This window comes from Eucalyptus grandis, chromosome 5 (genome assembly GCF_016545825.1).
Source record: "Eucalyptus grandis isolate ANBG69807.140 chromosome 5, ASM1654582v1, whole genome shotgun sequence".
Taxonomy (NCBI): Eukaryota; Viridiplantae; Streptophyta; class Magnoliopsida; order Myrtales; family Myrtaceae; genus Eucalyptus; species Eucalyptus grandis.
In genome coordinates, this window is record NC_052616.1 from 55,541,836 (window position 1) to 55,613,488 (window position 71,653).

At 40.7% G+C, this 71,653-nt stretch overlaps 4 protein-coding genes, 4 long non-coding RNA genes and 1 pseudogene across 8 annotated transcripts; 1 reads left to right on the forward strand and 8 right to left on the reverse strand.

Moving 5' to 3' along the window:
- Positions 1-2,763: 2,763 nt before the first annotated feature.
- On the reverse strand, positions 2,764-26,979 carry LOC104447044 (cysteine-rich receptor-like protein kinase 10). Its single transcript, XM_039313047.1, has 7 exons — positions 26,888-26,979; positions 25,821-25,958; positions 25,601-25,722; positions 4,103-4,313; positions 3,721-3,958; positions 3,426-3,576; positions 2,764-3,175 (listed from the first exon to the last, which is right to left on the reverse strand). Exons 5-7 carry the CDS (start codon positions 3,942-3,944, stop codon positions 2,879-2,881), a joined length of 672 nt encoding a protein of 223 aa, XP_039168981.1. The 5' UTR covers positions 3,945-3,958; positions 4,103-4,313; positions 25,601-25,722; positions 25,821-25,958; positions 26,888-26,979; the 3' UTR covers positions 2,764-2,878.
- LOC104447665 lies at positions 24,646-25,503 on the reverse strand. Its single transcript, XR_005551467.1, has 3 exons — positions 25,293-25,503; positions 24,909-25,146; positions 24,646-24,751 (listed from the first exon to the last, which is right to left on the reverse strand). It is a non-coding gene; the product is annotated as an uncharacterized LOC104447665 (long non-coding RNA).
- A 19-nt stretch (positions 26,980-26,998) lies between the features above and the next one.
- Positions 26,999-27,549, reverse strand: LOC120294045 (putative cysteine-rich repeat secretory protein 5). Its single transcript, XM_039313921.1, has 2 exons — positions 27,373-27,549; positions 26,999-27,274 (listed from the first exon to the last, which is right to left on the reverse strand). Exons 1-2 carry the CDS (start codon positions 27,547-27,549, stop codon positions 26,999-27,001), a joined length of 453 nt encoding a protein of 150 aa, XP_039169855.1.
- Positions 27,550-33,896: 6,347 nt separating this feature from the next.
- On the reverse strand, positions 33,897-38,755 carry LOC104447662 (putative receptor-like protein kinase At4g00960). The gene is given in 9 exon segments (XM_039313922.1): positions 33,897-34,117; positions 34,120-34,231; positions 34,469-34,619; positions 34,751-34,988; positions 35,241-35,252; positions 35,255-35,447; positions 35,599-35,719; positions 36,714-36,771; positions 37,909-38,755. Coding segments are annotated over 9 exon segments (1,953 nt in total).
- A 1,368-nt stretch (positions 38,756-40,123) lies between these two features.
- On the forward strand, positions 40,124-43,979 carry LOC104447664 (annotated as a pseudogene).
- A 3,955-nt stretch (positions 43,980-47,934) lies between these two features.
- On the reverse strand, positions 47,935-48,354 carry LOC120294046 (neural Wiskott-Aldrich syndrome protein-like). Its single transcript, XM_039313923.1, has one exon. The coding sequence runs from the start codon at positions 48,352-48,354 to the stop codon at positions 47,935-47,937; it is 420 nt and encodes a 139-aa protein (XP_039169857.1).
- An 8,523-nt stretch (positions 48,355-56,877) lies between these two features.
- On the reverse strand, positions 56,878-57,945 carry LOC120293512. Its single transcript, XR_005551469.1, has 3 exons — positions 57,726-57,945; positions 57,506-57,627; positions 56,878-57,228 (listed from the first exon to the last, which is right to left on the reverse strand). It is a non-coding gene; the product is annotated as an uncharacterized LOC120293512 (long non-coding RNA).
- A 73-nt stretch (positions 57,946-58,018) lies between these two features.
- On the reverse strand, positions 58,019-59,072 carry LOC108960141. Its single transcript, XR_005551468.1, has 3 exons — positions 58,898-59,072; positions 58,601-58,804; positions 58,019-58,134 (listed from the first exon to the last, which is right to left on the reverse strand). It is a non-coding gene; the product is annotated as an uncharacterized LOC108960141 (long non-coding RNA).
- Positions 59,073-60,223: 1,151 nt separating this feature from the next.
- LOC120293511 lies at positions 60,224-62,065 on the reverse strand. Its single transcript, XR_005551466.1, has 3 exons — positions 61,927-62,065; positions 60,861-61,187; positions 60,224-60,244 (listed from the first exon to the last, which is right to left on the reverse strand). It is a non-coding gene; the product is annotated as an uncharacterized LOC120293511 (long non-coding RNA).
- Between the last annotated feature and the right edge of the window lie 9,588 nt (positions 62,066-71,653).

Consider the following 71,653-nt stretch of genomic DNA (forward strand, 5'->3'; position numbering starts at 1 on the left):
ATCGGCTTTCTTTTATGCAAGTCCAGCGAGAGGGACAAGGGAGACGCGGTGACCAAGCCTGAAGAAGAAAGCGTCGATGAACAGCCTCTGTGAGGGTGCCCATGAACGAAACCGCGAGTGACGAGAGCTAATCCAGGCACCTTCTAGAAATGCTGGCTTGGTGTGAGGGATAAGGACGCCCAACAGCAAGATTCCGATGGGGAAGAGCGTGCTGGACGTTCATTGAGAGGGGAGAGGAAGACATGACAACGGCGGGCCAATTTTCGCGAGGGACGAGAGAACCAGAAAGAGTAGGAAGGAGAGCAAACTTTGGCCACTGAGGAAGAGGAAGAGCGGCAGAAATTTTCACTGAAGAAGAAAAGAGAAGAAGAACCAGAGAAGGGTGGAGGAAGAGAAGACGCTCCATGCTCGTGCTCACTGGTTTTGGAGGAGAAGAGAAGCTTGAAGGGAGCGAAGGAGGGAGAGAGAAAAACGGTGGGAGAGAACTGGTAAGAGATTCATCAACAACATGGCTCAAACTTATAATATCGTAAAAGGCAGTATACCATGTTGCAATTAAATCCTCGCACTATGCAATATCGGTAAGGTGAATAAGGTCTGTTTTAACAAAGCTTTATAAAATAGATGGACCACAGCCCACTCCTTTTCTCTTTTCTCGTGAAATAGTGTCTAATCCCATAAGTCATATAAGATGCGAGCTAAAGCCAGAATGGGTAGCACAAGCAAAATATTACTTGCACTCGGTGATAAGTAAGGCGAATCTCTTTCGGGCTTTTAACTCACGTATCGCTCTAACTAATTTTTAAAAACACAGAATTTTCCTTGTGACACTATCATGTACTCACAATAATCTTGTCCTACACAGATTTCATTCAATAATTTTCCACATCGAATGACAAAAGTCGCATCCTATGTTTCCTTGCAATAATTTGTGACATGTAACGACATTCTTGTTTTGTCCATGTCACGAGGCCTTGGTGGTACTCGGATCTATAAGCAACGATAACAGCCATTTGCTACTAACAAACTTTCTTACAACTTAAGCAATCTTCACTTTATTGAAGGGAAATTAAGAAGCTACTCAGACTATTACAAGTTTTCGATAATAAATTTATTGTGATCTTTTAGAATTATAAAACAATTCATAGTTAAGCCATGTCACGGAAAGACGAATAGCTAACCGAGCTTCCCATTCATCTTTATTTTATGCGGAAACAACACAGCTTTTGCTCCTCCTGTTTTATTTAGGCCACTCGAAGTTAGCAATCCACATTTGAATTTCATGCCTTCATAATCAAATGACCATCTAGGCATATTTGAGCCAAGATTATGTCATATAAGTAATTGTTTGGGCTTAGAGTCCGGTTTTTAGCCAAAAGGTGAAAAAAGAAACTAATTTATATAATGTTCTATTAGGGGGAAAAAACCAAAAAAGTTATAAACCTATTACATTTGTGTCAATTCAGTCATAAACCTTTCATTAGATCAATTTAATCATAAACATTTTCACATTAGTATCAATTAAGTCCATCTGGCCAATTTTAGCTGGTTAGGTTTGACGTGGATGTCGATCGGTAATCGAACGCTGACATGGCAATTTTTAAATGTTTTTTAATTTTTTCAATTTTTTTATTAATTTTTTTCTTTTCTTTTTCCTTTTCGTTTCCTTATTCTTCTTCCTCCTTAGACTTTCCTCACAGTGGAGTTGAGGGCCATGAAGCCTTTGCTAGCCATCAGCGAGGATCACGACCCTTGACTAGCCTCGTCCAACACCGTGGGTAGGGTGGCTTCGCCCAGATCTCACTTTTGGCCTTAGGCGAGGCTAGGTAAGGGCCACAACCCTCGCCGGCCACTGTGAGGAAAGTCCAAGGAGGAAAAAGAAGGAAAAAAATCGAAAAAAAAAATAAAAAATCGAAAAAAAAATCATTGAAAAATTGCCATATTAGCTTTCGGCTACCGGTTGCCGTCTACATCAACGCTGCCTAGCCAAAATTGGCCAGATTAATTGAATTGATGACAATATCAAAAGGTTTAGGATTAAGTTGGTCTAATTGAAAGGTTTATGACTGAATTAGTACAAATGCAATATGTTTATGACTTTTTTTGCACTTTTCCCTTCTATTAGGCTTCATTTTTCTTATGAAAAGTGAATGATTCAAAAAATATTTTATTGAAAATGATTGCCGATATTGTTTGAAATAAATGAAAAATGTTTTCATTGCCAAAATATTTTCGTAGATTGTGAAAGCATTTTTTGTTCATCCATTTTTGTAATCAATACAAGCGATCATTTTAGGAAAAATATTTTCTAAATTATTTATTTTCCACAAAACAAATGGAGCCTTAGTAATAACGTATTTTTGTTTATTTGAAAAAAAAAATTGATAATGTGAATAGCGGGGCAGTCGTAACAGTAACACCATTCATGTAGGTTGTAGAAATTTTGCTACCTTAGTATAGTTAAAGCTAGTGCGTTGATTAATCAGTGCTTCCATTCAAAGCTTATAATATTTCTCCTTCCGAGATCTGCTATCATCATCCTTATGAGATCTCCTATCTTGTCGGAAAACCTCTGCCAATTCTGAGTTAGGCTTTGTTAGTTGCTAACGCCAAGTTAATTCCTATACCGCTACCTATGCCATGCTTGGTCCCTTGGCATATTGAAGGTTCTGTAGCACATCGTCATGAGCACTGGGCTAAGCGGCAATTGAGCAACTAAAGGGACTGCTGGCTTAACGATGAAAGCACAAAGTTGAGAAATGTAAGTCATACATAGGATCTCCAGTAAACAGACGTTGCTCATTGTTCACTAATGGTATCCACGGAAGACCAATTATATCAAGGCCTGCAAAGCTATCACATAAAACAATTATTTGTATCATCGGGGGTATGATTCCGTAATTGTCACTCCGTTGACCGATTGCCGTGTTGATCTACTAATGGATTGATCTGTGCTTTGAGGGAAGAAGGCCGGACGTTGAGGTTGCGGCATAGTGACGGGCTGGCTGCTGAGCATGTGAAGCACTGTCGCCATGGTGGGTCTATCAACCATATCTTCCTGAACACAAAGTAAGCTGATGTGCAGGCACCTCAGTACTTCATCTCTTGAATGCAAGTCTAGGATGGCCGGATCCAGAATTTCCAATGGTGTGCCGTCTCTCCAGTTTCTCCATGCCTGTTTACAATCCATTGGAAAGAAAACACCCTTGGTAAATTGTAGCATTAATTCAATGGAGCATGTAATTAGTATTACACGAGTTCTGTTAACCATATTCGCAATGCTGAAGTCATGTTAGTTTGGAGGGGGCAAAGTGTACATGTACTTCCTGTACCAAAGTTCAGCTTGACTCAGTCGAAATATCAAAGAGTGCAGTATGACATTTGCATCGGTAATCTAGTTAGTGACAATAGTATAGGCAACTTACATAGCTAGCCAGATCTTTGCCCCCATCTGATTGGCAGAAATGATCATTCTTCTTTCCAGTGATGATCTCTAGAAGTAGGACGCCGAAACTATAGACATCAGATTTAATAGAGAATTTCCCATTCCTTACATACTCCGGAGGCATATAACCCCTGCAAATGAAAAGCCACATTGATTGCAACACCTATGTGCCTAAAATAGAGGATACAACAATTTAATCTAAGTGTGCTCTAACAAGAGCACATCTCTTGACATGACCAAATGATCAGCCAATGTAATGAGAATTTGAAACTTACAGAGTCCCCGCAATTTTATTAGTGCTTGCATGAGTTTGATCAACTCCAAAGATCCTAGCCGTGCCAAAATCTGAAATTTTCGGGTTCCAGTCATTGTCTAACAAGATATTGCTTGCTTTCAGGTCACGATGAATAATCCGAAGTCGGGAATCTTCATGTAGATAGTGCATTCCTCGAGCTATTCCACATGCTATCCTATAACGCTTTAACCAATCCAATTGCATATTTTTCTCAATATCTGCACAATTAGAGTGGTGTTGTAATTCAGTAATTGATCTAGCTTGCTAAGATTGGATACCTATTTTCAACTTAAATTCCATCGTATAATGAGTAAGAGGATGGCATATTAGAGAAGACAGTTGCATACTCAACTTAAACTTACCGTACAAAAAGTAATCTAGACTTTTGTGAGGCACAAATTCAAAAACAAGTAGCTTTTCTTCTCCCTCCAAACAATATCCGAGTAGCCGCACGAGGTTTCGATGTTGAAGCTTTGCTACCAACGTAATTTCATTCTTAAATTCTTCAGCACCTTGTCTTGAGCTCCGAGATAACCTCTTCACTGCTATATCTTGCCCATTAGGAAGCCTCCCCTGAAATGATTGTTTCATTTGTTTCCAAATCTTTCTTTTGACGATAGTCTTTTAACTAAACATGAGCAGTTCCTAATATATCAAAACTAATAATACCTGAAAAACTTCACCGAATCCACCTTCACCCAACTTGTTCTGACGAGAGAAATTGTTTGTAGCAGCTTGTATTGTAGCTAAATCATATTGCGAGGGTTCCTCGTTTGTAATTTTATTCATGCCTACATGACAAAACAACACGAGACTAGTCATTTCAATGAAGACACATAACATTTCCAAGCCGCGGACACAATGTTTTCAACAAGAACTTAGTCAACTACCGGCTTCTTCTTGGACGAGCTCATGGGTCGTGGTCCCTTTCCTCCAAACGAAACAAGAAGCAAGAGAGAAACACTACAAGTACGCCAACGGGAACTGCAATGGCAGTGATTATCAATGTGGATTTATTGCTTCTTCCTGCATATGGAGGATCATACTTTCAGTTGTGGTGATAGCTTTCGTATGTTTTGCAGATATTTTCCAAGGGAGAGATGTGTTTCTCTGGTTCTAAATAATGATACGCCAATTTATATCCTTCTAAGTCCAATATGAATGCATCAAATGAATGGTAATCAAAGACAATTTGATTTACCGCCACGTAAAATTGGTTTACAACATAGAAACGATTTGCAAGTTTTATTGTAACTAGACTCATAAACGGTTTGATCTGATAAAATAAATTCAAGTAGTGCATATTTACAAAAAAAGCTTAAAATATTTATTTAGTAAATGATATAATATAAGTATCTAAATAAGTAGATCACATGTAAGTATCAAATATGAGGCCAAAAAATTACTTTGTAAATCACTTTACTAGTGAGTTTTAATTTCCCGTCCGTTCTATTTAAAATGAGTTCAAAAACCACTTTAAAAAGGGCTCTTGCAAGTCAAAGCGGAATCCCCGTGCCAGTCCCTCGTGGTCCACTCATGCCCGTGTTTACCGGGAGTCGTATGGATCCACTCACTTGACTTTAAGGTGGCATTTTCTTTGGAAAAATATTAATATATAGTCCATCAACATCATAAAAAGATTTACACGTTGAAGGCTATGATTACATTCATCGGGATTTGTATTATCGCGGAAACTCAGCTGCAGTACACATTCCAATGATCAAACACCAGTTGTTATAAGAAATTTGGCTTATTCCCAAGAAAAAACAGCTATTTAATTTCTAATATTGCTGTTCGACAAAAAAAATATTCTAATATTGCTGGACAAAACGGGAAATAATAATAAAAAAGTGAAAGAAAACAAAACAAGGTACCTTTAGGTTCAGTCAGCTGAACGGGATCCCGGACCGGTGGTGGCGCTGCCACCGTCACCACAGTCACCAAGTCGGGGTTGTAAAAGGAGTACATCTCAAACCTCACGTTGCAGCTCGGAGTCAATACGTTTCCTCCTGTTTCCGGAGGGAGACGTGCTATCGCCGACCGAAGGCATGTGCCGCAGTCCGATGCGGTCAAGTCGGGCGTGCACTCCGCGAACGTGTACAGCCGTTGCGAGCCCACGAGCTCAGCCTTTGCAGCAGCCATTTTCTTCCCCGATCCACTGCTCGGGGCCGTCCGCAGTACATCGTCCATGGTTTCATTCAGGAGTTGAAAGAACCGAGATGGGTCCTCTGAGACGTTCCAACCGGTCTCCTGCCTCGCGAAAGGGGATGGTTGCATGACCGAGTAAATGGGCTGATCCGAGTACCTCAGCATGCATATGTCGTACCAGATGATGGAGATCCTTTTGCCGGGGCATCGCTGGCCAATTTCTTGGGCTGCGGTGGCTACGCAGTTGCTGCATGTCGGGGCGTCGATGTCGCCACGGCAGAGGAAGATCCCGTAGGTCTGGTCTGGCGGGTATCTGCCAGCAGTGGCGTTGCTGAACCCACCACTGCTGCTGATATTGTTGCTGGCGGAGTCGGCCGCGGAGGAAAGTGATGAGAGGAGATTGTCGAGGTTATTTTGGTAGGTGGTATTAGGAAGGAAGGGTTTGGTGTCGGGGCAATATTTGTCGATAAAAACAGGTGCCGCTTCACTGATGTGAGAGATACAGATGAGCAAGTTGATGGAGAAGAGTAAAGGGAGGGAGATGGTGAAGGAAGAGCTCATGTTGCCATGGCAGGAAGATCCCATAGGCCTGGTCTGGTGGGTATTCGCCAGCAGTAGCGTTGGAGAACCCACCACAGCTGCCGCCGTTGTTGCCGCTAAATTGGCGGCTGAGGAAAGTGATGAGAGGAGTTCATTGATGTTATTTTGGTAGGTGGAATTAGGAAGAAAGGGTTTGGTGTCAGGGCGATAGCTGTCAATTAAAACGAGTACCGCTTCATCGATGTGAGAGATGATGATGAGCAAATAAATGGAGTGATACAGCCCGTATTCAAGATCAACTCAGCCGACCAAGAAGATTTACACTTATTCAAGATCGACAATGCTCTCATCGAGAAGGTCTTATCTTTGACTTTTTCATAAAGACTTAGTCATTTTCCAAACATTGAAGCTTACATTATGGCACTTTGGGACAAGCAAAAACATTGGAAGTTTTTTTTTAATTTTTTTAATTTTAATAGCTCATAGTTTCTACCTAACTTATAGTTCCTAGACTTTGACTTTAGACTCTTGCTCTTCTTTTGTATTTCTATAAAAGATCATTGAATCTTTGTAATGATAGAACAATTTGATTAATGAAAATTTGCTTTGTGCAATTCCCTTGAACCTTGAAAACTTAAAAGAGTTTTCACTCCATATTTGAAAAGTCGGGGCTTTTAAAACTTGCATTCTTGAAGAGTTGCAGCCGTCGATCTTGAAGAATCAATGCCATTTCAACTTCCTTGGAAGCCTAAAAGAGTAACCACTTAAGTTCCATCCTTCTTCATTCGGTCCAATCTTGTTTTGTCCATTTCTATCAAAATTCAACAAGCCAACAGTGCATATGATAAAACTCAAAACACAAAAGTTGTAGATTTTAGTCTCTGCTCTTTTGGCTTGAGAATCAAGTCTTTCCAATCTGAATCAACAAAATTATGCCCATTGTTCAAGCTTGTGCAAAATAGAAATTTCTGCTCAATTTTGTGACTAAGTTCTTGTACGTACAAATCGCGCTCCCAATCTTATTATTCCAGTAGCCAAACTTGGGCTATGTTAGAGGAGGAGAGGCGGGGGATGGTCAAGGTAGAGCTCATTTTGTGAAGGATATATTACATTTGGCTTTCATTGGTTCTTTTTTTTGTCATTATAAGCTTGTATAAAAGTCCACTTTTGGTCCTTAAATTTGTAATCTTCTTTCAATATGTCCATGAACTTTTGATTTAGACTTGAGTAGATCCTTAAAAACTCAAGGAACGAAATAGGCAGGAGATTTTCCATGAGGTGGGAGACCTTGCTTGCCCTCCAGTAAAGGTGTCAAAATGGGTCTATGACCCATATTTCAACTCATTTTTTGTATAAGTGGGTTGCATGTGGATTATAAATATATAAAGACCTAATTAAAATGGGTCCAAAAAGTTTTAAGCTATTTTAAATGGGTCGGATTTGACCCATTTAAAAATAAGTAGATGACCTAACACGAAACTTTTTCAACTTATACAAACCTTAGCACTTCGTCGACAACCTTCGCCGTTTGCCTTTGTGTCGCTTCTGTCGCTCTCCTCCACAGCACGCCTCCGCCACCCGCCCTTGTTCCTTCGATTGACGTCGACCCATTATCCTCCTCATTAGGCGAGTTGGTTTTGAAAGGTGTGGTCCATCCACTCTCTCTCTAGATTGAACAGTCTCTGACCGAGACCAGCCTCAGGTGTCAACCTTCTTGTTGCCTTCATTTTTTCTATACCTAATTCCGCTCGATCGCGCTGCGGGTCGCTTCGGTTAGTGTCGACACCTACACGAAGCCAGTCCTCATTGGCGGTCCTGACCTAGTGGAAGGCCTCCACGGCATCGTCGTAGGGTGCAGGGAGGTGGTGACCAAGGCGATAACTAGGGGAGACGACGATGCGTCAAGCTTGGTTGCCATGAGGGAGCAGAAAATGTGATGTGCTGAGTTGGCCGAGGAGCACTATAGGGAACCGCCACCGTGGCAATACACAACAAGCGACAACTTCTAATCAAGCGAGGGCGATGGGCGAGGCACATAGATTCTGGCCCAAATGTTGTGGGTCGGGTTGAGTGAGACGCCCTTGGTGCGGGCGGCAAAGGGTTGGTTGAGATCCGGGTCGGTGGAGTATACGAAATGTCAAGGCCACAGTGGGACATACGAAACGTCAAGGCCACGAGTGACCGTGCCTTTTTTTGGTAATATGGATCAAGTATTGATCGAATTAAGTATGAGTCACTAGATTTTCATTACATAAATATGTATAAAAATGATTAAATGGATAAAAAATAATTAAACTAATTTTGACATGATATATACCCAACCTATATCGACCCACCCATTAGACAGGTCTATTTACCAATATTTTCCCTAATTGGTAGTGAAGAAAAATATTCATCTACTAACGTGCAAGTATTGACTTTGCTAAAGTAATTAATATAGTCAAACCAAGAAAAATATTCACCTACCAACTACCTTCTGGCGTGCTAGCGGCCCTTGCAAGTAGGAAACTACCCCGATTTACAGGGAGTTAATATTATTTGTCTAATCAAATTTTTTACCCTACTTTAATTTTCTATTCAGATACATCCCCTATGTACCACTCCTCAAGGTCAACACAATCAACTTAGACAATCTTCTTGGCCATATTACTCCGAAAGTTCTTGTGGCCGAATATGATTGGTGCTTTTCACCTGTAAGTTAAGCTCAACTAGTTGTGCGAGCATGCGGAGGGCCAAGTCTTAGATTTAGTCCGAATTTCCTCAAATTCATTAATTCGTAACTTATTATTCAAGTTTTAAACTTTTGAGTTATTTTCATTTTCAAAAGAAATCACTAATCGGTTTTTAATCAATTTCTAATAAATCATCTATTAAAAATCCAAATAAATATTATGAAAAATATTTTATTTTTATGTAACCAGAAAAATTAGAATTTGAATCTTTAATTATATTAATTATTTAATTTATGCTTTTATGGCACCTCATTTTCTCTAAACCTTGAGATTTGATGATTTTTTAAAAGAATTTTCATGCATTAAAAAAATTCAAAAATTGCTTTAGGCCTTTCCTAATTTCGAAACTGTTGAAATATTTTTATGCATTTTCAAGAGACAAATAATTAAAACCAATTTTTCTTTACCAAAAAAAAAATAATTAAAACCAATTTTAGGCTTTTCACTAAAAAGAGATTTTTAATTTTAGGCTTTTCACTAAAAAGAGATATTTTAAAGATATTTTTCAAACTTTTTACATATATTAATATATATAAAATACCTTTTTCCCCAATTTTAGTCTTCTCTCTCTCCTTGTTATGTATTTTTCACTCTTTCTTCTCCTCTCTTGTCTTGTCCCACTCTCCTCTCTGCTGCACGCGCAGTAAAAGCAGAAGAGAGGGGGAGTCGTATTCTATGCTTCTCTCTTCTTTTTATTTTTTTCCATTACCCTCTCCTTGATTCTTTTTTAACTTCTCTCTTCTTTTCTCTCATGCAACCCGAGCGCCTCTCCCCGGGCTTGCCCTGCTCGATCAAAGAAAGGGGGCAGGGACAGCCATAGGTGAAGCAACACGACGAGAAAACGATTGATCAAAACTCAGGAACGGATTTTCCCGACGTAAAGTTTCAGATCTGGTTTGAGCATTATATCGAACATTTAGGGCGCGCCAGATGGGAGGCGGCCGCGTACGAGGCTGAAAACCGGACCCACGCTTGACAAAAATCAGCAGAGAATGCTCCATGCGGACGAAGAACGGCGCCGGCAAGCCCGGAGTGCCTGCGAACCGGGACCATTCCCGCTTTGCTAATCATTTCTCTTCTCTGAAGGGCTCCCCCCGTCTCTCGGATCTGGCCTCTATCCAAGAAGGCCGGTCGGCGGAGGCGCTTTGGCCGCCGGTCCTGGCGCGCCGACCGGCCTCCGCCCCCGGCCGAACCGGCGTCACATCACTCGTCACGTCCGTCGCCGTCCGACGGCTCTGCTCCTCTTTGCCCTGCTGCTCCGCCTCTGCTTTCCAGTGTACTCAGTGGCGTGCAGCAGAGGAGGAAGAAAAGAGGGGAAAAGGAGGCCGGGCCGAGCCGGGCCGGGCCGTGCTGAGGGGATTGGATGAGATGGGCCTGGGCCTGGCGCGCAGAGAGAAGAGGAAAAAGGGGGCTTCGCCCCAGCCCCCAGCCCTCGCGGGCTTTTTTTTTTATTTAAATTTTTCTATTAATTCGAAATGCAGTAAAATAAAATAAAATTTATTTTAATTTAATTGATACAAATAATATTAATTCCCATGTGCTGTGAAAATCCTTTTTTTTTGTTATGACCGAGTTGATCCCTAGTAATTTAAATCTAAGTGTTTAATCAAAATTTAGGTATCAACAAGTATAATAAATGGTATGGATTTAGAAAGAAGGTGTTGTGAAAAGCAAATGATTTTAAATAAGAAAATAAATGAGACATCAAATCTATGTGATTTGATTGGTTTGATCTATGTCCATAGATGAAATTGCCAACAAGAGTAAGGGTAGACACAGTCGTTCTTCAATATGAAGGATGTAGCCTCAAACACAACTTATAGCCTAAGGAAAATTCTAAATAATGATCGAAGTGCCCTCAATTTTTTAAATAAGAACTTAAAGTGAACACTATCTCAAATAAAAGTTTAAAATATATTCATTTTCTCAATTAAGGGTTTGAAGTGAACTTTATGTTAAATAAGGTTTTGAAGTAGGCATGTAAGTTTCAAAGAATGATCTGACCTCATTGGCTGGTTAAGAACATTTTTGTCATTTACTTTTTTTCTTATTTTCTTTAATTTTTTTTCTTTTTCTACCTTTTCTCCCCCCTTCCCGGTACCCCGAAAAAACTCAGAAAGAAAAAGGGGTTGCAACTTTTATTTATTTAAAAAAAGTAATAATTTCACAAAAAGTGCTAAAATTTGTTACAAAAATACAATAGAATCCTAAAACTTGTAAAAAGTACAATCAAATTCTAAAATTTGTCGAATAAGTCCAATCGAGCCCTAAAGTTAACACCATCAATTTATTTTATGAAAAATGCTAACGTGACATTTTTAAATTAATGTCTCTATCCCAATTGGTATATTTTATTTATTTATTATTTTTAAATATTATTTAAAAAAGAAAAACAAAAAAGGCTAAATTTTTATTTTAAAAAATTGGAAAAAAAAAAAACACAAGAATGGGGTGAGGCCATGCTAATGGCCACCACCATCCTTTGCCGCCACCCATCATTGGAGGGGGGCGACCTCGCCAACCTTGGGCGGGCGGTCGAGTCCTCGCCAATCTCAGTGAAGCCTCGCTAGCCCGAAACGAGGGTTGGCAACCCTTATTAAGCTCAGGCTCAAGCTCGGGCACTTAAATCTAGGTGATGTTAATGCTCGTGCGGGCCTAGCAAACGTTAATGGCCTTTACCTGGGATCGGCGAGGCTCGTCGATGCCAAGTGATAGCTGATGTCGCCCAAATATAGGTGGGTACCTAGATCGAGGCCTCGCTAGCTATCTCCAAGGGCCAGCAAGTGAGGGCTGGCAAGCCTTACCCAAGCCTAGCGAGGGTTGCCAGCCCCATGTAAGGGTCGATGTCGCCTGAGCCGACAATGGTCACTTGACCTTGCCCAGGGTTGGTGAGGCCTTGCTTGGAGCTAGTGAAGGTTGGCGTGGGCATGGCGCCTACTAGCGTGGCCATGCCTTGCCCTTTTTTTTCAATTTTTTTTTTTTAATTTTAGCTTTTCTAAGTTTTTTAAACTGATTTAAATAAGATTTAAAAAAGAAAAGAATAAAAAATGCCAACTAAGAGAGAGAAATTAATATAAAAATGCCATGTCAACATTTTTAGTTAATTAAATTGATGGCGTTAACTTTTTGACTTGATTGTACCTATTTGATAAGTTTTAAGATTTGAATGCATTTTTTACAAATTTTAGGACTTAATTGCACAAATTTTAGAATTTCCAGTAAACTTATCTAAAAATAAAGAAAAAAAAGATGCAAGGGGAAGCAACCTTCACCCCATTGTGGCTGCTGCGCTATTGTTGGTGGGCGTCTAGAGGCAAGGGCAATATACCTCGCTAAAATCGGGATGGACCCCTTTCTTAGGGTTGGAAGAGGCCACGACTCTCACTAAGGCCTAACAACACTACTAGGCATGGCCAACACCCCTTCGAAGAGGGGGGCGGCCATGGAGGAGCTCTTGCTTGGGTTTTTGCTTTAATTTTTCGTTTTGTTATAATTTTTAGTATTTTTTTCTTTTTTTTTAATTTGTATTTTTATGGAAAAAATAGAAAATGAAAAAAAAATAACGGAAGAAAATAAGAAAATATAAAGAATAAAAATTCCCTTAACTAGCCAAATCTAGTGGTGTCACTAGAGCGGCAACGAGCCTCGCCGGCCATCGACGAGGTCGACCCTCACCTTGGTTGGGCAAGACCCCACCAGACCTGGTGAGGCTTGGCCTCGCCTGGCCAAGGCGACGGTCAACCTCGCTGATGGCCGGCGAGGCCACTGTCGCTAGATTTGGCGAGGCTCGGCCTCACCCAGCCATGGTGAGGGCAAGCCTCATTGTCCCTGGGCGAGGTTGACCCTCACCTTGGATCTGGCTAGGCTTGGCTCCTCCTAGCCATGGCGAGGGTTGACCTCGCCAGTGTTGGTGAGCTCGGCTCTGGCCATGGCTAGGCGAGGCCAAGCCTTGCCGATGCAGTGGGGCCTCGCCTAGCGATGGCTAGGCCGGCTTTGCCATTTGGCGGGGCCTCGCCCAGTGATGGCGAGGCCGGCCTCACCATTGGCCTAACCCTCACCTCTAGCCGACGCTAGAAGGAGAAGGTGAAAAGAAGAAAAACAAATTCAAAAATTCAAAAAATATTTAAAATTCGAAAAATAAAAACAAAAAATTGCCATGTTAGCTTTCGCCAGACAGTCAGTGTCTACGTTAGCATCGGCCGGTCAATTTTAGCCGGATGGATTAAACTGGTACAATTATAAAATGTTTAGGACTAAAATGGAAAAAAGAGTTGATGACTGAATTGGCACAATTACAATAGGTGTATGACTTTTTGGTAATTCTCCCAAATCTATGCTAGACTCATCCTTCTCAATGAGTTTCTATTTCATATGATTGAAGAGTCCCAAAGGGCATTATTCTTTGAGTTTCTCGGATTGAAATTTTGACATTGTTTTTATCCTTTGGGAGTCATTGCGGCAACTTGTTTACTTTCATTGACCCTTGTTGACACATAAATTTTGACTATTTATTTAGGTTTTAAATTGCATAGGGATTAATTTTAATCCTAATAAAATTAACTTTCAATAAATTACATTGTATATAGACATTAGGAACATTTACATTACTAGTATTAATTATTAATTTTTTTTAAAAAATTAAAATATAAAACAATTATTATAAAAAATTATATAAAAAATTGGGGAGGAAAAAAAGAAAAAGCTCGGTCCCCTCTTCTTTATTCCCCAGCCTGGCCCGTTCACTCCTTCCCCTACCCTCCGTTTCGCGCGACGAATGGCAGGAACATGACAAACGAAGAAGGAGGCAAGGACAGAGAGAAGGACCGACACAGAAAAAGGAGGGGACAGAACTCGCCAAAGGGAGAGCGATTTCTCGGTCGGGGGAGGTTTCGGAGAGGAACAGAGAAGGTGAGCGAGAGAGCAGCGGATGGAGAGAAATCGGATCGAGGGAGAGCGAGTGGTGAAAACAGTTCGAGCGAGGGCAGAAAGTGAGAGAGAGGCTTCGATGGCCACCGCGCCGGGCATGAACCCTGTCCAACGACCACGCCCGGCTGACATCTTCAAACCGAGTGGTGAAGGAATCCAAATTTTCGCTTTGGGCGAGCTCGAGGAGGAAGACAACGGCACAAACCCGAAGCTCTTCGCTTTTCGATCGAAGCTTGACATGCGCTCATGCCCAAGATTGCTGGCGAGAGATCCGGAGTCGAAGACATAGGAGGTGCGACGGGATGGTGGTGGTTCGAAGTAGGTGAGGGCGAGCTGCGGAGGTTCTTTGGACAGGGGGCGTGGACGAGAGAGAGAGAGAGAGAGAGAGAGCGAGCCGTGAGTGGAAGGGAGGGAGAACTAGAGAGCAGAGAGCGAGGCTACGCGGGTGTTTTCCGGTGGTGGCCGTGCCGAGTCCTAGCCGACGTCTACCCCTCCACTGCATTGAACACATGGTGAGACCTAGGTGTACTTCTTTTCTTTTCTTTTTTCCCCAATTTGGGTCCATTCCACGGGGATCCCGACTCGGAGGCGTGCGAGGTGAACGGGTGTTGCCCGATCCATCTAGCTCGCCCATCATTCGCCACCGCCGAGCCGAGTAGAGAGCACCACCAATGGCCCTGTTTGTCCTGATTTGTGCCCTCTTTTGGCTCGTCGCACCGGGTTTCATTGTGGTCCGGTTCGTGCGAGTCCCAACCCCCATCTATGTTGTGCTACGCTGCATTTGGATCTCTGCATGTTGATTGCTAGGCGTCTAGCCACGGGTTGAGTCCCGGTTGATGCAATAGTCTCCCTTCAGTTGGTATGGTTCTAAGTGATTTGTTGGTTATTTGACATGTTTGGGGACTTTTGTTGTCATGTGTGGAGTCATGCGCGGTTTCTTTTACAGCTCGTGTGTGTATATCCCGGCGGACGGTTCTTTGATTGAGTGAAGGGCGAAGACAAGCCGGCTCATTGCCATTCGTCTTTGTTGGGACGAAGAGAAAGCAAACGAGAGGGTGAAGTTGGTTTTGAGCTCCACTAGAATTGGTTAAGTTGGTCGACTTCTAATTTGGACCGGTGATCTTCGGGCATTATTTGCTTTAGTCTGGCTTCAGAAAACCTGGGCTTAAATTGATGTGAAGTGGGCTTAGTGCAATTAGAAGAAGAGGCCAAGCCGAGTATTTTTGGTCTGGCCATATAGGTTTATTCGGGCCGAGCCTTGCGGCGGTCCGAATTCCTTTTTATCAATATTAAAACTCATAAAAGAAAATAATAAAAATGAAACATGAAAATCATGAATTTTTTTAAAATAATTAATTAACTAATAAAAAGCATAAAAAATAAAAAAGGAAATTTTTTATAAGATATCAAAGAGCATTCCTAAATATTGTAAAATTTCAAAAAATGCATAAAAATGCTAGAAAATTAAAAATTTAAATAATTCTGAAAATTTTGAAAATTCATAAAAATTTTTAGTGAATTCCAAAAAAATCCAAAATATTCTAATTCCTCAAAAAGGTTAAAAATAATTTTTGGGTAATGTTCTTTTAAAAAGTGGAAGCCTTTTGATCTGAAATCACAATCAAAGTTGACCAAGCCTTTAAGACTCTATTTTAATGTTTCGATTGTCTTTAGAGACATTTGCCCTTGATTGCATACTTTCAACATGATTATGGTTTCCCTTTGCTTAATTAGGATCGTACTTATTCCTTAGCACTAGATGCTTGTTTTTCCTACAATTTATTTAATGCTCCCTTAGTTGCTGACTATTATTTTAAGGAAAAATCTCAAATAAGGGCATAAAGTGATTTCATTTTTTCAAAAAAAGACCCAAAGTGAACACTATATCAAATAAGGACCCGAATGGCTAATTTTGTCTCAAATAAGGACCCAAACTTCCAATCTTATTTACAGCTTGGGGTAGTTTTGTCCAAGAACATTTTTTCTTTAATTTTTTTTTCTTTCTTCATCTTCCTCACACCTCCTCCTTTGCTCTACATTGCCTCTTTCTTCAACACCAATCAGGGTCCTTACCAGCGACCTCGTGAGCTTCATGTCATCACGTAGTTGGTCCTAGTGACAAGAAGTCGAATTGGAGTTATTTGCTATTGGCCACCTTCTCGGATGCTAAAATCCTCAGTTCCTCAAGATGCATCAAATCTCGGCTCGCTTGTGCTCAGCCTAAAGCTCAGATTGACCTCCATTTGATGACGACGATGTTGGATTTTCTATCAAGGGCAACGGTCGATGAGGTCGAGAGCTCAAATAGGACTTGTCAATGGTGGCAATGGGGCAATGAAGTACAACAGTTTCTATAGTTAATGATGTCAGATACGACCAATAATCAATCTCAAGATGAGGTATCGATTGAGGAGATGAGCTTTGTCAATGAGAATGGCAAGAGTGTGAGTGGGTGTCTCCACACTAGGGATTATTGAAAAGAGCCATTGGCATTGCAAATGGGCATTGCACAGAGATCAAATTTACGCAAAGAGGCAAAGCCGAATTTGAAATTGATGAGGCAAACTCTTGCTGATGTTGAAATAGTTGCCAGCTACAACAAAATTGTTCTTTGTCGTGAAATTGTTGATCACCAAGTGTTAATTGAATAGAGGCATAAGTTAGTCAAACAAGACAATCGCGATGCTTGGATATTGCTACTCTATTGTTGGCAAGCATGACTGAAAATAGCACAAAAAATTGCAGTTGCTTGGTTAGCGGAAGGCCCAGAATAAGTGGAGTTTGATTCACTCTCGAGGTGAGAGAAATACGTCGCCAAAGGGATTAGTTGCATAGCTTGGGAGTTGCGCAAGAAGTTGAGTCTTAGCAAAAGCATATTTATATTGTGGCTTTGAGGTCAGAATTTGCGATGAATGTTAGAATAAAAGAACTTATTTTGAAAGCTCATTTCGGCTTCGTGTAATTGTATATAAACCATTTTGAGGAGCGAAATTTAAAATTTTCAATGAGTTAGACTATGTTGTAATGGCTCATGTTAAAGAAAACCCAATCTTGGTCATATAATGAGATGACACAGAGAGTGATGGAGGGGTTGATAATGGAGGTGGTGTAGAGAGTGAGAAAGATGAAGAAAGAAGGAGAGAGACAAAAAATAAACAACAATGTTCTTGGACAAAAGTATCCCTAGCTATGAATAAAATTAGAAGTTTAGGTCCTTAATTGAGAATAAGTTAGTCACTTGGGTCCTTATTTGAGACAGTGTCCACTTTAGGTCATTTTTTGAGAAAATGGCTCAACTTCAGGCCTTTATTTGAGATTTTCCCCCATTTTAATGATTGCGCATCTGCATGATTATCTCATATGTTAGTGGATACATTTAAAATCAATCAAGGCTACGTGACAAAAATCTTTCTAAACTAAACAAGATTAGATATCGAAATGGTACTAGTTGGTTCATTAGTATAATCAAATCGCCAACTCTAGATTCCCTAGTTGCCTAGGAAATGTGGTATATTTACATGTCTCATTTAATTGTTTTTAGGCTAGTGGTAACTTAATTGTCATGAACATTCCAATGTCATGTGCTATATAGGCTTGGAAGAGCTCGAGCTTAATTATGGGTCAATAGGTCATTTTTTAGGTAATGCCCCTTGACCTATGTCCTCTCCCTCAAAGGATAAGCCTCAATAGCCCTGAGATTAGATTTTCTTAATATGCTAGTCCATTCACAACGTTTGTGAATCTACTAAACATTTCACTAATGGACTTTATCTTGAAGGACTTATATTGTCCAAGAAGTATGTTTATTTTTATTTCTTTCACTTGGTTCGTTCCTGCATAGGTGACATGAAGTTTGTCCCATACTTCTTGTGTCATTTCACAATAAGATATTCTGTTATACTCAACAGGTGATACAGCCCAACAAAGATAATATATATCTTTTGCATCTAAAGCTTCTCTTTTTGTGATCTCTGTTTGAGATAAACTTGTAGTGGTTTTTGGCATTTTGCCATCTTGTTCTCTACTTGATGCTGATGAGGCATTCGGATCGACTTCTTTTTCAACATCTTATTCAAAAGGATTTTGGATTTGACAAAGGCTTTCATCTTGTTCCTCCGGACACCGTACTCTTTTGATCGAAGTACAAAAGTCTAGTATGGCTTTGTCCTTCAATGAGACCTAGTGCTATAATGCTAGCCATAGAAAATCGTTAACTCAGAAGTAAAAACATTTCAAAATAACAAGCACATTGCTTTGATACTAATTGATGTAGTTAGTAAGTATCACTGAGAAAGGGAGAATAGGTAATTTTATAGAATCTTGATAATTTAAAGCAGAATAGGAAGTATCATAATCTAAGCCTGAATTCTGAGTGTAAAGTTCATAAATAGTTTCACAATAGAACGAACTTCAGAAGCACCTTGTGAGTGTGCAATAAACTATAACAATAAACAATAAGGCTGCGTTTGGTAACATTTCTATTCAAAAATTATTTTAGGCTGTTTTAGGGAACAATTTTTGAACAAAAGAATGTGTTTGGTACTGCATAAAATTTCTGTTCCTGGAATAAAAAAAGAACATAAACATATTTGGTAAACTTGTATAATTTTTGTTTCTTTTAATTTTTTTTAATTTTTTTTCTTTTGGTAAAATCTTTTTCTTTTTTCTTTTTTTTTTTTTATATTTTCTTCCTTTTGGCCGATCACCGGCCTCACCATGGCCGACCGGCCAATGAGGGTCGACGAGAGAGTGTAGTAGGAAGAGAATGCGTGAGAGGATGTGTGCAGCAGGGAAAAGAAAAAAAAGGAAAAAAGAAAAAAAATGGATGTTCATCTCTTTTGTGAACACCCTTCGTCAAAGCTCCATGCCACATCGCCGTGACTGCACCATCGCGTCCGCCTTGCTCGCAACAGCCGCGTCGCCCGCAACCGAACGTCGAGCCGCTAGCTGCAACCCGTCCCCTACAAATACCACCACGACTCCGCCCTCGGCCCGTCACCAGGTGCCTCGCCCGAACGTTGTCACTTCGCCTTGCCCCCGTGAAGTTGCTGTTGCTCGACGCTATTGCTCTCCGCCGTCCAAGCCGACACCATTGCTACAGCCCGCAGCAATTCGCGAGCCTGGTGGTAGCATGGCGAGGGCAAGCCTCACCGGTGGTTGGGTGAGCTCGGCCTCACCCAATTTGTGCGAGCTGAAGCTCGCCAGGGGTTGGTGATGCTTCGGCAAGGTCGCCGGCCAAAGGAAAAAGAAGAAGAAAAGAAGAAGAAAAGAAAGAGAAGGAAAAATAGGAGAGAGAAAAATTGTTTCTTGAAAGTGTTTTTGGGAACAAGAAACAAGTTTTTCTTGTTTCTTGTTTCTGTTTTAAATTTGTTCCCAAGAACAAAAGTGTAAACAAACACGTTTCTGTTCTTTTTTTGTTTATCGGAACAAAAGAATAGAAATTGTGTTACGGGGAACAAAAAAAAGAACACAGACAAACAGGCCCTAAGAGTCTAGGGCTAAGAGAAATCACACACAAGGCTTATAGCGGCTCGGTTTATATCAAGCTTACGTTTACTCTTCCATACTAATAGTCTCTTGGTTGGAATCTACTAAATGATTAATAAGATATTACAATATTGAGTGATTACATTCTATGTATGATAGGTTACGGTATCTCACTCAATCACTTTTTCTATACTTTTCTCATAATAACAAAATTGAAGCTTACGAAAGACAAGTATATGGTCGAAGTATGCTCAGGATTTGAAATTACAGATTCTGGGCCTTATCTTTTTTTTTTCTTTTTTCTTTTTTAGCTTCTTGGCACCTTGGTCTCCTCTTATACCATTCCACTTCCAAATTAGTTGTTGGACAGTCTCAAAAGGATCATCTTCCAATTTACTCACTGGACAAATATTTATCTAGAAGATTGAGTGGCCGTTGAGTGAGAGAAGCTGAATCTTCTCTTGACTCTAGTCGCCCATACAACCGAAGTTTTGGTTTCCATACATAAAGCTTCTTCATTTAAAAAAAAAAAAAACTTGTCTCAAGATTGATTTGCCAATAAAATAAGATTGAGTCAATCAAATCTTTATAGGTGTGAAATCAATGCCAAATCAATAATTGTTATATACGTTCTGGATTGGAGCCACTTTTTGAACTTGTCTTATTCTGAACTTTGTTAGGATAGGAACAAAAGTAATTCTCTCAGTTTGAGGATCTTTATCTTCAATATAAAGTCTAAATCTATTCTGTCTAAAGTAGATTCCTCAATCTAGATAAGATTAGGATTGATACTCACTTCTCTTTTGATAGTAACTCCTTAAACCAAAATATTTCAAGACATTTATTAAACTTACAAGAACTCCATGGACAGTTTTGTCAACTTCAAAATTCATTAGGAAGTTTTCTCAGCAATCCAAACTACCAAACACTACTAAAAAAAAAAAAAAAACCCAAAAGTCAAAACTGGTCCCAAATTCTCATCCGTAGACCATAGCCTACTTTTGATGACAATTTTGGAAAACCTCTTGCTCGAAACATTAAGGATGGCTTTATTGCCTATCCCTAAAGTACGACAATTGAATTCTTGTCCTATCGTCTCTATGATAATTAGATGGGTGTTTGATCTTTCATTTTGGGCAATAGTCATCAAAAATCCTAAACGATGCCTACTATGACACATTATCCAAAACTTTTTTTTCGTGACAAAAAAATTTCCGAATTGTACTTATGTGATACATTTATTCTCTATCAAAATTCAATTAATGAGAACTGTTATAAATCTACTTAAATGATCAAAGTTCTATCAATGAAAACCTTAGAAAATCCGCCAACATGGATGTCAAAAAGGAAATGATGTTGGCATTAATTCCAATACTCTCTTTGATAATCTCACAAACCTATATTTTCTTACTAGAAAAGGTATCCCACCAAATAGTCTAGGCGGAGGTTGTTTTGACTAAAATATCATCTGATCGAATCTTGACGGATGGTAAATACATCACATAGGTACAAGTTTTGAGTTTTTAATGTCACAAGAAAAAGTGTAGGATAAATATATCTCAGTGGACATAATTTGGAGTTTTTGATGTCACAAAAATAAGTTTAGAATATATGTATCACAGTGGACATAATTTGAGACCTTTTGTAGCTTTTTCCTTATCGTATTTTAAGGACAAGATCGCGACAATAGGGGCAGCCTTCCTGTCCCTAACAGCCCCATGGGAATCGAAATGGTCATCCTAAGCACATTCGGTATAGACTGAAATTGTCACTTCCAAGATCCAACGTTGCTAAACAAAGCAGAAATTTTTCCAGCACTATACCAAAATAATCTGAATCTTAACAAAAATCGGTAAATACTTGAATTCCTGCTCCATGTGCCCAAGTAACAACAAGGATACTTTCAATAGCATGCAAAGAAAGGAACCGAGACACATACACAGAAGATATTCCGAAAACATTTATTGCATATATTAACAGAATAAAGTCGCGGCACCAATTTTCCAACCTCCAAAACCTCAACGTTGTAGCAAAATGGCAAGAGATTCACCGACAACATGGCTCAAACATATAATATCGTGAAAGACAATATACCATGTTGCAATTGGATCCCTGCACCACGTGGTGAAAATATTACGGACTACTTCAATGCAATATTGGTAAGGTGAACAGGTCTGTTTCAACAAAGCTTTATAAAATAGATGGACCACAGCCCATTCCTTCTCTCTTTTCTCGTGAAATAGTGTCTAATCACGTAAGTCATATAAGATGCGAGCTAAAGCCAGAATGGGTAGCACAATCAAGATATTACTTGCACTCGGTGATAAGTAAGGCGAAGCGCTTTCAGGCTTTTAACTCACGTATCGCTCTAACTAATTTTTTTAATAACACAGAATTTTCCTTGTGACACCATCATGTACTCACAATAGTCTTGTCCTGCACATATTTCATTTAATAATTTGCCACATGGAATGACAAAAGTTGCATCTTATGTTTCCTTACAATAATTTGTGACATGTAACGACACTCTTGTTTTGTCCATATCACGAGGCTTTGGTGGTACTCGGATCTATGAGCAACGATAACAGCTATTTTCTACCAACAAACTTTCTTAGAACTTAAATATCTTCACTTTATTGAAGGCAAATTAAGACTCTACTTAGACTATTACAAGTTTTCGATAATAAATTTATTGTGATCTTTAAGAATTATAAAACAATTCTTAGTTAAGCCATGTCACAGAAAGACGAATAGCTGACCGAGCTTCCCCACTCATCTTTATTTTATGCGAAAACAACACAGTTTTTGCTCCTCCCGTTTTATTTAGGCCACTCGATGCTAGCAATCCACATTTGAATTTCATGCCTTCATAATCAAATGACCATGTAGGCATATTTGTGCCAAGATTATGTCATATCAGTAATTGTTTGGGCTTAGAGTCTGGTTTTTAGAAAAAAAGGTGAAAAAAGAAACTAGTTTAAATAATATTCTATTAGGGGAAAACAAAAAAAAAAAAAGTTATAAACCTATAGCATTGATACTAATTTAGTTATAAACCTTTCAATTGAACCAATTTAATCATAAAATTTTTCACATTGGTACCAATTTAGTCCATTTGGCAAATTTTAGCTGGCCGGTCTTGATGTGGACGTCGATCGGTGACCGGACACTAACAAGGCAATTTTTATTTTTATTTTTATTTATATCTTTTTGAATTTTGTATTAATTTTTTTCTCTTCTTTTTCTTTTCTTTTTCATTTTCTTTTCCTTCTTCTTCCTCTTTGGACTTTCCTTCCAGTGGGGTTGAGGGCCACGGAGTCTTTGCCAGCCGTTAGCAGCGGTCATAGCCCTCATCCAAGATCGCAGGCAAGGTGGCTTCACCCAAATCTAGGCAAGGCCAGCCTCACCCTCGCCTTGCCACGGGCGAGACTAGGTAAGGGCTGCAACCCTTGCCGGCCAGCCACTACAAGGAAAAGAAAAGGAAAAATGAAAAGAAAATGAAAAGAAAGAGAAAATATAAATAAAAGAATAAAAAAATAAACAAATTATTTTAAAATTGTCATATTAGCATCCGGCCATTGGTTGGAGTCCACATCAGCGCTGCTCGGCCAAAATTCACTAGATGGAATGAATTGATGCCAATATGAAAAAGTTTAGGATTAAGTTGGTCAATCGAAAGATTTATGACTAAATTAGTACAAATATAATAGGTTTATGACTTTTTGCACTTTTCCCTTCTATTAGGCTCTGCTTGTCTTGCGAAAAATGAATGATTTGAATTTATTTTTATTGAAATGATTGATGGTATCGTTTGAAATAAATGAAAATGTTTTCATTATCAATAACAATTAATGCCAAACATTTTCATAGATTGTGAAAGAATTTTTTGTTCATCCATTTTTGTAATTGATATAAGTGATCATTTTTAGGAAAATATTTTATAAATTATTTATTTTCCACGAAACAAATGAAGCCTTAGTGATACTGTTTTTTTTTTTTTTGAAAAAGATTTTTGATTTGACAATGTGAACAGCGGGGCAGCCGTAACATCATTCATGTAGGTTGCAATGAACGCAACGGGAAATTTTGCTACCTTAGGATAGTTAGAGCACGTGCATTGATTAATCGGCGCTTCCATTCAAAGCTTGTAATACTTCTCCTTATGAGATCTCCTATCTTGTCGGAAAACCTCTGCCAACTCCGAGTTAGGCTCTATCAGCTGCTGATGCCAAGCCGGTTCCTATGCCGCTAGCTATGCTGTTTTTGGTCCTTTGGCATATTGAAGGTGTCGTAGCGCATCGTCATGAGCACTAAGCTAAGCGGCAGTTGAGCAACTCAAGATAACTGCTGACTTAACGATGAAAGCGCAAAGTTGAGATATAAAAGTCATACATAGGATCTCCAGTAAACAGACATTGCTCATTGTTCACTAATGGTATCCACGGAAGGCCAATTATATCAAGGCCTACAAAGCTATCACATAAAACAATTACTTGTATCATCGGGGGTATGATTCTGTAATTGTCACTCCGTTGATCGATTGCTGTATTGATCTACTAATATATTGGTCTGTACTTTGAGGGAAGAAGGCCGGACGTTGAGGCTGCGGCATAGTGACGGGCTGGCTACTAAGCATGCGAAGCACTGTCGCCATGGTGGGTCTATCAACCGTAACTTCCTGAACACAAAGTAAGCTGATGTGTAGGCACCCCAACACTTCATCTCTTGAACGCAAGTCTAGGATGGCCGGATCCATGACTTCCAATGGTGTCTCGTCTCTTCAGTTTCTCCATGCCTGTTTACAATCCATTAGAAAGAAAACACCCTCGGTAAATTGTAGCATTAATTCAATGGAGCATATAATTAGTATTACACAAGTTATTTTAACCATAGTCGCAATGCTAAAGTCATGTTAGTTTGGGGGGAGCAAAGTGTACATGTACTTCCTATATCAAAGTTCGGCCTGACTTACTCGAAATATCAAAGGGTGCAGTATGACATTTGCATCAATAACCTGGTTAGTGACAATAGCTAGCTAGATCTTCACCCCCATCTGATTGGCATAAATGATCATTCTTCTTTCCAGTGATGATCTCTAGAAGTAGGACACCAAAACTATAGACATCGGATTTAATGGAGAATTTGCCATTCCTTACATATTCCGGAGGCATATAACCCCTACAAACGAAAAGCCACATTGATTGCAACACACATGTGCCTAAAATAGAGGATACAACAATTCAATCTAAGTATGCTCAAATCAATGCCATGTAGGGAGTCACATCTCTTGACAAGACCAAATGATCAGCCAATGTAATGAGAATTTGAAACTTACAAAGTCCCCGCGATTTTATTAGTGCTTGCATGAGTTTGATCAACTCCAAAAATCCTGGCTGTACCAAAATCTGAAATCCTTGGGTTCCGGTCACTATCTAACAAGATATTGCTTGCTTTCAGGTCACGATGAATAATCCGAAGTCGGGAATCTTCACGTAGATAGTGCATTCCTCGAGCTATTCCCCATGCTATCCTATAACGCTTTAACCAATCCAATTGCATATTTTTCTCAGGATCTACACAATTAGAGAGTCATCTTGTAATTTAGTAATTGATCTAGCTTGCTAAGATTAGATACCTATTTTCAATTACAATTTCATCATATAATGAGTAAGAGGCCGGCATATTAGAGAAGACAGTTGTGTACCCAACTTAAACTTACCATACAAAAAGTAGTCTAGACTTTTGTGAGGCACAAATTCAAAAACAAGTAGCTTTTCTTCTCCCTCTAAACAATATTCGAGTAGCCGCACAAGGTTTCGATGTTGAAGATTTGCTACCTATGTAACTTCATTTTTACATTCTTCAGCACCTTGTCTTGAGCTCCGAGATAGCCTCTTCACCGCTATATCTTGCCCATTAGGAAGCCTCCCTTGAAATGATTATTTCAGTTGTTTTCTTTTCTTTTCTTTTGACGATAGTCTTTTAACTAAACATAAGTAGTTCCTGATGCATCAAAATTAATAATACCTGAAAAACTTCACCAAATCCACCTTCACCCAACTTGTTTTGACGAGAGAAATTGTTTGTAGCAGCTTGTATTGTAGCTAAATCATATTGCGAGGGTTCCTCATTTGTAATTTTATTCGTGCCTACATGACAAAACCGCATGAGACTGGTCATTTCAATGAGGCACATAACTTTTCCAAGCCGCGGACACAATGTTTTCAACAAGAACTTAGCCAACTACCGGCTTCTTCTTGGACGAGCTCATGGGTCGTGGTCCCTTTCCTCCAAACGAAACAAAAAGCAAGAGAGAGAAACACTACAAGTACGCCAACGGGAACTGCAATGGCAGTGATTATCAATGTGGATTTATTGCTTCTTCCTGCATATGGAGGATCATACTTTCAGTTGTGGTGATAGCTTCCGTATGTTTTGCAGATATTTTCCAAGGGAGAGAAGTGTTTCTTTGGTTCTGAATAAAGATACGCCAATTTATATCCTTCTAAGTCCAATACGAATGCATCAAATGGATGGTAATCAAAGACAATTTGATTTACTGCTGGTTAAAATTGGTTTACAACATAGAAATGATTTGCGAGTTTTATTGTAACTAGACTCGTAAATGGTTTGATTTGACAAAATAAATTCAAGCAATGCATATTTACAGAAAAAGCTTACAACATTTATTTAGTAAATGATATAATATAATATAAGTATCTAAATAAGTAGATCACATGTAAGTATCAAATATGAGGCCAAAAAAATTACTTTGTAAATCAATTTACTAGTGATTCTCAATTTCCCGTCCGTGCTATTTAAAATGAGTTCAAAAACCACTTTAAAAAAGGGCTCTTGCAAGTCAAAGTGGAATCCCCGTGCCAGTCCCTCGTGGTCCACTCATGCCCGTGTTTACCAGGAGTCGTATGCATCCACTCAATCCTCACTTGACTTTAAGGTGGCATTTTCTTTGGAAAAATATTAATATGTAGTCCGTCAACATCTCCTCACTTGACTTTAAGGTGGCATTTTCTTTGGAAAAATATGAATATATAGTCCGTCAACATCATAAAAAGATTTACACATTGAATGGCTATGATTACATTCATCGAGATTGTATTATCGTGGAAACTCAGCTGCAGTACACATTCCAATGATCAAACACCAATTGCATAAGAAATTTGGCTTATTCCCAAGCGAAAAACAGCTATTTAATTTATAATATTGCTGTTCGATGAAAAAAAGAAAATTATAATATTGCGGGACAGAGTGGGAAATAATATTTAAAAAGCCAGAGAAAACAAAACCAGGTACCTTTAGGTGCAGTCACCTGAGCAGGAGGAGAAAGAAGCCGGACCGGTGGGGGCGCTGCCACCGTCACCACAGTCACCAAGTCGGGGTCGTAAAAGGAGTAGACCTCAAACCTCACGTTGCAGCTCGGAGTAAATACCTTCCTCCTGGCGTTTCCGGACGGAGACGAGCTATCGCCGACCGAAGGCATGTGCCGCAGTCCGATGCGGTCAAATCGGGCGTGCACTCCGCGAGCGTGTACAGCCGTTGCGAGCCCACGAACTCAGCCTCTGCGGCGGCCACTTTCTTCCCCGATCCACTGCTCGGGGCCCTCCGCAGTACATCGTCCATGGTTTCATTCAGGAGTTGAAAGAACCCTGATGGGTCCTCTGTGACGTTCAAACCGTTCACCTGCTTCGCCACAGGGAATTGTTGCATGACCGAGTAAATGGGCTGATCCGAGTACCTTAGCATGCATATGTCGTACCAGATGATGGAGATTCTTTTGCCGGGGCATCGCCGGCCAATATCTTGGCTGGGGTGGCTACGCAGTTGCTGCATGTCGAGGCATCGATGTCGCCACGGCAGAGGAAGATCCCGTAGGTCTGGTCTGGCGGGTATCTGCCAGCAGTGGCGTTGCTGAACCCGCCGCTGCTGCTGATGTTGTTGCTGGCGGACTCGGCCATGGAGGAAAGTGATGAGAGGAGAATGTCGAGGTTTGTTTGGCAGGTGGAATTAGGAAGAAAGGGTTTGGTGTCGGGGCAATAGTTGTCGATAAAACAGGTGCCGCTTCGCTGATGTGTGAGATGCTGATGAGCAAATTGATGGAGAAGAGGAGAGGGAGGGACATGGTGAAGGTAGAGCTCATGTTGTGATGGATATGTTACATTTGGCTTTCGCGGGTTCTTCTTGAGTCATTATAAGCTTTGTATAAAGCCTACTTTTGGTTCACAGATTTGTATTTTTTTTTTTCTCTTTCGAAGAGCTTTTGATTTGACTAATCGAATTCTTGATCTTACATTTTTTCTATTCAAGCACCTCCCCTAAGTGCCGCTCCTCAAGGACAATCTTCTTGGCCGTATTTCTCCGAAAGTTATTGTGGCCAAATATGACGAGTGCTTTTCACACGTAACTTTCGCTCAACTAATTATGAGCCAGAACAGTTGGGTAGCACATGGGAACATTCTATTCTTTTATTCTTTTACTCCCTGAAATGAAAAAAAAAAATCATTTGGTGACGTCAACTATTTTTCTATTCCCAGTATAGAAAAGTAGCTGAGGAATATATTTTAAATATAAATAAGAAGTAAAAAAAAAAATTGTTTTCGAAAATAATTTCTACCAATTGCTGCCCTCCGTCCCTGCTGTTGCCGTCGGCTGACCACCATTGCCAATTGGCAATGCGGCAAGGGGTGGCTGCAATGGGTGGCGGTGGCGGTGGCTACGGCGGCGAGCGAGCGTGGACGATGGTGAGCGGTGGCCGTCAAACACATTCCTTTTTTTTTTTTTTTTTTTTGTAGATCGTACTAAACACATTTTTATTCTTTTTCTATTCCTAGAGTATAAATTTTATATGGTTACCAAATACATTATTTTACTTAGAAATTGTTCCGATAAATAGAAATAGAAAAGAACTATTTTAAAAAAAAAATTATTTCCTAGAACATAAATGTTACTATTGCACCCTAATGTCCCACGTGGACTTTTATGGGATCGCAAAATAAACGTCTAATCAAGTGAGTACTATCGTGATCTCCTCAAAGCCCTCCTGCGGGCAGGAAAGTTAATGGTAACCAAGTTTAGGTTTAGTTCAAGCTTTTTCAAGCTCTCCAATTAATGACTTATTATTCGAGTTTTTTAACCTGCAAGTCCTACATTTTCATTTAGATTTATGGTGGATCAACTAGAAATCCAATTAAAATATCAGAATAAATATTTTACTTCTATGCAACTCGTAACCAGAAAAATTAGAATTGAGGACTTTATTATACTAGTTAATCCATTAATGCCCTTACAAAGACTTAAATCTTATTTAAACCTTGAGATTGGATGATTTTTCAAAAGATTTTTTTCTTGCGTTAAAAATATTCAAAAAAATGATTTAGGCTTTTTCCTAATTTTTGAAATCGTTGAAGTATTTTTTTTTTTCATGCATTTTTAAGAGAAAAGTACTTAAATACCAATTTTAGACCGACCAGGTCGAGTCCCTCCCCTGAACGCTAAGCACACCTCTTTCCCCCTATTTTAATCTTCTCTCTCTTCCTCCTTCTTTTGTCCTTCTTCTTCTCTCTCGTCTTATCCCCCGTTTCTCTCTCTACACTAGCAAGAATAGGAGAAGACAAGCATTGACAACATTGAGACCTTCACGCTCGACCAAGATCAATTCTTGTTAGTTGGGTTCACTTTCATGTGAAAAAAGCTTAATGAATAGCAAATCCAAAAGGACTTGAGTCTATATGATAAATCACATGGAGAAATAGAGTTTTTCACTATCTTTTAAGTGGTAACCGCAAATAAGTTATTATGGACATAGTAATAATAGAAAAAGAGAAAGCAAATAATATGGAGTTTCAGGGTCAATTTGATTTACATCAAGAGGTTGATTCGTGGTCCGATTAAGCTGAAATTTTGTCAACGTGTTCATGGTACACTGTTATCGAATCTGGACGGTTTGATTTTTGTTTGAAGCTCCCTATACTAGATTTTTCTTGAGTCAATAAAAACTTGTGTTTTTTGTCAAATTTATTCTTGATCTCTTAAAAAATTTATGCGTGTTGCTAATAATGATGTTCTTGAGGTCTTTGCTGCTATGTACCTTTAGTATTTACTAGAGAAGAACATTTTTTACCCAATTTTGTTGAGAGTGAAAATTTTTAGGTGGATTCTAATCCCATGGTTTTTTTTATCTCCTCACACTGGGGAGGTTTTCCATATAAAAAATCGCCTTGTGTTTGCATGCTTGAAATTTATTTTACTCTTCTATATCGGTTTTTATTAGATTTACATAAGAGGAGAGATTATTATGCTGTGTTAATATGATATGTTTGAGTTGTTACTATTCTCTCATTAAAATGGTATCGAGCTTTGGTTATTGCTTGATTTGGGTGAGGCTCGCAATGGCTAGGTGAGCCTTTAACAAGTCGCCGAACCTCACCTAGCTGGTCATCGGCCGCCGGCATCGACGGCCAACAATGACTAATGACTGGTGGGGGAAGAAGAAAAGAGAAGGAGAAAAGAAGAAAAATTACTAAATAATTTTCTATTTCAAATTTAGGAAATAAAGGAATAGAATAAGTTATTATTTAACCTATTAACAAACAGGCCCTCAGGTTCCCGTGCGTTGTTCCAAAAAATATGAGTTTTTTTTTTTTTTTGAACAAACAAAAATACGAGTTCAAAAGCCCTTAAAAGGGCTCTCGTAAGTCAAAGTCAATTGACGTTGAGTGGAATCCACCAATGGCAAATTGCTGCCAGTCCCTCGTGGCCCGCTCAGGCCCGTGTTCGCCGGGAAATCTATCCATCCACTCGTTTACGACTCGACTTTAAGATGGCATTTTTTTGGGTAAGATATTATATAGAATGATTGTGTTGATCTAGATAGATTAAGTCTATCTTTCTCTTTTGTCCTACTAAGCTAAATTAAATTGACGACAATATTATAATATATATTATCATGGAAATTCAGCTGCGGTTCACATTTCTATGATCAAATGCCGCTTTTAAAAGATAATTGACTATTTCCCAAGCAAAAAGAAGCTATTTTAATTTCTAAAATTGCCCCAAATAGAGGGAAATTAAAATAAAAAATAAATAATAAAATGACAAAACTAGGTGCCTTTAGGCACCCCCACCGTCGCCAACGTCCTCAACGCAGCAGCGTCTTAAAAGTGGGGCTCCTTAAACCTCACGTTGCAGCTGGAAATCAACACCCTTCGTCTCGGCGTCCCCTGAGGGAGACGTGCGATTGCCCACCGGAGGCCTGCACCGCAGTCCGAAGCCGTCAAGTCGGGTGTGCGCTCCGTGAGCGTGTAAAGCTGTCGCGAGCCCGCCAGCTCGGTATCGGTCGTCTGTGATGTTCGAACGGTTCGCATGTATAGGCACGGGCTGTTTGCATGACCGAGTAAAAGGGCTGATTTGAGTACCTCAGCATGCATGCGTCGTACCAGATGATGGAGGTTCTTTGTCGGCTAATATCTTGAGCTGCGGTGGCTACGCAGTTGCTGCATGTCGGGGCGTCGATATCGCCGTGGCAGAGGAAGATCCCATAAGGTCTGGTGTGTCGGGTTTTGGCCGGCAGCAGCATTCGCGAACCCGCCAATTCTGCCGGCGACCGCCGTGGCAGAGGAAGATCCCATAAGGTCTGGTGTGTCGGGTTTTGGCCGGCAGCAGCATTCGCGAACCCGCCACTGCTGCTGCTGTTGTCGCCGGCAGAATTGGCGGCAGAGGAGGAAAGTGATGAGAGGAGACTCTCGAGGTTTTTGAGGTAGGTGGAATGAGGAAGGAAGGGTTTGGTTTTGGCGCAATTTTTGACGATAAAAACAGGTGCCGCTTCACTGATGTGAGAGATGCTGATGGGCAATTTGATGGAGAAAAAAAGGAGGGAGATGGTGAAGGGAGAGCTCATGTTCTAATGGATATATTACCCCAGGCTTTCGTTGGTTCTAAAGATTTTCTTGTGTTGTATCTCTATAATCATTATAACCTTGTACAAAAGTGCACTTTTTGGTCCTTACATTCGTATTTTTCTTTCAGTCGAGTCCATCAACTTTTGATTTGCCTAATCGATTTCTCGATCTGACATTAGTTTTCTATTCAAGCCCCTCCCTGTTTCCAATTGGGTCAAATGCGTGACCGACAAGAGTCCAACATGAAAAGACCTTTTGCTAGTCTGTAAGGCAATTCATGGACTAAAGAGAATCTGACAAATTGAACGACATGTTCACAGCCAAGCCGCATCACCTTTTCGAGGCTCCGGCGAAATATAAAAACTTAAAATATATTTTCTTAAAAATATCACTTGTGTCATTTGATAATAATTTATTTAAAAATTTTCATAATTAATAGAAAATTTTTCGTTAAATATTTTCAAAACGGTATAAATAATTATTTTTTAAAAATATTTTTCATATCATTTATTTTTCGTAAAGCAAATAAAGTTTATAGTGACAGTTATTACAACATAATCAAGTTGCTATTACATGCTTGCTTGGAGCATACTCACGATGTGCTCCTAATGGAATGCTCAGGCATAGGGGGGCCTCAGCTCCCAGTCTTGACTTGAGATCTTCTCATCTAGACTTCTAGTCACTCTTATGGCTACAAGTTGCCAAAACCTTCTGTCATTGGCAGCTGGTATAGTTGATACCGCTTGTGAATTTTGATGGACCACTGTCAATTATTGTAGGAAATTTAATTGATAAAGTGGTGATCAGTAATATCCAAATACTTATGCATTTGGCCAAGTTGGGTATGACGAATGGTATACACAGAAGCAGGGATGGCTCTTGAAAGAAAGTCTTGGGGGGGGGTGTCAAAGTCTAGGGTAATTATTATCTTTTTGTGTGTGTGTGTGTGTGGAGATCAAGAAATGGATAGCTCATTAAGTTAATGGATACCATGAGAAAATCACTGTGTCCAATATAAATGGATCCCAACAATCTTATGCTTTGAACAAGTCATGTACCAATGCTCGAATACTACATGTCCAGAACATGAGCCAGACTAGCTAAGTCGTTTTCCTTTCTAAGTCTTCCAAAATCATGCTGGTCTTGTAGTTCCCCACATGAGACAACACTACTAGGAAAATCCGATAAGCGATGGGCAAAACCGTACACAAAAGTCGAAATAGGTCCTAAGCTCTCTCTAGTGATGGCTCGTACACAAATTGTCGTTGATGAGGGTTTTGTCAAACCTGTTGCCAAAAATGTTAGGGACGGCTTAATCGCATGTCCCTAAAGGATAATAATTAGACGCTCTCCCGTCAACTCAATAATAAAAGAGCGATAGATTAATCTATTTAAATACCATGACATCTAACTAAAATGTTACTTGAATCAATCAAAGAAATAAGAAGCTCAGAAGATTCGTAAGTATTAGAATAAAGGAAAATATATACATTGGCCTCCCAGAGAAATGAAATAAGACCAATGGGTTTGAAGCCAGCCTCCATAGTCATAACTTAGCGACCAACCGAAGAAAACTTTCATGGAAAGACGTCTTATATTGAATGAGTAACATCGAAAGAAGAAGATGGTCTATAATCAGTACCATCAAATGAATTTTCAATGTAAAGATCAATAACTTATTTAACTTTGAAAAGAACTTAAATAGGTACAAAAGGATAATAAGACTCTATTTGTTTAACAGAAAATGAATGATTTGGAAAATATTTTTGAAAAATGAAGGCTTTTATCACTTGAGATAATTAGTAAATGAAAAATATTTCATTATCAACAATAATTTATATTTAAATTTTTTATGAATAATAATATTTTTATTACTATTTCATTTTTAAGTGATATAAGTTTAGGAAAATATTTTTTAAATAATTAATTTTCCGCTAAACAAATATATCGTAAAAGTTGGTTGAAGAAGAGAGGAAAGTACAATAATAACCTCTCCAAAAGGTCATCTGATTTAAGAGAATTCAATACATCGTGGATAGAGCACCTACAGAAGTAAAGATTTGGGTCGTCTAGCGGGTCAGATATCGAACACTCCTATATGATTATTTGGTTCCGGACGGTAGTAGTGGGATTGAGTCTTATAGAAGCACAATAATGTCCAAATATGCTTAATTACAATGGATCTACGTACGATTTAGCCTCGAATAGTAACAAAACCTTAGATGAATCTTAATAACTATGATCAATAACAGGTGTAGTCTTAAGTGCACACAACCCCCTTTCAGCAATGAACAGCTTATTCTCCAAATTTCTAGATTTTGCTTTTTGTACATGATAAATCTCAGTGGAAGGCCAAGCATTCTCATAGCAAGACCGTCCATTAAGAAGGATTTTGGTCACACCACCATTCATCGGGGGCACAATTCAGTAATTGACATGCCATTTGTTGATGAAGGCATAGTCCTCCTAGGAGATTGGTTCAATTTAAGTTCTTCCATTTGAATGCTTGGTCCAGACAAGCTACTTTGGACGAAGAAGGCGGGATGTCGAGGCAATGGCAAGGTAAAGGAATTGTTGTTGAGCATGAGAACTACGGTTGCCATAGTGGGTCTAATAGTCGGATCTTCTGAATGCATAGTAAGCAAATGTGCAAGCATCGAAACACTCCATCTCTTGAATATGAATCCACGATAGCCGGGTCCAACACTTCCAAGGGCTTGCCATCTCTCCATTGATTCCACACCTGCAATAATAAGTTGGGAAAATCTCAATAGAATCATGGCATTAATTCGATGACTCATCACGCAAGACATTTGAATTTTGCGAAAAAACCATATATGACCAAGGAATCGAATAATAGTTGTAAAAGTGTTTATGTAGGCTAAAGGACTACGTTTTACGAAGAAATTTCAATTTCACTTGCCGAAAATTACAAAAAATGCGGTGTAAATATTTGTTGCGGTAGCATGGTGAAACTTACATAACTAGCAAGATATTCACCCTCGTCCAGTTGGTGGTAGTAGTTATTCTTCTTGCCGCATATGATCTCTAGAAGTATTATGCCAAAACTATATACATCGGATTTCACTGAGAACTCTCCATGCATCGCATATTCTGGAGACATATAACCACTGCAAATTCGAACATTAGCCATATGTATTATTGCATATTTTGATGTAGATTGATGAGCATTCTTAAATAGATAAAATGAGCAAGTTTGGCATCCAATTACAGAGTCGTCCATTTTAAAACCAAGACTTACAAAGTCCCCACTATTTTGTTTGTGCTTGCTTGAGTTTGGTCAACTCCAAAAATCCTTGCCATGCCAAAATCTGAAATCTTGGGGTTCATTTCACTGTCTAATAAGATATTGCTACATTTAAGGTCACGATGGATGACCCGGAGACGAGAATCTTCGTGTAGATAGAGCATTCCTCTTGCAATCCCAAAAACAATTTTATGACGTAATGGCCAATCCAACTGTCTCCTTTTCTTGGGATCTGTACCTTTGCACCAAAATTCATTAATGATCTAGCACATGGCAGTTGGCACCTATTAGAAAATTCAAGGTGAAGTTTCATCACACAATACCAAAATATATGTATTCTCATTCAAAGGTAGCTTAAACTATGATCAGTTGAAAGAACAAAAATGGCTTAAATTTAAAGTTTCCACAACCAGTGAAAGCTTTGGATATATGATTTCAAGAAAATTATACATTTTGCACATAAGAAGGTTCAATTGCAACATACCAAATAAGAAGTGTCGAGGCTTTTATTTGGCACTAACTCGTAGGCTAGCAACTTTTCATCTCCTCCAAGCAAAATCCAACGATCGTACAAGGTTTCGTGATGAAGCTTTGCAACTAATAGAATTTCATTCTTAAATTCTTCAACACCTTGTCTTGACCTTCGAGATAGCCTCTTCACCGCAATTTGTTGTCCATTAGGAAGTCTACCCTAAAGTGTTTTGTACGTATTGTTAATTCCTTTATAACAACTTAAAAACTAACATAGAAAAGCTTCACATGTTTCTTTTTCTTCGACATCATTACTTACAATTCACATGTAAAGCATTCTTGATTGTTTTTGATAGATATGTCATATGTACCTGGAAAACTTCACCAAATCCACCTTCACCCAACTTGTTTTCAGGAGAGAAATAATTTGTTGCTACTTGTATTGTAGCCAAGTCAAATTGCAAGGACTCCACTGTGGTAAGCCCTTGGCACCTACATTACCGAGCAACATAGTTTGATTATCACACTACATCAACAAAGTGGCTCCTTATGGCGTTTATAGGGTTGCCAGTGCTTGGCAACATAATCACAATGAAGGCACCGGATTAGACTGGCATGGTCGTGTCCCCAAAGCAATCTTTCCTCTCTTGATTGGTCATGAAGGGAAAAAAATTCTACAATACTGCAGGAAACAAAGTAATGAGATGAATCATATGTCATCATCACTTCTTCATGCTGAGGGTAGTGTTAGGTTTGTTAATTGTAGTGCAGATGCTACCTATGGTTGGAGGGAATCGTTAAAGATTGGGAGTGTTTTAATGCCTTGTTATGTGGTTGGTAATGGTAAATCTATATCACTCGGCATGAATGATGGCATCCTAATGGGACCTTGCTAAATACATATCTAAGGAGAGTAGCCTATGATTCTACTTTTCTTAAAAAATATAATTTCTCACACTAAATGGAATTGGCCCAATGCGAGCTGAAGACTTGATATTAATCCAGGCAGCTATTTGTGGTGTAATTTTTCCCTAGTCTTCTTTTTGCAGCTTCGAATGACATTCTTTCCTCTGCTTCAGCTTGGGAGATTGTCAGGAATTGAGGCACGATAGCTGAATGGGATTGGTTGATTTGGCTTTGACCTTAGGTGCTTTCGTTTGGATTCATATTTTGGTTGGCTATACAAGATAAACTACCTATATATCTATCAATTAATAGATCATCTTCTGATCAAGGCCAAACTCTCTGTTTTTTGTATCTTGAAAGCACTGAGATTAGATCCCATAGTTCTTTGGGTGCAATTTCTCTGAGCAAGTCTGGAAGGTGCCCTTTAGCTTTGTTTTCCTCCTAGGGATATTGGTGGTTGGGAATTTGAATTGTTCTGATGCACCAACCTTGACAGGGATAGATTTTCATAGGTCCATGGTGAAATTTTTGTGGAATTGATGCCTCTATTTCATCTAAAAGGCCAGGAAAGAGCTATTACATTTCCAAACTATTCCTTTTCTTGATGGCATTACACATGCTTGTGGAGTCAAGTATACCTTTGAAAGTTGAAAGAACATGAAGAACCTGATCTTTCCATTATTGAATATTGTCCTTGATCTTTTTGTTACATATGTTACATTTATGTCAAACAGACTCTTAATTTGTATGATTAATATATCTAATTCCTTATGAAAAATAAAGAATTTTCAGAAGATGAAATTTTCATTATATAGATAGTTTATGAGAAAAAAAAAAAGGCAAATAGTCAATTTACCATTCTTTCCTTTGATGACTTCACGTCTCTTCTTTCTTTTTCTTCGAAGGACACAACAAGTGAGAAAGAGAAGTACCATAACACCTCCAAGAGTAACAATAATGGCGATAGTTATCATAGTAGATTTGTTACTTTTTCCTGCGCGAGTATCATTACGTGCATGAGATAATTAACAAACTAATCTGAAAAGCTTTTTAGATGAAAGTGAATGCGTAACATAAAAGAGAAGAAATCAAAGACAAATTCTTATGTGGAACACCATTTCAAAATTAGGAAATGGAGATTACAAGTACTATATATGTAATTTCTTCATTATTAGTATCGGTATCTGTAACAAGTTACAAAGAGAAATTGTCCGACAAATTACTTTGTAAATCAATTTATAAGGGAGATTTGGTTTCCCGTGCATTGTTCGGAAAATATATATTTATATATATAGAAGCCACCTTGAAAGGGCTCTTGTTAGTCGGTCACTTGACTTTGAGTGGAATCCACCAATGGCAAATTGCTGTCAGTCCCTTGTGGTCCACTCGTGCCCGTATTTACCGGGAAATGTATGCATCCACTCGCTCACGACTTGACTTTAAGATGGCATTTTTTTTGGTAAAAAATAATAAAGAATTCATATAATGATCATCGTAACAATTAAATGTGTGGATATTATGATAAGATTTATATGATCAATGATTATGATTGTGTTCGTTTAGGTAGATTAAGTCTATCTTTTACTTTTGTCCTATTAAATGAAATTAAATTGACGACAATATCATAATATGATGATGGAAATTCAGCTGCGATCAAACACCTCTTGTAAAAGAAAATTGACTATTTCCCAAGCAAAAAACAGTAATTTTAATCTCCGAAATTGCTGCAAAGAGAGAGAAACTAAAAAGAAAAAATGTAGAACGAAACTGGGTACCTTTAGGTCCGGTTGCCGGAGCAGGAGCAGAAGGAAGCTGGACCGGTGGTCGCCCTCCCACCGCCACCACAGTCCCCAACGCGGTGGCATTGTAAAAGCGGTCCTCCCTAAACCTCACGTTGCAGCTGGGAGTCAACACTCTTCCTCCTGGCGTCGCCTGAGGGAGATGTGCGATTGCCCAACGGAGGCATTTGCGGCAGTCCGATGGCGTCAAGTCGGGTGTGCACTCAGCGAGCATGTAAAGCTGTGGCGAGTCCGCGAGCTCCGCCTCTGCGGCGGCCACTTTCTTCCCCGATCTGCTGCTCGGGGCCTTCCGTGCTACATCCTCCGAGGCCTCTTTCAGCAGTTGAATGAACCGAGATTGGTCGTCTGTGATGCTCGATCTGTTCGCATGTGTCGACGCAGGGGCTGTTTGCATAACCGAGTAAATGGGATGATTCGAGTACCTCAGCATGCATACGTCATACCAGATGATGGAGGTTCTTTTGCCGGGGCATTGCGGGCCAATCTTTTGGGCTGCGGTGCCTATACAGTTGCTGCATGTCAGGGCATCGATGTCGCCACGGCAGAGGAAGATCCCGTAGGCCTGGTCTGGTGGGCTGCCAGCAGTGGCGTTGGAGAATCCACCGCTGCTGCTGCTGTTGTTGCCGGCAGAATTGGCGGCGGAGGAAAGTGATGAGAGGAGTTCATTGAGGTTTTTTTGGTAGGTGCAACCAGGAAGGAATTGTTTGGTGCCGGAGCATTTGAAGGCGTTATAAGTAAGTGCTGCTTCGCTTGTGTGAGAGTTGCCGATGAACAAATTGATGGAGAAGAGAAGAGGGAGGGAGATGGTGAAGGACGAGCTCATGCTCTAATGGATATATTACCTTTGGCTTTAGTTGGTTCTTGAGATTTTATTGTAGTCTCATCTTTTTAGTCATTATATGCTTGTGGTCTAAGTATGACTTTCAATAGTACCGTTTGAACTCTGGCACGTAAAATTTGGGGTATTCACCCGGAGAGAGGAAAGAAAAAATATTTCCCAAATTGAGAGCGAGACGTGCGGGTACCGATACTTAAAAGTAAGGAATGCTATTCTGTCAGCTCTCAGCGGAACTTTCGGGCTCTTGGGCTATGTTGATGTACAACCTTGACTGCCACCGATTCTTGAGATTTTCTCGTAGTCTTTCTTTTTAGTGCTTATAAGCTTGTACAAAAGTCCACTGTTGGTCCGTTAACTTGAATAGTCTATCTATTTAAGCCCCTCCCGTTCCCAATATGGTCAGATGCGTCACCGACAAAGTTCAACTTGAAAATACCTTTTGCTATTCTGAAAGGCAATCATGGGACTAAAGGAAATCTGACAATTTGACCAACCTGTTCACAGCCAAGCAGCACCACCATTGTCCAAACTGAATAAAATGCTTACGACGCGCCCTTAACGGAATGCTCGGGAATTGGGAATCAACTCTAACTCAAAAATTACAGAATGAGATATGAGAATTCGCCAATATTCACGGTACTATTTGTAAATTTGGGAAGACTGAGGCCACATGAAAATATGAGTGTAAGGAACTTAATTGACAGCCAAGCATAGTATTGAATAGCGAACTTTAACATGAAAACGTATATTCTGTGTAATCCTAATTGAAGTCGGTTCCATGTACTTCACTTTGATCAGGCCGAATATGAGAAAATATTGGGTACCTAATAGTGCCACGCAATCGGTGCTCTGAACGATTCATTGCGTGACACCTGTCCGTGTGTCAGTCCACGTCGTCCACTTCCCCGTTTCAGCGGTTCTGTCTCTCTCCTCTCTCTCCTCACGATAAAATAGGGGCGGGCTCGGCTTGGCTCAGCTCGGCTCGCTGCAGAAGAAAAGACAGGTCGACTCCCGCCCAAGAGATTTCTCTCTCCTCAATTAAATTTTCTGCAATTTTCTCTCTCTCGTTTTCTCTCTCCTCGCAGAAGCACAAACAGAGAACGATCGAGACCTGCGTTCTCTCTCCCCTCCGCATCCGCTGGTTGCTTTCATCGCCCCCACGCTGAGGCCGACGTCGCCGACGCTCCTCCTCCCTCTCGCGACGTTCGCTCTGCTCTCTCTCTTCCCCCTCCGCGAAGTCGTGCCTCTCTTCCAGCGAAACGCGACGCCGACGGCCCTCCACCTCCGCCTCCGCCGGTTGCCTCCGTCGGCGTCGGAGTCCGTCGCCCCCGTCTCCTCCGCCTCCGCCTACGCGTCCGACGCCAACGCATCGAACCACGACGGCGAAAATGGAGGAGAGAGAAACGTCGAAGTAGAAGACGGAGACGAAGAAGCAGAAGCGTGCGCTCGGGGTTCTGGACATGGGTCGTCGCGTCGGTCGCGTTCCGGCTCGCCCTCGTCTACCTCCCCAGGAACCTCCGCCTATCCACCCGCCCCGAGGTCGCCACCCCTCTCACCAGCATTCGCCGCCGTAATTCCGCCTCTCTTCGCTCCGTCGATCGATTCCCCATCCCCGATCCACCGCCCCCTCGCCCCCTCCTCCCTTGAAATCTTGGAGGTCCATTTTCCGATACGATTTCTGGTTTTTCTTGTTTGTGCCGCCTGCAGTTGGCGAAGGCTACTGGTTGAAGCAGTCGGTGATGTCTCCCTACGCAGGTTTGGCTCCGTTCGATCTCTGTAGGAAGGAAGCTGCTTGTTTGCCTACTGGTGTGTCGCTGCTTTGATCCCTTCCACAGGTTCCATGTGTCACGGTTCTCCTTTGCTGTTGCTCGTTCTCGGACTTCTCGCTGTCAAAAGGTGACTACCAGAGTATAATCGCCGATGCATTTTGAAGGCTAGGTTGATTGTGAGCTTCGCTGGTTATCTGCTCGTTCTTGGATGTGTAAAACTTTTGATCCGACAGAAAGCAGTAATCTTTCAGGATCCTTTTATCTTCCCTCCATACCACAAAGCAGCAAGGGAGCCTTTTGACTACTATATGTTTGGTCAAAATTACATCCATCCTCTGGTTGATTTCAGGTTCATCGATAATTTTGTGCTCACTTCCTTCACAAAGCTTCGCTGAAGAATATTAAAAGGCACTCAAATTATTTATGTTCTATAATTTGCTTGGCTTGGCTTCACATGTCAAAGGTCCATGACGTTCTAGCGATGAACCTACACATTTACTTTTAATTAACTTGCATTTCTAGGAAACTTGCCACTTTGTCGTGACGTCTTTTTTCCACCTTTACACCCCTTTCAGCCCTAATTGCTTTAGGAAAAATTGATTTCCATTCCAGGAAAGTGCAAAAACACTGTCCCTTCTGTCCTCTTTTTTAAATAATAATTCAGAATACTAGGGAGAATAAAATACTAAGAATTAAGCTTCTGTTATTAACTCAATATATGAATTGCAAACTCCTAAATTGTTTTCAGAGGGTTTTTATGGACTTATCCCTAAACAGGGAAAGCTCCTGCGCTAGCTTTTCTCATTGGACCTTTGACTAATTAGTTACTTTACTCTAGATATCTCTTAGCATTTCTGAGTTGTTTTTACTCTCACATATCTCTTAATTTGCTCTTTGCTTCTGATTTTCGTTTCTGCAGAAACTCATATGTTGGAAACATTCCTGTTTTTGATGAAATCTGTGAGAAACTTCAGGAGGTGAATAGTTCTTTTGTTACCCTTCTCCTTTAAATGGACCGATGATGACTCTGTGTCTTACTGAAACCTGTTCCATTCACATTGCCTCTTAAACTGAAATTGTTTTTGTTAGTCTAAAGAATAACTGAAAGCCATAGTATATCCCTCTTGTTCTTTTTTTGTACAGTATATTTTCTGTGATTCAAGTGTTAGCTTGGACTCTTATATATTTCACTTCTTGGCCTTTCCTATTGCTCTTCACTGAATGAAATTACCATTCAGTAGATTGCATTCTGCTTGCTTGTAATGTAGAATTATGATCTGAAACTGTTTATAAATGATTCTGGTTTATTGTATGCATGCACATCAAATTTGACTTTAGCTGCTTCACAAAGTAAATAGAGGCAACAGATCACTATAGAAGAGGATCCAACTGTTATACAATGCTAATTTATATCTTAAATTGCAGGGCCACAACGTCGTTTTGATATCCAACCACCAAACGGAAGCAGATCCAGCTGTTATTGCTCTGCTTCTTGAAGGAACACATTCACATATTGCGGAGAATGTGGTACAGATTTTATCTTTTATTAGACTTGATTATTACCTCATTCGTGAGTATAGGCCACAAGTAGGCCACTTGCTTGAGCATATCTTTTATCTTCTAGTGTAGACTTATGTAGCTGGAGATAGAGTTGTAACAGATCCACTCTGCAAGCCCTTCAGTATGGGAAGGTGCTTAAAATCTCTATCCTTATGAGTAGTTATAAAGTTTAGCATGCTGATGAGTGATTAGGCAAGCTCATAACTCGAATCTTCTATTTTTTCTAGGAACCTTGTTTGTGTATATTCGAAAAAGCATATGTTTGATGTTCCAGAGCTTGTTGAGATGAAAAGGAGATCAAATACACGAAGCTTGAAGGAAATGGCTTTGCTTTTTTAAGGTACTACGTTCACAGCTTTTCATGTGAATGCAATCTCATATATGAAAACAATTGAACGGTGATGTATCTTCAGCTCCTGTGAAAATGCACTGATGGTAAAGATCCTATTTAATGTGAACAGTTGGTCACCTTTTGCCTCCTCTATTTGTCCTTACATTGATTCTTCATGTTCATAAGTAGACCAATGCTCTTACTACAAGTGAGATGATATGCTAGTTATGCCTGAGCATTGCAGGGGTGGATCACAACTACTGTGGATTGCGCCAAGTGGTGGCAGAGATCGTCCTGATCCTCTTACAGGAGAATGGCATCCGGTAGGTTTTCACTCTGCTCTCTGGGATTGTGCAGCAGAGTTCCTTTTCTGCTGCTGCTCTTTCTTGAGTATGTCAAATATGCTTTACTGAACTTCCATACAGTACCATAGTTGTAATCACTTGTGTTTACTTCATTCTGCCACTCGAAGATAGAAAAGTTTGGTCTGCTCACTAAAATCCATTTAGTTCTCTGGTCGTTGTCATCTGCCATTTTCAGTGATTCTGATATAAAAGAGTGGGCAGGCACCCTTTGATTCTGCTGTGCTAGACAATATGAGGAGGCTTGTGGAACATTCTGCCGTGCCAGGACATCTCTACCCATTAGCATTATTGTGCTATGATATCATGCCACCTCCACCCCAGGTTTTAGAATCTACACGATGTACGTATCTCTTATTGTAACATCTTTATTCTGTCTCATAAGGTGCAACTTTACAGGTGGAGAAAGAAATTGGTGAAAAAAGAGTGATTACTTTCCACGGTGCTGGGTTATCAGTTGGACCGGAGATTATGTTGACTCGTGAACAGGTCCTTATGTTGACTCGTGAACAGGTCCTTATGTTGACTCGTGAACAGGTCCCTATCACTACTTGTTGCAACTGACTAGTGTGTGTATTTTATCTCTTTGGAATATATCTACCTTACTTTTCCAGATTTCTTCTAAATTAAAGTAATTGAATTCCTAATTGTATAATGTTTTTGTTCTTGTGAGTTTGGTTTGATTTACAATAGTTGGATGGCAATAAGTATCGGCATTGTTTTAGTGATGTCAGAGAAAATTTGCATAGAGAAGCCAATGCAGTGGTATTTATACAGATCTTTCCAGGTCTTCCATTTTAGATTCTTTTCTTGCTCGAAGTGAAAATCAATAATCTTTATTGTGAAAAGACTAAGCTGGTGTGACTCTTTACATGCTATTATGGTACTGTCAGAAAATTCAAAAACGTTTTTTTTTTTTTTTTTTGGTCAGTAACCAATGAGAAAACCAATGCTCTCTCTTTCCTTTCTTTAATACTCGTTGCGTCTTCCAAGCATGGTCCCTGACATGTCCTCATTCCCTTTGCAGGCGAAGGAGGTATATGCACGGGCTCTTTATGAGTATTACTGCACAATATAATATTCTCAAATGTGCTATACATGACAAAAAAGGACTTGAAGCATCAACTGCAGAGGTTTCCTTGTCGCAACCATGGAATTATGAGAATTAGTTGCATCTTTCCAGAGGTATTTTTCACTTCAATATATTTAAATAGAAAATGTGCTTCATGAGATGTTTCTGGTATCAGAATCTGTTCTTGGTTGTGTCATGTCAAAACTTCTGTTGAGAATGACTTTGAAGCCAGTTTTAGAGATATGATCAGAAGGTAATTATGAGCATATCAATTCTTTAAAAAGAAAATGTATCAGCTTGTTAAAACTGAAGGGTTTGGGTTGTTTGGTTGGTTGTGCTTTTAACGACGGCATTTCGTGGATGTGAAAATTTTCCATTTAGCATCATGCACATCGATATACTTCTTCAATAGATCAAAGGTCCACCTGACAAGCATCAAATTCTGCCTGGTTTGATGAGAAAGGCTAATAGAAGTTTGATGTTATATCAACTTGTCAATAATGTTAATTAGAAGAAATCAGTGGAAGTGCTTTTCTCATTCTGTACCTTCTCTTTTTCTTTGTGCCAATAATCTTCTTTCTTGTTCAGATAAAAGTATCATGATGATGCGTTAATTATCTATCCTGGGTTATTTTAAACACCATCTACCTTGACAGGACAGGCATATGTTTTTTTGGTTTCCAAACTTCTTGTCTTGTTCATTGCCCATTTGTCAACGAAGTAGTGTTATTTGCTGTGCTGTTGTTTGGTTTTTCTTTTAGTGCCACTGTTCAGAAAGTTTTGTGTTCCCCTGTAAAATGAACTTTTTCCACTGCCCATAAAAAGATGTTGCTACATATATTAGATGTTCAATCTTCTGTGTGGATCCACTTGGGGTTTTGCACTGACGAATCTTGGTCCAAGACAGCATTTGTGCTTGAGGAGGGGGAAGCCGGCTTATGCTTCTTGGTATCTCGTCTTCTGAAGCTTGATGTTCCGTCTATGAACCCGATCCGCTACGTGTCTATGTAGGGGCATGAAAGCTTCACTCGAAACCGCACATCTAAGTTTCTAACTCGAAAAGATCATGCGATTTGCATGTTAAACATACATTATATACTCGTTAACAATGTCGGTTCCTTGGTGTTGTTTTGCAGGGAAAGGTTCCCTTTGACGTGTATTCATAATTTATTAAGTAGATATCTTCCGATCCAATTCAAGTACATACTTTTGGAAAATGGAGCTTTCTTTCTTCGGACCTTTGACGAACTCTCGGAAGTACTCGAACCAGACCTCTCTTTTCTCCTTCCGTCCATAGCCTCTCGGGAGCCGACTAGTCGAAGTCCAGGGCTGCCTCAATGTGGCGCATTGTATCTTTGTCTGACAATAGGTGGAGCTAGTCACCGATCGGCCATCTTACTGAGTCTCACATGTATATGGTCTCGCTACATAACAATGACCATCAATTAATCGCTCTAGTTATCTTCCGTAGCTTTTTGCCTAATAGTCTTCATCTTAGTCTCTTATTTGAACATGGCATATGACATGATTTGGTGCCGGAAGGTGGTAGATTTTGCCTAAGGTGGGTGGAAAGCCCTCGGTTTTGTTAGCCGTTTAAGACATTCGTTTTTCCTGACAGGAGGAGCAATGGATAGTTGCCCTCTTATCAGTACACGCCAAAGAGAATACGCTTTCTTATGATATCGATACTCCCCATCCTCTTCTCTGGCACTCAACTAATGTCATGATTTTCATTCATTCATTCACTTTATGTCACGCCCCGATCCTCAGGCACGTGCACATCCTTCTATTTGGTCGATTTTATAATGCGATATCCCAGGACTAGTATCGCCGACCCTTTCATTTATTAAGCACATGCGGGAAGCAATTAAAATCCCCAGTGACAATAAAACGATGGGATAGAAACGAGGCCATATTTTTTTCATATTGAAATTTATAACCAAACTTTTATACAAAACAAAAACCACTTCAAAACTATTCACATCAAAATGGAGATCTCAAAAGAAGATAGGATCTCAATCCATCCAGGCCATACTCAAGGCCCATCTCGATATTATCTTCTTCTTTCAAAATCCTTCCCTTCAAGTTTCACCTCCAAGATCTCCTTCCTGCACTTCTCCTCCTCGGCTCCTTATCGGGTCCCGAAATGTTTTTCCCCAACAGGATGAGACTACGTCTCGCCGAGTTCTACCCCACTAAGCCCGATTAGTAAACCATTATACTTTACAAGCCTAAACACGCATAGGGCGGTAAGACGTACCTTGGCATCGATCCCACCCGCAAGCCGCACAATTCATAATAAGCACCCAAGCAATCATAACACAAATCGAAGCATCGATCAAATCGACATAGTCGATTGTATGCCAACAAGACCACTCACGCGGTCATTTCCATTCACCAATCAATTCACAACATCAAATCAAAGCAATGATCAATCGACCTCGTCGATTACATGTCGACGGACCATTCTAGGTCAATTCGATTATTCCATCTCAATCATCAATTACGAACTACGGTCCTCGATCACATCTTAAGCAAAGGTGGAAGACACCACCACTCGACAACATTCAATATTTAATGGCTTTACGGTCCCACTCCGACCACTTTCGAAATTCAATGGCTTTACGGTCCCACTCGACCACTTTCAAGATTCAATGGCTTACATGTCCCACTCGACCACTTTCAAGATTCAATGGCTTTACGGTCCCACTCGACCACTTGCAAGATTCACTGGCTTTGGCCCCACTCGACCACTTGCAAGATTTAATGGCTTTACGGCCCCACTCGACCACTTGCAAGATTCAATGGCTTTACGGTCCCACTCGACCACTTGCAAGATTCAATGGCTTTACGGTCCCACTCGACCACTTTCGATACTCAATGCACAGAAATACGGCCACGTAGGCACAATCTACGCCACAAAGGCATAATCAACTATCGCCACACAGGCATGATCACTTATCGCCACACAGGCATGATCAACTATCGCCACACAGGCATGATCACTTATCGCCACACAGGCATGATCAACTATCGCCACACGGGCATGATCAACTTTCAACAATTTACGAGCATTCTCTAAGACAACTCTTTCGCCAAGATGACATAATCAACCACCGAATACACGTGCATTCTCCAGGTGATATTCCGATTCACCGAGCCCACGTATTTCCATTCGGGTGATAACCAATACCCAACGATTTCTTAATCAAATAATTAAATCAACTCAACAAAGCATTATAACCGCTGAATAACATACTTGGCCATTTACCAATCAACAATTCAATCTCAATCAATTTCAATCAATTTAGGGTAAATCCCTAAAATATCACAATTTATTCAATTCCATACAACGTGGAGCTCAAATGAATAAACGGACTGCGCCCGACGATCAAAGCACGAGATTTCGGTCGTCGGCCATCAAAATCTTAATTTCCGATAAATAAATAATTAATTTATTAATTTCGAAAATTAAATAATTAATATTAAAAATTCAATTTAGCTCAAAATAAAGCCCGATTAAATAAACGGACTTCACCACGGTCATCAGCACAATATTCCGGTCCCGGGCCATCTCAGTTTAATTTTCAGAAAAATAAATAATTATTTAATTTAATTCCGAAAATTAATATTTAAAATACTAAAAATCCACTTAGGCCCGAAAAGCCTAATTGAAGCCCACTAAGGGTCGGGAAAACCCGAGGCACTTCCAATAATTAGTAGACCACGTCTACTTGCTAATTGCACAATCAATTTATCTAAATCGCATCACAATTGACTAATAATTGCTAATTTATTATAATCTAACAACCTAAATATAATTAATTAAATCTAAACCAACCTTAAGCATAATTAGCCAACTAATCTTGGATTAGTGAGATTACTCACCAAATCGCGCGCAAGTCGGATCAATCCGCGGCGGCGATGCGAGGAACGATTGTCCCCAAAGCACGGCTCGGGTTCGGCCGGGAAACGGCCCAAAACGGCCCAAAACGCCCACGAACAACTGGATACCCACCCGTGGGGTTTGCTGGTCGCGCTGAACGGAAGCAGATCGGGCTGCCCGGCGGCTAGTGGTGGCGAGGGAAGCCGAGGCGGAGGGCGAGGGGGACGGGGAGGTCCGGCGAGCTCAAACGGTGGCGGAGATGGCCAGGATGAGGGCGGACAGGGCGGGGCGGGCCGACCGCGCACGGCGAGGGCGGCACGCGCGAAGGGGCGGTGGCGGAGCGCGTGGCGAGCGGCGGACGCGCGGGCGGCGGTGCGGCGGCGTCCAAGCCCGGGTCGCGGTTCCTTCCAGGCGACGCCGGATGCCGCTTCACTTTCGCCGCTTCAGTTCGCACCAACAAGAGGAGGGAGAGAGGGGGCGGAAGAGAGGGCGTGCGGTGAGGTGCGGCCAACCGCGGAGCAACGGCGGTGGCTCCGCCGGTGGGCGACGACGGTGGCGAGAGGCGATGACGGAAGCTCGATCTCCGCCGGTCTTCGGCTCCCATGGAGGTTTGAAGAAAAAGAAGAAGATGGGGAGATCCGTCGACGGAGGAGGGAGGAGAGGAAGACAAAACCAATTTTTCTTTCTTTTCTCTCACTCTCTCTCTCTCTCTTAGGGTCGCCCATACGTGGGCCACTATGGCTGTCATCCACCCACATTTTCTTGTCAATTCTACCCTTCTAGAAGCCTTTAGATAGGCCAAAATGTGGGGTATGTGTGGCATACGAATTTGCTAGGGTTTCTTTCCAAATTGAACCCTAAATCCCTCTTGATTCAATTTAAATTGACTCCCATAATTTCATTTAACACCTCGTCATTCCAATTGGTATTTTTCCTTACCAACGTAGCCCACTTGCATCCCAATTTCACAATCTCTAGCTTCAACTGAACAAAACGGCCCTATTTATCCAGTCAAATTAAAACCCGAAAATCTGGATGTCACAACTCTTCCCCTCTTATAAAAATTTCGTCCTCGAAATTTAAACTTTTACCAATCCTTATACGAAAGGTGAGGGTATTGCCGTCTCATCGAGTCTCACTTTTCCACGCCGATCATCTTTGTACACAAACTCTCCTTCTCAACCAACAACCGAACCGAGCTTCACAAGACACTCGTCATCCACATCTCGATCTCTTTTTCTCGACTCCTTAATAAACCTTTGAACCTCAACGATTCAAAATTTCGCGGCTCCGAGTAGCCTTTACTCTGACATTGATCTGACAACTGCAAATACTGATCACTGAGCTGACTCTGGACTTGCGATTTTCTGATTTCTGATCTCGTCCCAACCAATTGAAATCCCGTACACTCGCTTGCACCGATTAAAAGAAACTATCCGACCGGTCGCCGAAACTGGGAATCTCTGGTCAAGATCTGATATAACTCGGGCACTGATCTTGGCAATTGCAATTACTGACTACTGTACTGTCTTTAGCCCGAAATCTTCTTCACTTTCTTTTACCACCGAAATTCTCGTACTTCCGCTATACACCGCTAATAAAGAATCCTCTCAAACTTTGCCAAATTTATAATCTCTGATCTAGATTCGAAATATAATTCATCCTCGACACTCCATGCCGGTGAATTATCTGATGCACACACACTTCGGTATATCTATTCTGTGACATGACAGAATCTTCAATTTCTGAAGTCGAACTTAGATTGGCGGTTAATTTCACTCCGACACGCTTTTAGTGTGACCTAGGCTACTGGGTAGTGTTCAGAGCTTTTTAGGACAAATGACCCGTGGTCGATTTTCTTCGAGCCACCATAAACCCACTCGACCCATTGACGACTTTCGATTGTCGTGAAAATCTCAAAGATTCAAATACGGACACATGGCGCCAAAACGATAGAAACATCAAATTAGTGTCAGTCGATGAGAATTTTCCAATTTAGTGGAGTCACCCACGATCGGTCATTCATCTCAGTCGAACCGATCTATCTTTGATTTCAAATCGAGTTTTATACTGTGCCGTAATGATCTCTAAAGATGAGCACGGTCGAGAAGTCGATCATTGGTCGAATTCTCAAGTCTATTTGCCTTAAGGTCCTTAATAACTCACCCAGCCTAGTCTAGTTATCTCATGAGTGGCAAACTCGCAGAAAAACACCGTAATCGCGTCGATGAAATGCCCAATTCATCTAATCGAAATCGAGCTCGAAACTGGATGTTACACACTCAAAACAAGATCTATTCATCGTACCAAAGTAGACCAACTCCATCTATCGATCAACCACTGTTCTCAAATGGTATCAGTAATCCCCTGAATCCTTAGTAAGCCTATCACAATGTTCCATTGTGATATATTTCCATTCCCACTTGAGACTTTCAAGTGATGGTAAAAATTCTCCCGATTCGCATTACCGAGCTTCCACTTATTTGGTCTCAACTGGCGGAACGGTGATACAACAATCTTCTCATGTTGTATCAATGCATACCCATCCTCTACAAGACACATCACTAAAGATTTCGTGCTTTCTAGAGCCAAATGAAAAGTTTAGCACAAGTACGATAATCAGTTCTTACTTAAGCTTTGGAAACTATCCTCGTACTTGTCTATGCTGATGAATTTCTCTTCTTTCTTAAGAGATCAATCCCACGATGGTACCGTCTTGAAAATTCTTTCACAAACCTTCCGTAGTAATCGTCCAATCTCCACGCCTTCTGATCTCTAACATTGATGTCGGTCTCGGTCCATAAACAACTGATTCAATCTTGGCTGGGTCCATGAAGATTCCTTAACCTGTAATCACATGACCATTCTTAGGGGCATCTCGTGATTCTCAACACTTAATGAACACCCTATAATGTCGCTACACTACACGATCACCATTGATCTAGTTATTCTTTGAATACTCGATTTGTCAAATCCATGATAGCGGCTGGAGCGTTCGTCAAATCAAATGGCTTCACGTTATTCTCACAAGGGCGAAATCAAGTGCGAAATGCCATCTTCAATATAACCTCCTTCCTGGTTCTCAACTGACAATAACCTGTCCTCAAGTCAATTCTTGAAGACATCCACACTCTTTATAACAAGTAGCCCAATTCGTCGATCTTTGACAATGAACAATTATCCTTGATTGTCACTTGATTGGGTCGACTATAGTTGATGCATAATTGCAACGAACCATCTTTCTTTCTCTTTTCACAAAACTGATGATCCCTAAGTGATGCACTGATATGCATGAATTCATCATTCATCAATCCTCACATCTGAACCATTGGTTCTATCAATTCAAACAACAACAACCATTAAGAACTTTTAGAGAATGGTTCTGTTCCAGATGTTAACTCGATCGTAATTCTATCTCACTTACTAACGATAGGCCTGACAATCATTGTGGCAACACTTCCAGAAATTCTTGGACTACTGAGGAGTCCTCAATTTTCAATTCTTCAATCTGTCTTATTTTTGACAATTGTTAAGTAACCTAGGCAACCTCCGTCTAACAAACGGATTGCCTCAAGTGACAAGGTTAAAGAAGTCAAGAACCCTTCTCGACTCTCAATAAAACTTGGCACTTCTACCTGCCCCTGGAATAAACTGGGTTACTCCACTATAACAATTCCTCACTACAAAATACTCTAGAGCCAATTCTTTCCACACTTAACGATAGAGTTGTACACCAACAGCCAATAAAGTACAACTTTAGTCAATGGTTCTTTTCCTATAGCCTTAACAAACAACCGAAATTCCACACTTGCAATCCCAACATTCTCTCGGCACTATTTTGATAAAATCACCTCAAAATATTCTTTCATTGAATAAGGCATAGTCGGTTCCGTTCCTGTTCCTTTTGCCATCTTGCTGGCATTCCAACGGTAGTAACAGTGTTGGTGTTCTTTTTAAACCCCAATCGATAGTCCTTCACTTGATGGCCGTGCTCACTACCATCAAAGCATGTTCTAGTCATTCTCGAACACAGGATTAATCCATGCATTCCTTCCATACTTTCAAAGCACTCATCGGTGAGTCTTCTATCTCCCGCCAAGTGACAAAGACACACTCTTTTCGGTTGTCCCATCGGTCCGCTAGAACCGCTCTCGACTTCGATCTTTTCCCCGACCGATTTCCATTTTTTCGCCCGAATGGATCTCGTACCTTGACTTGGAAGCGATGGCTCGATCCCAGATCATATCCCCACTCTGGATCTCAACAGGTGTAGCAACAAAGGCGCTTGCAACACTAACGGCAGTAGAGATAGCGACAACGACAACGGCTTGATCCTGAGCTTACTGGCTCATCCAGTTCCCAAGGAACACTTGCATCAAAACGATCCTATCAAACTTAGGATCATTCGACGCTGCTACACAAGTACCAACCTGCAGTGGTACTCTTACACTCGAGCTGGCCAGAGCCGACACTCTGCCACAACCACCTCGGGTACCGACATTTGTCAGTGCATTATCCCGAGTCACAGAGGACATTGTCCTCTTACTAGGAGTTCTCAGCTCCTACTCGCTCATGATTCAATCTTTACACTGAAACCTGTCTTCCACATCCACACTGGATTGGAAGATGAGCGATCCTCACACGACAATCAATTCTAGCATCCAGCTAACACAGACATGCACCAGCATGAATTTAAAGGCCTTTCCTACTAACTATCCCATGCTCAACGCTCCTTATCACTCCAATCTTCAACTTCGCCCGATACCACTTAAACGGGATGTCACGCCCGATCCTCAAGCACGTGCACATCCTTCTATTTGGTCGATTTTATAATGCGATATCGGGACTAGTATCGCCGACCCTTTCATTTATTAAGCACATGCGGAAGCAATTAAAATCCCAGACAATAAAACGATGGGATAGAAAACGGGGCCATATTTTTTCATATTGAAATTTATAACCAAACTTTTATACAAAACAAAAACCACTTCAAAACTATTCACATCAAAATGGAGATCTCAAAAGAAGATAGGATCTCAATCCATCCAGCCATACTCAAGGCCCATCTCTATATTATCTTCTTCTTTCAAAATCCTTCCCTTCAAGTTTCACCTCCAAGATCTCCTTCCCTGCACTTCTCCTCCTCGCCTCCTTATCGGGTCCTGAACCGGGATGAGACTACGTCTCGCCGAAGTTCTACCCCACTAAGCCCGATTAGTAAACCATTATACTACAGGCTGCCTAAACACGCATAGGGCAGAAGACGTACCTTGGCATCAGATCCCACCTGCAAGTCAGTACAATTCATAATAAGCACCCAAGCAATCATAACACAAATCGAAGCATCGATCAAATCGACATAGTCGATTGTATGCCAACAAGACCACTCACGGTCATTTCCATTCAGTCAATCAATTCACAACATCAAATCAAAGCAATGATCAATCGACCTCGTCGATTACATGTCAGACGGACCATTCTAGGTCAATTCGATTATTCCATCTCAATCATCAATTACGAACTACGGTCCTCAGATCACATCTTAAGCAAAGGTGGAAGACACAGTCCACCACTCGACAACATTCAATATTTAATGGCTTTTACGGTCCCACTCGACCACTTTCAAAATTCAATGGCTTTACGGTCCCACTCGACCACTTTCAAGATTCAACGGCTTTACGGTCCCACTCGACCACTTTCAAGCATTCAACCCGCTTACGGTCCCACTCGACCACTTGCAAGATTCACCCGCTTACGGCCCCACTCGACCACTCGCAGCATTCACCGCTTACTGGCCCCACTCCGACCACTGCAAAGATTCACCCGCTTTACGGTCCCACTCGACCACTTGCAAGATTCACCCGCTTTACGGCCCCACTCGACCACTTTCGATACTCAATGCACGTAAATACGGCCACGTAGGCACAATCTACGCCACAAAGGCATAATCAACTATCGCCACACGAGGCATGATCACTTATCGCCACATAAGGCATGATCAACTATCGCCACACAGGCATGATCACTTATCGCCACAATGGCATGATCAACTATCGCCACACGAGGCATGATCAACTTTCAACAATTTACGAGCATTCTCTAAGACAACCTCTTCGCCAAGATGACATAATCAACCACCGAATACACGTGCATTCTCCGGGTGATATTCCGATTCACCGAGCCCACGTATTTCCATTCGGGTGATAACCAATACCCAACGATTTCTCAATCAAATAATTAAATCAACTCAACAAAGCATTATAACCGCCTGAATAACATACTTGGCCATTTACCAATCAACAATTCAATCTCAATCAATTTCAATCAATTTAGGGTAAATCCCTAAAATATCACAATTTATTCAATTCCATACAACGTGGAGCTCAAATGAATAAACGGACTGCGCCCCGACGATCAGCACGAGATTTCGGTCGTCGGCCATCAAAATCTTAATTTCCGATAAATAATTAATTAATTTATTAATTTCGAAAATTAAATAATTAATATTAAAAATTCAATTTAGCTCAAAATAAAGCCCGATTAAATAAACGGACTTCACCACGGTCATCAGCACAATATTCCGGTCCGGGCCATCTCAGTTTAATTTTCAGAAAAATAAATAATTATTTAATTTAATTCCGAAAATTAATATTTAAAATACTAAAAATCCACTTAGCCCGAAAAGCCTAATGAAGCCCACTAAGGGTCGGGAAAATCCCGAGGCACTTCCAATAATTAGTAGACCACGTCTACTTGCTAATTGCACAATCAATTTATCTAAATCGCATCACAATTGACTAATAATTGCTAATTTATTATAATCTAACAACCTAAATATAATTAATTAAATCTAAACCAACCTTAAGCATAATTAGCCAACTAATCTTGATTAGTGAGATTACTCACCAAATCGCGCGCAAGTCGGATCAATCCGACGGCGGCGATGCGAGGAACGATTGTCCCCAAAGCACGGCTCGGGTTCGGGGCCGGGAAACGGCCCAAAACGGCCCAAAACGGCCCACGAACAGCTGGATACCCACTCCGTGGGTTTGCTGGTCGCGGCTGAACGGAGCAGATCGGGGCTGCTCCGGCGGCTAGGGTGGCGAGGGGAAGCCGGCGGAGGGCGAGGGGGACGCCGGGGAGGTCCGGCGAGCTCAAACGGTGGCCGGAGATGGCCGGATGAGGGCTGGACAGAGGCTGGGCAGCGGCTGAATCGCGCACGGCGAGGGCGGCACGCGCGAAGGGGCGGTGGCGGAGCGCGCGGCGAGCGGCGGACGCGCAGGCGGCGGTGCGGCGGCGTCCAAGCAGCTGGTCGCGGTTCCTTCCGGCGACGCTGGACGCTGCTTCACTTTCTGCTGCCTTCTGGTTCGCACCAACAAGAGGAGGGAGAGAGGGGCGGAAGAGAGGGCGTGCGGTGAGGTGCGGCCAACCGCGGAGCAACGGCGGTGGCTCCGGCTTCGGTGGGCGACGACGGTGGCGAGAGGCGATGACGGCAGCTCGATCTCCGCTGGTCTTCGGCTCCCATGGAGGTTTGAAGAAAAAAGAAGAAGATGGGGGAGATCCGTCGACGGAGGAGGGAGGAGAGGAAGACAAAACCAATTTTTCTTTCTTTTCTCTCACTCTCTCTCTCTCTCTTAGGTCAGCCATACGTGGGCCACTATGGCTGTCATCCACCCACATTTTCTTGTCAATTCTACCCCTTCTAGAAGCCTTTAGATAGGCCAAAATGTGGGGGTATGTGTGGCATACGAATTTGCTAGGGTTTCTTTCCAAATTGAACCCTAAATCCCTCTTGATTCAATTTAAATTGACTCCCATAATTTCATTTAACACCTCGTCATTCCAATTGGTATTTTTCCTTACCAACGTGGCCACTTTGCATCCCAATTTCACAATCTCTAGCTTCAACTGAACAAAACGGCCCTATTTATCCAGTCAAATTAAAACCCGAAAATCTGGATGTCACACTTTACAGCTTGCTGTATTGATTCAATCTGCCAAGTGACTGTTATAGAGATGAGGCATATATTAGCCACTTACGACGGCCCTTTAGCTATAGGGAATTGCTGCTATTGGCACTCTAATCTTAACTCGAGGAGATCAGCAACCTTTTGTCTTTGGACGACTTGGAGTAAGTTCAAATCCACTACGATGTGCTCTAATCGGGGATTATGGAGACCTAACATCTCAAGTTTAGGCCTACATCCTCTCTGATTCATGCGATTTCCCTGTTTAGTAGTGGGGGTTTGCAGGAGGTAACCAAACGTTATGCGATAAAACAAACCAAGTAAAGAAAAGTGATTGTGCATCCGTAAGATACATGGCCATCAGATAACCTTTTTTTATCTGGTGCACAGGAGCGGAAATTGCCATGAAATCATATGTCAAAGTCTCATTACTATAATCCCATATCAACTAAGTCTATGGATACCAAGAGTTTCGTGATGCAATATTTAAGCTGCAGAGTGCGCTTAATGCTTATGATCGCCTCATCCTCATTCAAATACCTGCGCTTAACACTTATGATCGCGTCATCCTCATTTGAATACCGATGAACGTAATAAGATCACCTAACTTGCCATGGTACGCCATGTCAGCGACACGTGATGCGTTGGATGCATAACTCATTCAAGCATCCGGCAACTTTTGTCCCCAAAAAAAGATTTTGATGCGCATCACGTGTGGAAAAACAGAACCAGTCCAATAGCTTCACGAGGAAATATTTGGTACCCTAAAGGGATCACGTTATCGGTGCTCTGAACGAGTCAGATAATGTTTTATGGAGCCGAGGGGCCAAGCTCTCGGTATTTTCATATGCCTCTAGTACTTAATTGTGGGAAGAGCCAGCATTTCAGTGTAGAGCAAGTATGCTTTTACAAAGAATTGACAACTAGGACATTCTTTAATTTGAAAATTCTGATAGTTTATAAGCTTGTTTTGCTATGAAACTCTCAATGGTATAGATCCGTATATGCATTACACCCTAACTCCAACACCAACAGTTTTGCTCACTCGATTAGGAACATTGAGCTGGAGCAAACACCTATTCTTGTGTTCTGTTATCTAGTAAAATCCCCAGTAATACCTTTAGTCATTTACACACACCAAACAATAAAACGCTATAAGGTACAAATGCCACAGGGCAAGTGTGGCGTGGTAGTATAGATTTTGGAGAAATGTTTCAGGAGTACATTATCCAAGATCCTCATTTCAAGCTTATTTAGAACTGCTGTGAACTTCCATATGTTCATACCCTCTTCTGTGTGAATCGTAAAGAGGTTGCAATGCCCTAAAGCTGAAAATGTTATTTATTCGTATTGTGTTTGGTCCAATTGCTTCATTGTTATCCACTTCAAAATTTGATGTATGCTTGCTCCCATAAACTCGTACACTAAGCACCTTCCTGCGCTCCAATTCGTATGTGCTTGTTGAAGAAAGCTATCAATTCTTGTTTTGCCAGCTTCCTTAATGTTGCGACCTGGTGCAATGCAAACGAAGTGAAGTTTTGTGAGTTGCTTTGCATGTCCAGCTTCATGAAGATAAATTAGGCAAATTTCAGCTGAGAGGAGGGAGAGGGCATACTGCCAATTGTATACAGGTAACTTTAGTTCCATAAAAAGAGATCAAGCAGAAGATGAATGTTAGGCAAAAGCAACAGTAGATGAAAAATAGTGTCGATTTGCTCAGTCCCTACCGAGAAGACTAGGATTTGATGTCCGCAATAGAAAGAGAGAGAGAGAGGCAATATCTTGTACCTCAGTTTCTATTCGATCAAATAGGAAAGTCTATTAGTTATCTCTTCCCAGTGACACTCAGATTCTTCCCACAAATTCTTGTCCTTCTCCATCTTTGATTCAATTAGTGTGTTTAAATGGCTCTGTCAAAGGCAGAAATTCCAGGTTTGATGTAATGGTTTAAAAATTATTTGACAAGCTGACATGATTTTCATTATGGAACACGGGAGAAACAACTCACCTTGAAGTCAACCTCACTCATCTTAAGGAGTTTACTTTCGAAAGACTCAAGAAAGCTCTGGACCCATGTGTCGATGTACCTTGGACCACGTTAAGATTAACTAAGTGAAGGAGTTAAAGGTGATGAGGCAGTCAAAACACAGAGAACCTTGTGGTATACCTTCACAGCAGACAGAACAGTGAACTGCAGGCCATGCACATCGAGGTCATTTCTGCTTGAAACCCTTAGAATAATTAGCAGAACACACATCTGGGGAGAAGAAGGGAGAAATGAGATGGTTTTACTGATGTGTGACCAAACAGACATAACCAAGTTGCTCAACTGTTCTGAGCTGGTGGAAGGCTTCATGCCATGCAATAAAAGCCAAAAGCTGAAGTTGTACATTCAAAGTAATGTCATCTTGATGGATCTGCAATTATTCATGGGGATTGTAATCAAATACATACAGAAAAAGACTAAGTAGACCTACCAAAATGAAATACTCCATGATTTTTAATGCTTCTAATCTGATGAACTTTTTGTCTTTGCTAATGTACAAACATATACTTTCTGAAAGTGAATTGGTGAGTCAGAAATCAACCATCCCAAGGGGGTAAACCATGCGCAATTCTAATTGTTGAACCTACCCCCAAGGGGGTAAACCATGCGCAATGTGTCACCAGATAGATTTTTGGCCGAAATTACAAGCAAAACACAGCCTCACATACCCAGAGAAACATACTAGCAGATCAAAGGTGGCCTAGGCTAATTAAGTTCATTGGAGCCGGGAGTCATCTTGAACGTCTATTCAGGCAAAAGACAGGCCAGAAGATTTCATGACAAAGTTATGCGGAGAGAAATTTGTTCTTTTCATTAATATTGTCGAGTAAAAGTACCTGAATAATGTGAAGCAATGCATAATTCTCATCATTTGAGTTTAGACCTTCAGTTGAGTAGACGTAACTTACACCCTCGTCGAGTGTGACGAGTCTGCTTGTCATGAGCTGGATTGTAGCACAGGCTTGCATATAGGATGAGAACCATTAAAACATCTTCAACATGATGAACAATTGACTCTGCTTCATCATGCTCTATATTCCCTAGTGAGTGATGACAAAATAAAAGTAGATCAAGATTCAAATACGAGAGAGCTAACTTAAAAAAGAAAGGAATAACTTCTAAAATCACTGAACCTGCTATGTAACACTCTAAGAATGCTCTCGAGAGCATTGTAGGTGCAAATCGAGAAAGGTCTTCAGGCTGAAGGGTCTCAAGTATTTCTAGATCTTCCTCCCAAGGCCATGAATGGTCATTTAATATTAAAGAGAGATAATATGAGGCATGATATCTTGGCTCATCAAACTTGAAATTCTGGTAACTTATTGTCAACTTCTCCTGGAAGACAATAAAAGATGAGTCTTAATAGTAATTGGTGCAGCCGGCACATAGCTCAGGAAACTTGACAAATAAGATTACTTTATGATGTTTTCTAGGTCAAAGCATAACAGAACCAATCTGGAAGCTACTGCTCTAGTGGCGGTTCTTTTTAAGAGGTATTGCTTGAATCAGCAAAGTGTATTTGGACCCTTTGCAATTTCATGACTTAGTCATGTACAAAGAGATTTCCTGATTAGATTCGGCGTACTCGAAATAATAATAATAATCTATTATATGACCAGGTAAAAACATTAGTCTGCAAAATGATTGGCATTTCTGCCTAATGTCGTGGAAGCTTCTTGAGAAAAGTTGACCAGAGTTCACAATTAATTGGTCTTCTCCAAGCTATTTGATCACGAAGAGAACATGGATTGTCAAGTTTATGGCACTTTGTGCCAAGATGCACTTTGAGAGTATGAATAAGGCAAAGATAATATCAACATTTCTTAAAGTATTTCAATACATTAAACTTGTTAGAATTTTAAAATTTTAAGTTATGTCTCCATCTAATAGCTTGAACTTACATGGTCCTGCGATTTCAACATGGTATTATAATAGGTCCTGACAAAACTTTCCTGAGCCCCCCAATTGTAGTCAATTTCCACGCCTCAGTCTTAGGTCAAAGTTTAGCCTATGCATGTGGGGTTGTTGTGTTGGAACATTTATACAGTAAAATACTCCTTCACGTAATACCTTGAGCTTTTAGATCAATTAGCAGAAGTATCCACAATTTCCACCAATAAAAAACCCACATAACAGGATGCTTCTCCTATTATTCTGCACTCCTGATGGCCCCCACAAAAAAATTTATTTTGCAGTCCTTATAGGAACTAATGCAAATGATTTGGTAGATCATATAACAAAAGTAAAAAAATGTAAAAAGTAGTTGCTGCTTCTGGCCTGCAGTTATCTAGCTTTCCTCAACCAAGCGCATGAAAGATTATTGATACACAGGAACTGATATAAGCTTCTTTTTGCAGCGTAAATTTCATGATTACCTTGATCACAGAAAATCTTTCTGGCTTCACTGTAAAATCTGCCATTGCTTTCAGGATGGTATCCAATAATACCCGCAACTTCTGATAATAGCCACTGACTTCCAGCTTAAAAAAATCAGAAAAAGAGTGAGCATGTTGTAAATGGAGAACCCCACTTACTGGAGGAATAAGGATGTGAAAAAGGAAATATTTTTGCATCGAATCAATGCCCAATTTGTATATGTATGTAAATACACACACAAAATAAATGTACATATATGTGTGTATTTTTTTCCTATGGCCAGAACTCTCTACATAAAAGAAGCTCATTCTTTCACCTAGGCAGGCAAATCAGATAGTCAGAATAATTTATAACACATTCAAGAAACCTTGGATGGGTAGTGGGCTGAGGCCTTCTGTAGCAAGATAAAGTATCTATATGCTGGCATGGGACAGAAAAAACGAATGACTAACCAATAGCCACAAGCAAAGAAAAAACGAATGACTAACCAATAGCCACAAGCAAAAAATCTATAGGTTGATGCAGGCATTGTATATCGTTCCACTCTTACCTCAGTTGATGAATGTGCTAAAACTAACCAGGAATCAGCAGTTATTGATAGAAAATGAAACTAGTTTGATGGCAATCATGCATGACAAAATGAGGCCGCAGATATGCACACTAAACAGGTATGCACACTAACATGCACAAACCCCAATCTTCTTAGACAACAGTACATACCATGATCATAATTCTGTGGTACAACCAGATGTCTATATCAATCATCGTTGATCACAGACTTGCGCGCTCTGGGAAAGACCAGGAAGTGCTAGTAGAATGGAATACGGAAATTTGGACGCGAAGGACCTCATGAATGGCACCTCAATGAAGCACGCTGAGGACCTCATTTTCCTGACGCAATGCTAGATCTTGCAGGGAAACTGAACGAGAATGAGACTCGTCTCGCATTCGGAAGCCATAGAATAATTTGCCGAGCTTCCACCATTTGACACTCACTTGATGTTGTGAGATCTTGCTATTCTGAAGCGCTTCCATGACATGCTCAGCCTGCAAAATTTCTATGATTATTTCACCATGGAGTAAACTCCAACCAATCTCCGGAGTCTCTGCGACATGATTCAATGCATTGGATAATGATAGAGTGATATTCCTAACTGACAAGCCAGAATGAGACCTCTACCCTTAACAAAACAGAAATTAACAGGCAAATTAGTAAAGAATCCCATTATGATTAGCCCATATCTGTTCATCTGCATGGTGCAATTCCACAAATCAAAACCAAGTAACTCATATTCAAAGGCAGGGCATTACGTATAGTATGCAAATTTAAAATTTTCATTAATCATTCTTCTTTTCAGCAGTATGTAGCTAAATAAGAGGCCAGACGAACAATCAAGCTATAAATATCAACTTCGAGATTGACAAAATTTGAGACTGACACAAATACAATCTTCAAAAAGCAAGTTCTCTCATAGAGTGATGCACAATATTTGCGAGGAAAGGTTTATACCATATACACAATCTTTCATTTTCCCAACAGATGAGATGACTTGCTGAAGAGATCTTTCCCCCAGTGTAAGAGGAGAAGGAAAATGCTACAGCCATAACAAACACAAATTCCTGCTTTTGTTTCTGGACATTTTAGCACCATTCAAAAGTTCTACACACCACATTCTAGCAAAGCCGAAACATCAAAGTCTGCTCAACGACAGTAATTGAAAGCAAAATGCCCATTTGGCAGTTATGTGCGTCTTTCCTCGGTGCTCAAAAGTAAACAGTTGCTTACTGGCACTTCAAGCCAGTGCATGCAGTAATGCAAGCCGACCAAGTTCAGCAGCACATTCACTTCCGGCCTGAACAGAAACATTTCGACGTCCTTGAATCCGAGTCGCATAGAGCTCAAGTGCTCGATCGCTTTTAGGTAGTCCCTGGTCTTGAGCGAATCGGAAAACAGACATTGCTCGACGTGTTGAACAACCAACTTGCTCGGCCATCTCGGCATGCCAATTCATTAAAAATCCCTCCATCCCTACTTTCAAATTCCAACCACCAACAAAGTACCCAAACCGACCATGATCAGAATTTCTCCCTCCTCGCCGACAATTGCACGATCATCAAAATAAGCAATTTTCATCATAAAAGATTAACACGAACCAAACCCAAACCCAAAACCCGAGACCCGATGCTGAAAGAGAAGATTACCTTGAAAGAGGAAGAGTCGCCATGATCAGCCGATGAAGATTCAGTCAACGAATCCAGAGAAGGCCATCTCCGTCGCGCCAGAGGCTCCCACGGGAAATCCGACCCGCACAAGTTCCAACCTCCTCAACCAGTAATGCCCGACCATGCGGCCCTCGCCCAGGCCGGGTTCGCGATCGCGCCCTTCTCCAGCTCCTCCATCGCCTTGAACGCGGCCTGGAACCGAGGCTCTTCTCCACGAACTCGTTCGTGAACTCGATTCGGCTCAAGTCCAAGGAAAAACCCTAGCTCCAGTGCTGGTGTAGCCAGTCCACGTACCTTGTCCACAGCGAGCGGGAATCCTTCTCCAGTCCTCTAGCCCGCGCCTCTCCTTCTTCGCTGCGCCGTCAGCCCCCGCCTGTGTCTACCGAGATCTCCCTCGCGACCGATAGGACCGTGGATGTGGACAGCACCCGGTCGACGGCGGGAAGCCCGGCGCCGCTCGGAACGAGACCGAGGCCCGAAGTTGCCGAGAGACCAACGCGAGCACAAACCTTATGCTCGATCTCCGCGTTGGAAACAGTCGGAGGCGAAGGCGGTCCGGGAACCAGCCGTGGATCGGCGGGGCTCGAGGAGGCGACGTGCCGAGGTAGATGACCGGTGAGGCTTTTTTGGGAGGCAGAGAGGGGGAGGCGGAGGCGGGGGTGGGACGCGCCGAGAAGGAAGCGAGGAAGTGCATCTCGTCCACGAGGAGAGAGAGCCCAGAAAATATTCAAGTGAGGAGAGAGATTTTAAGCGGGAGCGTTGTGCATTTATTACCGTGCTTTCTACTGTCAGCCCAGCCGAGCCGAGCCGAGCCGAGCCATCAGCCGAGAGTTATTTCGGAGAGAGTGAGAAGAGAGAGGAGAGAGACAGAAGCGCAGAAGATGGAGTGAGCGGATGTGGCGGGCCCCGAGGACAGGTGTCGACGCGTGAATGGTTCAGAGCACCGATGACGTGGTACTGTTAGGGTACCCAATATTTTCTCGGCCGAATATTGATCGACGGGCCCAAATTCAAGACATGCTTTCAATGATTGCCACCTTGACTCGACTATTAATCCAAGTCACAATTGCTTTGTTGAAAATTTAAGCTTCACTTCTACTCTCCCATAGCTTTTCATGGGTTCAATAGCCATAGAAATCTCCCAAATCCAAGCATATTTGAACTTTGTCGTAACCGTAGACCTCATCTGATTAGAGTAGATAAGCACAACGGCTGAAGGAAACAATAGAATGCTCATAGTTAATTTTCAAACGATTGTCCATATTGATCAAACAAACCTTTTTATTGATCAAAAGAGGAAAAGTAATATATGTTAGACAAGTTAAAACCTCAAACCACAGAGTTAGATTCATTAAAACTAGTTTAGAAAACTGTTTTACAAAGAAATATGTAAGATTGTAAGCCATTCTCTAAAAAATCCGGTATATATTGGGATCAATAATAGCCTGATACCTCATGTAATAAATTAGTTGTATAAACTAATCTTAGTAAGCCTAGTATTCTCCTAAAACAAGACCCTTGGTTTAGCACTTTTGTCTTGTGCATCGAATTGGATGGATAGAACCAATTCAGTTCCTGCAGGGATCATTGCTTCGCATAATAATGATTTTCGTCTTAAAAAGAGAAAATCGAAGAAATCGAAGAAATAAAGATTCACCAATGCCTAAATCAGTGTTACTAACTCTGTAAAAAAAAAAAAATTGGATATATTTTTAAACGATTAGTGAAAAATCTGCCTAAAAATAAATTCCATTTATATTAGGGTGATGCTATTTTCACCCATAAATAACTAAATCCATCCACTTTGATAAAAAAGATAAACTGGCATCAAATTTTCAATTGCAGTTTTAGGAAATGGCCCCACTCCTTTTTTCTATTTTTTTTTAATTTTTATTTAGTATAGTTACCATAATTAAGCATTTCTCAGATTTCGTTTTTTAGTGTATTAAAGAAAAGTAAATTCTCATTTATTCATCTAACATTTTACATGTAAAATTATCTTACTAATAGGAAGAGAAAAATATATTTGTTGATATAGTATGAAATCGAAAAGTCTCTTCTTCGTTATTGATCTTATAGCAACCTCTCTTTTTTTTTTTTTTTTGTCCATCTTATATCAAAAGCTCACTTTCTTAGTAAATTTTTTATTAATTTCATTAGTCTAAAATATATATCAAGTCTCTGTTTTGACTATATCAAAACATTTATATTTTTCCTTACTATATTGGCAAGATATTTTGGAAAAAGCATGTAATACATTAGAAGAATATCTAGGAGTACACCAAAACAATACGCACAATGAGATATCTTGATATTTCTTTTTTAAAGATTCGTGGATGACATTAATTTTCGTCAATCCAAAAAATGAAATTCTGTTTGCATTTTCCAAAAACAATTCTTACTTTATGCAATGTTTTGATTTAATTATATTACATTTACTTAAAAATTTATCCATTATTTTAATCGACAACATAGAAAAGAAGTGAACTTTCTTTTTTGGAAAATTCAATTTTTGACAAAACAAATTTTTATGGAAGCAATATCTTACAATAAAAAAAGACATCATGCCTTTAATATATATGGAAAATCTACAATAAACAAAACTAAACATATGAAATTCATAACTAATGGTAGATAGAAAAGGAAAGTAAATAAATTTAGGACCATTGATTTAAATTGCAATTAAATGTATAGGGTAATTTTGTGTTTTAGGTGAAGATTATATGGATTTAGTCATATAAGAGGTGGAAATAGCGCTGTCGTTAATTTAATCATTTATAATGTTTTGTTTTCTAAATGATTGGGCATATTTTGGTTCAAGGCTTGCGGTGCCAACCATAGGTAAGCTTGAGCTCGTCAACCTCGGGCGAGCATTGAATTGGCGGAATTTGGTGAGCCGTGAGTTGCCGGCCTCAGGTAAGCTTGAGCTCGCCAAGATCACATTAGCCATGACCTTGCTTATGTGATGTCCCAATCCGCCACATCGCCAATCCCTATTTTGTCTTTACTTTAAGTTATCATGTAAGTGGAAGTCTTTTCTAAAGGTTAGCATTTATAACATGAATTATACATGCATCACTAAAGACATCGATAGTAAAGGGAATCATGCTTTCATTACTTACATACTCATTTTTACATCGGGCGAAGGAATGTATATCAAAAGAGAGGACCTAACTGGGAGAACTCCAAAAAAAATGTCTATCTCCCTAACCCTGCTGTACACCTCGCTACTCTCCATCCATCCATCCAACCCGACTACACGATCCTATGCCCCAAATGTTACGGTCATGTCAAACAAACAAGCATGAATACTTCTCCACACTCCGATCTACACCAACTCCTACTCCTTTACATCACTCCCATTACCTGCACCAGGTCCTATCAGTCAACCGTCCATCAACACAAATATGGCAACAAAACGGTACGAAATCAGGTTGGGCTGTCCTATGTCCACTAACAATGCAATTGTGTACTAAACAAACATCGTGCTCGGAAAATCCAAGTTAGTGAACTCGTGGTGCTCACCCTCTAACACCACGGGCGCTCCATAGTGGGAGATGGGGGATGCAGGGATTGGCGACATAGCTATTAATCTGAAAAATAATAACAGGAGTGAGCTAATACTTAGCAAGAGAAACAATAAACTCATAAACCATTCAATCTAATTGATTATTGATTCCTAGGACACAACTGATATCTAAGTAAGCAAGCACACAAGTATGACCGCACGACATACCTTAGGCCATTTACAATCACACAAGTAGTGCCAGCATGCACTTATGCAACACGCGTCATGTTCAATCACGAGTCACACTACTATGCAATGGATGCACCACACTTCTCATTTGTCGTGCACAATATCATCGGGGTCCATCCCTGTTTCACTGCTCTACCAATACATGTAGGCAGATCTAGTAGTGACCTTTCGTTCACTAACTAGGCATTCACGATTCCCATATGCCAGGCATCCCTACTCCAGGGTGTCTTGATTGTTACTTAGGGCATTCGCCTTCGACATCCACTCCAGGCCATCGTTGAGCAGTTGAGTTGAGCGTCAAGGGGGTTTGTCACCAGCCTGGGCATCCCTACTTACAATCGGGGCATCTTGGTTATTAGTCAAGGCATTCACCTCTGACGTCCACTCCACGCCATCATTGGGCATCCAAGGTCCATTAGCCTTGGGCATTACATATATCAATTCATCTCTTGTATCACAGGCATATTGCACTAATGCAATGACATCGCAATCATACATTATACAATGTACCCCATGGGATACACGTGACACCAAAATGACCACTAAGTCATCACAAACAATTCACTGACTCACAGCACGCTCAAAAAAAAAATCCTCACATTTTTAGCTTAAATTTCACAAAAAAATGGTATTATATTAAAGCCAAATATATTCCATTTGGTAGCCAAATGAATGCAGTTACTATCATTAGTAGACCACAATTCGAGATTCCATCGTCTTCCCATAAAAATTTAATAAAACCCGGACCAAAGGCAAAACCGACCAGAATTGCACTGCCGCGGAAATCGAAATCAAAATCATAATAAATGAACGCGAAAAATTCTAAAATTTTAATATGCTATAGATACCTTAAAAAAAACATTTTTCATGAAGGAAACTAAGTCCAACACAATTTGTATAAAGATTAGCAAGTTGCAAAAATAACAAAGAATTTGGTTCACTAGAACAGAGCGTCCGATCTTCAAGATATACTCATCTAACAGCCTTAAACATATCAAAAAATCTAGAAATTTGGATTTATTATAAATTAGAATGTCCTTTACAACTTTTATGAAGGGAGCAAGTCCAAAATCGAAGAGGAAAATTTTATAAAAATTCAGGAAGGTAATCAGGTCACTGTTCCTACTACACAGGCCAGATCAGACACCGTAAACGAGTAGGCCTTCGTACCAATCATATCACCTAATATATATATATATAGCCTCAAATTTGAACCACAACAAACTCCATAAAGTTAACATATAGATAAGGTCTATCGGTTTCCAGTTCAGGAAATCCAATCCACAGTGCACGATTTCATGAAATTCTTGCATCGAATGGATCCCATGAATTCTTAGGGCAACCATCAAACCATACAGAGCACATGCGACATTTATCGTCAATCATAGATCATAGAAAAACTCCTACAAGCTAACCACAAATACCAAAACCACATGCAGCACAATCCGAACCTCAAAACCAATACGCATGTCATTTTTTCCTTCAAAACACACTTCCACAGCATCTCAACAGCTCTATTTCATCATCACAGCACACATGCAAAGCCGCAAAAACAAACAAACATGGGGAACAACAACAAATATTCCTATTCTACAAAACCAAGTCCCAAGAAGATCAAAGGAATTAGGAGAATGCCGCTTCTCCTTGCCTTGATGATCGTAGCACTTCGGTTTCCTCCTTCTAGGCTCGCCGTCAGCTTGAGAGGGTCCTGAGGTTGTTGGTTAACTGCGATGAGAAGGAGGGAACGAGAGAGAGAGAGAGAGAGAGAGAGAGAGAGAGAGAGAGAGAGAGAGAGGTGCTTGGCGAGAGAGAGTGTAAGAGAAATGAGAGATGAAGAAAAATGAAGAAGTAGGGGCTGCCAACTTAGAGGAAACGATGAGGAGGAAGATCTAGGCTTGTTCATGACTCTTCTTGCATGAAATCTTAGTGGCCAAGGAGAATAGTCTTCATCATGACCCTAGTTTAGGCTATTTTAAGCATATTTTGGAATTTTAGCCATTTTTGCATGGCTTGTAATTGGCTAGGGGGTAGCAATATTGAAATAAATTAGTAAATGTGTCATAATTTCATGTAAATAAGACCTAGGTGGCTGGCCATATTAATTCATGCACATTAGAGATTAAATTAAGTACTCTAGTAAGACTTAGGTACATACAATAATCATACAATGCATTATTAAATTGTCTTGAGCCCTAAGTTCATCCATTAAATTAAATCATCTATATTAATAAGATTCGTCATGACTAATTAATTAGTTGGATGAAATTTGGTCCATCATAGCTTGGATCTAGTGAACCCGATCTCAACAGCCTTATTGTGACCTACCCCTTGGGAGGAAAGAACAGGTTTAGGGGTGTTGCCTAAATGACGGACCTAAGGCCCATGATTAGGCGAGAGCTCTCCCAAACCCATACATCGCGTAAAATTGGGGTATTCTTAAAAATTTCACAAAAATGAGTCACTACTAGCCTGTTGAGGTCAACTAAGAACCAAGTTAGGTATGGGAGTGTACCTCACTTCCTACGTAACTAAAGAATCTAGGGTCGGGAACTTGATTACACTAATTGACTAATTAGTGCCATTTTGATACCTAATCTTATTCATTTTAAGAGAAAATATTTTTGTTAGGCAATTTGGGTTGATTTCACACATATCTACTAACATGTGAGGTGATCATGCATGTGCGCAATCATTAAAGTAACAATTTGCAACCAAAATTATAATTGCAGTAAATTTTAGCACGTGCAATCAAATATAATTAAATATGCAAATTAAACATGCAATATAATCGAGGTGCAAGAAAATAAATGTCTAATTACGCTAAAAAGGCAAGACATGCCAATTTCTAAACAAACTTTACATTTTCTAAATTTGAAGTTTTTAATTTTTTTTTTTAAATAATTATTTTTAATTTTTTAAAAAATAATTTTTAATTTAAAAAATGGGCTAACCGGGTCGGAGTCTAGTTTGACAGACTCGGGTTCAGCCTGAACGACGGACCCAGTTTAGCTAAAAAATAAGCCCACCTAAAAAATAAACCTAAGTAAACTAAGCCGGTCCAACACAAGAGAAAAACTAATATTAAACCAGCCCAAAGGCCTTGCTTCGGCCTAGACGCGGCCTGCTCCAAAATAAAAACCCTACCCGGTTTGTGACTTGCACCCGACTCGATTTTTTGCCGAAACCCTACCCGGCCCCGCGACCCAATGGACATCTTTCTCTTTGCTCGCAGCTTGAGGCGTCACTAGGCGACAGATGGCGACAATGGGCTTGGCGGCGGGTGGTGACCATGGCCTTGATGGTAAGTGACAGCACGGTGGAGGGGGCTCAACAGTTGACTTAAGTGGCATGGTGGCAGAACAGCGGTGGTGAGCGACGGCAAAGCAGCGTTTAGTGGCGAAACAGCAGCAGTAGGCAATGGCAGGGGAAGCAACATGGCGGTGGTCGACGACGTGCCTTGGCGAGGCAACAATAGCCTCGTGCGGTGGATCTCATGGTGAGTCAAGGCTGGTGCTGCGACGGGGCTAACTCGGTACAACAGGGACCTAGCATAGCGGTAGTCGTCGGGGATGGCGGTTGCTGGAGAGGTATGGTCGGTGGCGGCACAAGCGGCCCTTCCGACTAGGGCTGCTACGGCGCCGCCTCGACTGGGCGAGTGAGCTCAACCTCTGAGGTCGGGGGTGGCCGGCAATTGCAACGAGGATGTCGGTCAAGGCCGATGGCGGTGACGGTGCCAGAGACTTCCCTTCTCCTCTCTGGTCCTCGCTCTACCTCTTTGGTTTATCTTTTCTACTTATTTCATTTCTACTATGCTGTCTTTCTCCTCCTCATTCTCCCCTTTGCTTTTCTGGTTTTTCTACTCTCTCTCATTTCTCCTTTCTCTAGGGTTTCACACACAAAGATGGGCCTAGGATTAAGAGCTAGGGCGTGGGCTAGGCCAAGGCCAGATCAAGTCCAACCCGATCCCTCTTAAGCATTTTTTGCTTTTTGCTTTTTGTTGTTTTTTTTTTCTTTTTCTTTTTTAAATTTAATTAAAAATAATTTTTTAAAACTTTTTTTAATATGCACTTGAAAATTAGGTGTCAACAGCTGCCCCTCTTTGAATGTAGCCTCGAGAGATTGCATTCAAAGACATAAGACACCTAAGTTATTTTGGTGATAGAGAGACCTAGGTGCATAGGCACGTATTAGGTCGACGGAAAGGACTCAAAGTTATGGAAGTGCGTTTTTTCAATAAGAGGAAGAAAGACCCCGAGCTACAGAAGCACACCATGTCATAAGAAGAAATAGAGACTCTGGGCTACAAAAGCACGTCGTGTTATAAGAAGAAGGAAAACCCCGGGTTACAAAAGCACGTCGTGTCATAAGAAGAAAGAGAAACCCCGGGCTACAAAAGTATGCCGTGTCATAAGAAGAAAGAGAGACCCCAGGCTATAAAAGTACGCCGTGTCATAAAAAGAAAGAGAGACCCCGGGCTACAAAAGCACGTTGTGTCATAAGAAGAAGGAAAAACCCCGGGCTACAAAAGCACGCCGTGTCATAAGAAGAAGGAAAGACCTCGGGCTAGAGAAGCACGCCTTGTCATAAGGAGAAAAAGAGACCCCAGGCTACAAAAGCACACCGTGTCATAAGAAGAAGGAAATACCTCAGGCTACAGAAGCACACTGTATCATAAGAAGAAAGAGAAACCCCGGGCTACAAAAGCACGCTGTGTCATAAGAAGAAGGAAAGACCCCGTGCTACAGAAGCACGCCGTGTCATAAGAAAAAAGAGAGATCCCGAGCTACAAAAGCACGCTATGTCATAAGAAGAATGAAAGACCCTGAGCTACAGAAGCACACCGTGTCATAAAAAGGATCTCGGGTTACAAAAGCAAGCCATGTCATAAGAAAAATGAAAGACCCAGGCTACAGAAGCATGCCGTGTTATAAGAAGAAAGAGAGATCTTGAGCTACTGAAGCACACCGTGTCATAAGAAGAAAAAGATGAAGTCTCACCGTGTAACAATGGGTTTCAATCAGGCTAAAAAATGACATGGTTTAAGGTTGACCATGAACCTTTGGAGACGGCATGGTTTAATGTTGACCATGAACCTTTGTAGATGACATGGTTTGAGGTTGACCATGAACCTTTGGTTTTTACGGAAGCACCCGCTAACCCATTGAAAACTGCATGGGTTCACTGAGGAATCCTATCAAACTCCATTTGAGCAAATGTCATTAGGAACGTCATCAAGAGACGTATTGACAATATTGCAGCATTATTTGAACAAGCTAATCAAGCTAAGTCCGACTGCTTTAAAAAAACATTCGATGTCAATCAGCATCATGTGGCACAAAACTGTCATCTTGTTTGGGGATGTATCATTAATCATCAAATTCTTTGGGAGTCAAGTTCTTATCAGAACAACTACGACTCGTGAAAAATGCTCATTAAGCATGCCAAACTAGAGCTTCTTAGTTAGAAAGGATTTCTTACACACTCTCGATAAAATGGCTGCTTGATCCCATCCATTCATGTGGGAGATAACTAG

What these genes read in the sequence shown, in the direction of transcription:
- LOC104447044 (XM_039313047.1), bottom strand. Translation starts at nt 3,944, where the DNA reads ATGCAATTGGATTGGTTAAAGCGTTATAGGATAGCATGTGGAATAGCT. An exon ending in AATAAAATTGCGGGGACTCT is followed by an intron (nt 3,577 to 3,720) that starts GTAAGTTTCAAA and finishes TTTCATTTGCAG; the next exon opens with GGGTTATATGCCTCCGGAGT. An exon ending in GCAAAGATCTGGCTAGCTAT is followed by an intron (nt 3,176 to 3,425) that starts GTAAGTTGCCTA and finishes GATTGTAAACAG; the next exon opens with GCATGGAGAAACTGGAGAGA.
- LOC120294045 (XM_039313921.1), bottom strand. Translation starts at nt 27,549, where the DNA reads ATGGCCGAGTCCGCCAGCAACAACATCAGCAGCAGCGGCGGGTTCAGC. An exon ending in TATTGGCCGGCGATGCCCCG is followed by an intron (nt 27,275 to 27,372) that starts GCAAAAGAATCT and finishes GTGGCGAAGCAG; the next exon opens with GTGAACGGTTTGAACGTCAC.
- LOC120294046 (XM_039313923.1), bottom strand. Translation starts at nt 48,354, where the DNA reads ATGGGAGCCGAAGACCGGCGGAGATCGAGCTTCCGTCATCGCCTCTCG.